The sequence below is a fragment of the Trifolium pratense genome, linkage group LG5 (genome assembly GCF_020283565.1).
Source record: "Trifolium pratense cultivar HEN17-A07 linkage group LG5, ARS_RC_1.1, whole genome shotgun sequence".
In the NCBI taxonomy this organism is placed as follows: Eukaryota; Viridiplantae; Streptophyta; class Magnoliopsida; order Fabales; family Fabaceae; genus Trifolium; species Trifolium pratense.
This window is the reverse complement of record NC_060063.1, coordinates 41,083,008-41,143,955: the sequence shown is the minus strand read 5'-3', so window position 1 is coordinate 41,143,955 and position 60,948 is coordinate 41,083,008. Positions and strand designations below refer to the sequence as shown.

At 32.3% G+C, this 60,948-nt stretch overlaps 5 protein-coding genes, 1 long non-coding RNA gene and 1 pseudogene across 10 annotated transcripts; 3 read left to right on the top strand and 4 right to left on the bottom strand.

Moving 5' to 3' along the window:
* Positions 1–3,961: 3,961 nt before the first annotated feature.
* On the bottom strand, positions 3,962–9,295 carry LOC123884190 (uncharacterized protein C630.12-like). The gene is made up of 13 exons (XM_045933231.1): positions 9,015–9,295; positions 8,535–8,600; positions 7,744–7,922; positions 7,478–7,613; positions 6,677–6,773; positions 6,408–6,467; positions 6,222–6,322; positions 6,031–6,071; positions 5,876–5,933; positions 5,641–5,715; positions 5,411–5,568; positions 4,906–5,172; positions 3,962–4,462 (listed from the first exon to the last, which is right to left on the bottom strand). The coding sequence occupies exons 1-13, from the start codon at positions 9,132–9,134 to the stop codon at positions 4,213–4,215; spliced, it is 1,608 nt and encodes a 535-aa protein (XP_045789187.1). The 5' UTR covers positions 9,135–9,295; the 3' UTR covers positions 3,962–4,212.
* LOC123884189 lies at positions 8,606–21,463 on the top strand. 5 transcript variants are annotated; one of them, XM_045933229.1, is made up of 7 exons: positions 10,159–10,489; positions 12,426–12,523; positions 18,309–19,581; positions 19,660–19,786; positions 19,879–20,160; positions 20,244–20,345; positions 20,717–21,462. In XM_045933229.1, the coding sequence occupies exons 3-7, from the start codon at positions 18,320–18,322 to the stop codon at positions 21,152–21,154; spliced, it is 2,211 nt and encodes a 736-aa protein (XP_045789185.1). In that variant the 5' UTR covers positions 10,159–10,489; positions 12,426–12,523; positions 18,309–18,319; the 3' UTR covers positions 21,155–21,462. The 5 variants fall into 5 exon arrangements, with proteins under 5 accessions (XP_045789186.1, XP_045789181.1, XP_045789185.1 ...); XM_045933227.1 differs by having other exon boundaries at positions 12,417–12,523; XM_045933230.1 differs by lacking the exons at positions 10,159–10,489; positions 12,426–12,523 and adding an exon at positions 8,606–8,618 and having other exon boundaries at positions 20,717–21,463.
* On the bottom strand, positions 11,813–14,407 carry LOC123884191. Its single transcript, XM_045933232.1, has 4 exons — positions 12,907–14,407; positions 12,715–12,812; positions 12,327–12,466; positions 11,813–12,213 (listed from the first exon to the last, which is right to left on the bottom strand). The coding sequence occupies exons 1-4, from the start codon at positions 12,936–12,938 to the stop codon at positions 11,926–11,928; spliced, it is 558 nt and encodes a 185-aa protein (XP_045789188.1). The 5' UTR covers positions 12,939–14,407; the 3' UTR covers positions 11,813–11,925.
* Positions 21,464–25,309: 3,846 nt separating the features above from the next.
* On the top strand, positions 25,310–26,769 carry LOC123885746 (uncharacterized protein At4g19900-like). Its single transcript, XM_045935057.1, has one exon. The coding sequence runs from the start codon at positions 25,434–25,436 to the stop codon at positions 26,676–26,678; it is 1,245 nt and encodes a 414-aa protein (XP_045791013.1). The 5' UTR covers positions 25,310–25,433; the 3' UTR covers positions 26,679–26,769.
* Positions 26,770–28,137: 1,368 nt separating this feature from the next.
* Positions 28,138–30,622, top strand: LOC123885745 (annotated as a pseudogene).
* Positions 30,623–40,543: 9,921 nt separating this feature from the next.
* Positions 40,544–42,262, bottom strand: LOC123885604. Its single transcript, XR_006801194.1, has 3 exons — positions 41,572–42,262; positions 41,424–41,475; positions 40,544–40,818 (listed from the first exon to the last, which is right to left on the bottom strand). It is a non-coding gene; the product is annotated as an uncharacterized LOC123885604 (long non-coding RNA).
* A 2,107-nt stretch (positions 42,263–44,369) lies between these two features.
* On the bottom strand, positions 44,370–48,146 carry LOC123884477 (tyrosine-sulfated glycopeptide receptor 1-like). Its single transcript, XM_045933568.1, has one exon. It carries the CDS (start codon positions 48,079–48,081, stop codon positions 44,641–44,643), a length of 3,441 nt encoding a protein of 1,146 aa, XP_045789524.1. The 5' UTR covers positions 48,082–48,146; the 3' UTR covers positions 44,370–44,640.
* Positions 48,147–60,948: the final 12,802 nt, after the last annotated feature.

Here is a 60,948-nt window from a genome sequence, read left to right as displayed (position 1 = left end):
AGGAGAGAGAAAAACACAATGTTATTAAGAATATTGCAAGAACATGTTCTACTAAGTACCATCCCTTTACATGTGACACATACTCTTAACATCCATTAATATAGTAAGAACATGCATTGAGAATACTCTTAAGACCACAATCTCAACTATATCATTAATCACTAAGGTGAATCTTCAACATACCAATAATAAAACAACCAAAGAAAAAGTAAATCCAAACACAATCCATATCAACATTCATCAAAGGATAACATGTTAAAAAAATGTGACAATATCTTTATCATAACACTAATTACTACTACCACATAGTTGCCAATATATTAAACTCATGAGTCAGAATATGTCTTGTATTAACAAACTATGATTAATTAATTAATACATAAAATTAAACAGCTGGACATATAATTTGGAAGTAACAAAGAAAGATGTTGTTGTTGGGAGTTAACAAATTTAGAATCCAACAAAAACTCCAATCCACCTAAGAGTTGAGGTAAGGTTGCCGGGTTCCTGTTCCCATGGCTTTGTCTCCATTACAGCAGTGTTCCCTCTTTTCATGTTCAACTTTGCCACTTTTCTAATTAACCTTTTCTTGTTTTGCAACATTACTTAGTCTTTTATTACATTGGTAACATAAGTTATGTATTACTTTATTTCATTAACAAGTTAAAAAAATGTTCAATATGAGACCATGTTCATTCCCTCTCACTCACTTCCTTGAAAATTAAACCCTCTAAAGCCTGCAAATCCCTCACTTTTCGAGCTTGCCCACGTTCACTTCAATTTTACTCCATTTTTTCAGTCAACTTTTATGTGGAATTAGTTTATGTGAAGTCGCGTAATGGTGCAGTCAGTTAAGTAGATAAATGTCAGCCGTTAGATTGAAATCTGTTAAGAAGTCTCAAATCGGTTGCAAGATGACCTGAATATGTGTTTACAAGTGAGAGCAATCCTTGCGTTACAAGCTGGTTTTGTAGAGTTGAGTTAGACCAAACTTCCAACTCTAAACTTCCAAGCCCAAAATGTGTTAAGAAGTCGATGATTTGTTACTGGCTTGACACCTTATAGATATAAGATTTGTTAGTTATATCGAATCAAACTTTAAAATAAGCTAATGCTAGCAACACTCACTCACTCCAATATTCTCTTTTTAATACTCACTATTTTTATCGCGTGAAATTCATGTGGAACACACCAAATTGAGAATGGTCCCACATAAAGCAGTGAGACCCGCATGATTTTCATTTTTTTAAGACTCAGTATCCGCCTCAATGAACAATTAATGTGAGGGACACCAATCCCACCGTCCACTAGCGGGGAGCTCATTTAAAGCCAGAGTTTTGCTCTGTATGGAGTGACCTAACAAATGACACTAGGAGGATTCAAATATGATTTCCACTTAATAAGATAATGAGTGTTGGAAAAAGAGTATAAGAATAGATATTGCTAGCTAGCAATGCTCTTTAAAATATAATTTAAAATCAAATCCATCTGATCTTCCTTCAACGGTCAAGATCTCGATTGATAGAAATGTCGACCGTAGAGAATACATTTCCTTTTAGGTGTGGTGTTTGCTTCTATCTGTCTATATATATGTATTTTAACCCCCACGTACTTCCTCAGGCTTTGTGCAACAAGCCTTTTTTTTAGGGGTTTCCTCTTTGATAATCAACAAAAGCTCTATCCACCATTATACTTTATAGTACCATATAGAAGAAGCCATGGCTGAGTTCCAAAATTTGAAGTACAAGCAAGGAGAAAAGGCTCATGCAAAGAAGAAAAGAAATGGGATTAGTAGCAAGTGTGCTTCTTTGGTTAAGGAGCAACGAGCTCGTCTCTACATCGTTCGCCGTTGTGCCACAATGCTTCTTTGTTGGTACATTCAAGGAGAAGACTAGCAAGCAACGCACTCTCTAACAAACTCGTCTTTTGGTCTTCTTTTATAGCCTATAAATAACAACCAGAGAAGGCTAACGACACACTCTTTGACACACTTTCTTTTCGACCCTTTCTCTTCGTATATCCTAAACATCACTACTCTTTTCAATCTATCTTCCTAAAAGATCGATGACACCTTGAAGCTACCTACTATGCATATGCTGCTAGCTCATGTTGGCTTATATATGGACTCTTTCCATCATGTTTTTTTCTTCACTTTTTGACTCATTTGGATAAATCAATGAGTTTTCATGAGGAAATTGGAGAGATTTCTGGATTTTGCACAACATGAGCAAGGCATGATCACTATATAAGGAGCTTGCAAGGAACTAATTAAATGAGAGTTTTTCAGCTGATATGATATGATGCTAGAATAATTGTAACTTTGGAATGTTAATTAGTCCTTTCACATGGACACTACTTTTCTGCATATCTTGTTGTATAATCACCCTTTTTGTATTACATATATTGTTTTTTTCTTCGACAATGTCTAAAAGAACTAGGATTTGGTCCCAATGCAAACTTGAATAATACAAAAGGGAATAAACTCATATGTTGTATGTTATATTATATAAGACATGTTGTTAAATCACTAATTTTTATTCATGAAGTTGCATTTTTCGTTCTTGTAACATTGACGAATTTTGATTGTGTTCCTTATAGAAACAATCCTCATTATGATCCCTTAGATATCTTAAATCATCACAGTTAGTACTCAGATGTAATCAAAAGGATCAGTTTCTTAGCATTCTACTAAGCAATAAGCATACAATACACTAAAAATTCGATTAAACATGCATCTAATTCTTATAACTTAGTTTTTTTTCTGTTGCGAACTCACTGTAATTAGGATCTTTAGCTTTCCAATAAATCTATAAAGTATCTACACAAACTTAGGTTCTTCCAACTTATGATGAAACTAATCTATGTTTGAGGGGGGCTTAGTCACAATTAGGGCTTAGTCACAATTAATTTTGTTGTTATACTTTATTTGCCTTATCTTGTCTTCTCTATATATGCTCTTCAAAGTTGTTACCAAGCAACTTTCACCCCCTTTTTGCATTGATGTCTTGTGGATGGAACTAGTAAAATAGGTTTTGAGAAAGTTTATAGAATTTAGACTATAACTAAGTAATCTCTCTCCAACTTCTCTACAAACCAAACACGAGAAATTTGGTCTTTCTCTTCAACTTCTCTCTCACCAACTTCTCTCTTTGATTCAAACATAGGGTTAGGGTGATTCAATTTAGTGTTTAGGGTGATATGATCATAGAGTTATGTATTAGAATGCTTTGATTAAAACATACTGAAATAGAAAGTTTTGATTAACAAGATTTTGAGATGAAGATATTGATTTGACAGCATTATTTGGAAGGATCATGGAGTCTTTGACAAAAGTTTGATTTGACAACACAAATGTTTTGGCTCTAGCTATTCCAAATTTCCATTATATGGTCTGGCCTTACAAAGGTATAATAGATATGTATCTTCATCCAGGTTCTCTGTCATCCCAATTTTGCAACACAAAATCTCTCTGGTGTGACAGATAACCAAGTGTGAGATGAGTTAGTGGTTGCATCCAAAATAAGCCACTCATGCAGCTGTCATTAAATTAGCTTTCAAGTCCCTATAATGCTTATTGAACATTTTCAAAATGGCCCACATGAGTCACTCACTGAGAGTGTGTTAAAGTCTTTGTCATTATAATCAGCCTTTTATTTTTATGTGGGGGGAAAAAGGAGAGTCTAGAGATTTGTGTTAAAAAGTTGTCTACTTTCAAGAACAAATAGTATGTAGCACCAAAAATTTCACATTAGATGTGTCTGGTGTCTAACATGTGTTGGTCGCTTACGGCGTCACATGTGGTTACATTAAATTTTATATTTTCTCAAATTATTATAAGTATCAACGTGTTAGTGTAGCGTTTAGTGTCTGTGTCGATACTTATAACATTATTTTATGATGGATAGGGAATATAGTTGTGATTCTATTTAGTGTAAATGCAATTGAAATGAAGAACAAGACAGTGTTAAAAAAATTGAAACTGACACAAGAAACAATAATTCAGCTCCATATGATCATGGCACTATCATGAATAATTTAAGTATATGTTTCAAGCTACAGATTATACAGAATCATCAGTACATGCTTGATTAGATCATGCTGATAGAAATTAACTACTTGAACTATCTAATTGGTTCTACTATAACTCTTCATTACAACAAAACCTTAATGTAAAACCTGAATGATATAATAACTCGCGTATGAATCTTGTCTTTATTTGTCAATCCAATCCTTGAATAGCAACATCATGTAAAGAGGAACGTTGACTGCTGCAATAACGGTCAGCATTCGTAGTGTGCGTAGTAATCTTTGGATTATAATTGTTGTCTTTGATTTTCCTGTTCTGGGAGGTAGTTTTGCTAGAGGATCAAGTCCGGTGCTTGAAGCCATGTCCATATTCACAGAGAAATCAGCTTCTTGACCCGTATTTTTTCTAACAGTTGGCCGCATTACTGCATTACCCCTGGCAGCGGATAAAAAAACACAAATGAAGATGCTTAAGTTTAATGTCTCCAATATGCAACAGAGTTTGGCCTATTTGGATAAACAACTTAATTAAGTGCTTATAGCATAACCGCTTATCATATAAGTGTTTATGTAAAAGCTATTTCCATAACAAAAGATAAAATAAAGTCAAAATGTTTTCTTATAAGCTATAAGTTGTTCTCATAAGCTATCATAGAGAGCTTATGTACATGTCATAAGTTATTTCCATAAGTACTCCCAAACAGTTTCACAAGTATTTTATATCAGTAGATGTACTCAAATAAGTCAATCCAAATAGGCTCATGGTGTTACTTAATTTTAGTTTCATGACAAACTAAGAAATCACATTTATCCAGGGTTGAACTTCCAAATACTTTCCATGTATTGCGTAGTAGTATGACATTTAAAACCAAACTTTACCTTTCTCCTAAGCTTCGTTCATTTGAATTTACAGTGGATGTCTTCAAGGGTTTCTTTATAAGATGCATTGAACCTTCTGCATCCCACATCATCTCGTATTCATAGTTGGCATCCTCGTCCTTCTCTTTTGTTTCGCTTCTAGATACCATGGAAGCTATTAGTTGTTTAAAATGACCCGCCAAGTTCCAACACTGGTGCCAGAAACTTGTGCTGCTTGTTGGCCAAAGTAGGAGGGCAAGGAGGGTAAGAACAAATAGAACAATATACCTGGAAATTACAGCAAAACATAAGAGCTAATAGAAAGAGTTCAATCGAAATGCTTTGTTGATGTAAAATAGTTTTACACCGACATCCAATGAGAACTCATGATTGTCACATAGGTCCACTTTGTAACCGCAACTCAAAAATAATTGCAAAATGCTGGAGTATCATTGAATGTCAGTGTAAAACTAGCTTAGAGGAAAATTATATTAAAAAATCATTATGAACATTTAGAACTACCTACCACATATAAATGTGTAATTGCTTTGGAAGATAACATAGATGACTCAACACATGCTCTTCTGGAATGGAAGCATTTGGAAGAGTCGAGTTATCGACAGATAACAGCATGAAAGAAGGATACAAATTTCCTTGTTGCCAACTTATGGTACCTAGAGTGTGCTGCATGCTACTGTCAGTTAAAGTGTTCAACCGCTGAACGAGACTGTCGAGATGAAAAGATCAGGTTCTTACCTCTTTTACAGGCCCGGATTTAGATTGATGAGTGACGGTGCATTGATCATGATCATGGCCAGATAAAATAAGCTTCTGCCAAAGTCAAAAGTTCTAAAAATGAAAACATAAACTAAATAGCATATACACATGAAAAATAAATTATTTTCGAATTAATCATGGATTTTTTTCCTCGCGTTCATACAAGGGTGGAACAACCATGCACAAAAATCCAAAAGGAAGTTAGGAGACTCACAGGTTTGATAGTATCTAGTAAATACTTTGATGTCTTCTCAAAAACGTAATTCTGATACCTGAATGGACCAAAAGTCAAACCAAATCTCAGTATATATGAGCCACTTATAAAAAGTTCATGCAAATTCCATGCCATAAGATGAGTGAGTAACTTACGTAATATCATTAGTTTTATCATACGCAGCGCGTTGTATCCTCTAAAAATTAAAGAGAGACTAATTAGTCGTTTCAAGAACAACAACTGGCAGGTGAGAAAAAAATACGGCACAACATTATTCTGAGGGCCAATGCTCCAAGAAATACATGATTACTGTAGATTCACTTCAAGAAACTGAAATAAACTTTACCTGATTAATAATTGGAGAACTACGATCAGGGCCACAATAAGTACCATCCGGTCGATATAGAGGAATGTGTGTTAATAAGACTCTTGGACGAACTACATTATCTAGTAAAATACAAAAGACTTGTGGATTATTACAGGAAACATGATCTAACCAAACAACGAATCAGATGTATAGACCAGTTTATACCTACAGAGATATTCTTTACAAACTCCCAAGTTTGAGACGTCAGATTCTTTTGCCGGTGTCCTGTGGAAAGCATAATGAGTTCAGTAATTTCAAATTTCAAAAATCCTAATGCAATGACTTGTACAAATACGTAAATAGCATATGATTGAAATTTATAATATTTCAGACGTATAAATTATTTTGATACCACAATATAAGAGTAAAACAATTGAAGTATTGCTACTTAAGAAATGTGGTAGTTCAAATCTACAAGGCAAAACCCAGTTTACCATCAAGAGTTTGTGCGTCGACAGCAATAAAATCCACTTTTCCAACTGCAAATCTGTAGTTTCTAATCCCAAATGTTTCCTCGTAGCGTCTGATAACCTATATGGACACAATGATAAAAATGTTATGAGCAAAGAAGACACCAGAGGAAGTACACAGTTAAAAGAATGTGCAAACAATAAACATGTCGATCGCATTCCGTACATTACAGATTGTAAATTATGCAAAACGGAACAGAAAAAACATGAGTGTATAACCACTTGACAAAACATTTGATAAACTTGGTATGTGATTTAAGGCTTGCTTTATGCGAATACAAATTAACAATACAGGTGTTTGAAATACTGCGATGCCAAATGTTATTTTACAGGAGTGCTCAGAATTAATCATCAGGAAAATTTCAGGATTTCTCCATGACATCCATAACCAACATAAGATGAAGACATTTCATAGCTCCTATCAAAATCTACCATGTTTCGTTCACATTCATCATTAGAGAATATCAATAGTACATAAAAGTCAAGGAGATTAATGTATAGTCTATACAAAATTCCATACATCAGCAATCTGTGGAGACCGATAAAGAGTCCAGATTTTAAAATCAACAAGACTTAGGCGCTATATATGTAATTTCTCATCCCTAAGGTTTTAAATATAGTTATGACTCTAATATAACTGTGACTACATTCTCAGTCATGCATTTAGTATTTGACTCCGTCATAGCTACGTATTTTACATCCCACCGTAAGCTATCCTTTTGCAACTTGGAGAATAAAAGTAGAGTAATAACATATTGAAAATACCTCTGGCTTTGCATAATGAAGAGTTTCATAACCAATATCATGGTTTCCAGGAATGTAATAAACTTCCTTGTCCGTGTATTTTCCCTGTGCGTTCAAACCAAAGATATGTTTAAAGCGGTTCAAAGACTCCTGCCATCTGTCCATTCAAAAAATTATAAAAGAATTTCATATTAGGAAATTCGGTGAACATGCTTTAGATGACACAGCAAAACTTTAAAACTTGTAGAAAGCCAAATCACAAATAGATATCTGTTTTTGTGACTTACTCTTCATCTAATAAATAAGGACCTCCATCGAAGTAATCGCCTAAAAACAATATGACATCAGGTTTGAAAGGCAGGATCGATGAAAAGAATGATCTACGCATGTTTAAATCAGTGTAGAATTTCACAAGCTCCAGCGCAAGAGATTTGTCAGGAAGAGGGAGAGAAGTTTTGTCCATGAGCTGTTATGTTAAAAAAACACATCATATTAACAGAAACATACATTAATAGATTTTCTTAAGCAGACATATGCATGCAATGCAGGTAAATTTTGCACTAATATATGAGATTAATTTTGATACACCGTCAGTGTAAAATATTTCCATTGTCAACCAATCACAAACCATCATTTGTATGACTTTTAAGGTACATATATATGATTGAAGTCAAATATTTTTAATGTAACAATTATGATTGATTGACAGAATACCAGTGCATATCTATTAAATCCTTAGTGTATGTTTGGTTTACCTTTTGTATGAGCTAAAATTGATTCTAAAAGGGTATAATTGATTTTGACATGTTTGGTTGCTCTTGAGTAGAATTGATTTTGGCTCAAGAATTGATTCTACTTGAAGCAAGAAATTGTAGCTTCTGATTCTAGAATTGATTTTTACACCCAAATTTATGTTCAACTCACTTTTACATGAATGTATACAAACATAAATCACTTTACCTTCAACTCAATTTTAGTCAGAATCAATTCACTCAAAATCATTTTTTCTCACCGCAGAACTAAACATATATATGGTAATATAATATGTATGACACAATCACAAAAGTAGAAAGTTGACCTGTGGATCTGCAATAACAGCAACTTTGACATAATCAGTTTGGTAACTCTCACTCTTTGTTTGAACCTGCTAGCAAAAAATCAGGTTAGTCAGCTAGCATTTTACTAAATTCATGATAATATAAAATTGTAATATATAGTCTCTAAAGGGTAGCTCAGTTGGTAGCTTCTAAGGACGTTATTGGAGGGGCTGGGGTTGGAACCCCGGATCCCCCACTTCTCCGCATTTATAGCGTGTGAGTCTAGCCACTAGGCTACTGAACAAGAAAAACAATTATAAACATCAAATTCTTCAATATTCTACAAAACTCCATAAATTAATTTCCAACAAAATCAACAAATTATAGATCCAATCCAGCACATATCTCCCCACAACTAAAAACTCAATTTTGAATATCTCATTGGCAGCTACAACAATCTCTAAAATTGAGAGTGACCCAGAAATGGAAAAAGTGAAAAAATGAAGACTTTAAGATTATACCTTCAAATGGGGCCATGAACAAGTGAAGAGAGGTGGAAGCCAGTAAGAGAACATTTCACCATAGAGAATGGTTAGTGCCCATATGAGACATAACAATAAAGTCAACTCTTTCTGCTTCATCACTGATCTTCTACTGATGAAATCAAATCAATGTTTCAAACATTACAGACTTACAGTCGACCAAATTGAGAAACCTCGGATCTTGGTCTTTTCTTTTTCTTTTGACTTGTTTCCAGATTGGTTCTTTCTGTTTTTTCTCCAATGATGTTTTTTTTTTTTTTTTTACAACCAGTTTAATTTGCTTCGGGTCAGTTTTGACATCATGTCATGTGATTCCAACCCCCTACCGATCGCAGTTGCGGGGATCGAATCGTGGTCCTCCTTACAAAGTTCAGCGCCAATCACTACTGAACCAATTAACGATTGGTTCCAATGATGTTTGTTTGTGTGGAAAGTGAATAGAAACAAATATTTTATTGAAGGTTAAATATGTTTTCGTCCTTATAGTTTTACAGAATTTTCGTTTTAATTCTTGAAGTTTTTATTCACAATTTTTAGTCCTCGAAGTTTTTTTCATCAATGTTTTTAGTCCCTACTTTTCATTCAACTCAGATATACTTTCATATTTTTGAATGACTTTTGTAATTATATTATAAGAACATTTCTGATAAAAATTTAGAATTTTTTTAACATAATATTATTTATGAATTTTTATGTGGAAAAAACTAAAAAATTCATATTTAATTTATTTTTTGTTAAAAAAATTTAAATTTTTGTAACAGAGATTCATATAATGTATTAAATATGACCGCATAAAAAAAATTTAAAATTTAAAATGGTATGCACGGGTTGAATGAAAAGTAAGGACTAAAAATATTGACGGAAAAAACTTTAGGACTAAAAAATATGAAAAAAAATCTCCAGGAACTAAAATGAAAATTCTTAGAAACTACTACAGAGATTAAAATCATATCTAACCTTTTAAATTACTATTACTTTTTTTTACAATAAAATTACTATTAGCTAGGATAAGCTATGAGTATGCACAAATTTAAGCAAAATATTTTGAATGGAATTTTCTACAATTTTTGCTTTAAATAATCCAAAATATATGTATTTCCTGTAGATTTATATATCCCAACAAAAATCGTAAATATATTGCTAACACCGCAACTTTTCCTGCAGAAAATAATGAAACCCTAATTTCATTTCCCAAAAGCAAAACAAAACCCTAATTCCCTTTCTCTCTTTCACATTTTCGCCACTCCTTCTTACGACAGTTCTTTTCTCTCAGCGATCGATTCCAGCTCTTATCTTTCACTTCCTATTTCAATTTCTGATCTGTTACAAAAATATTCAAATTTTGATTTCGATCCCGCTCTTAGAATTTCTACTCGAGATCTCGATTTCTACAGCTGTAATCATCAATCTTCCATTTTCAGCATTCATTGCTCTTTTGGTGTTACTCTCACGAGGTATACACTTATTGCTTAATTTCTTATTAATCAGTATTCAGTACAATTATAATTTATATGTTGTTTAATTATTTTTTATGATTTTTTAGATTTTTAATGTTTATGTTTAAATGTATGTTCTATAGATTGTATGTGTCAATTATACTGTTAGAGTGATAAAATGTATGATCCATAGGCTATGAAGCATGGACACAGAAACGTCGATAATAATTTTAGAAAATGATATAATTCAATGTAATCATATGTGCCGTGTCGGGCATGTCCGACATCGGGCGAGGAGGGTTCGTGCTTGATTGTCTATAGGTTGTGTGTCAATTATTTGGATTTTTCATTTATGTTATAGATTAGTGAGCCTTGCAATAAAAAAAGTTGAATTAGTGAACACTAGTTTCCTGTTTGAAATTCAATATGATGATTAATTAAGTATAGTTGATTCAAATGCTAATCATTATATTGAAACTCGAGTTATTCTTGTTGGATAGGCTGAGAAGAATCTTTTTCATAACTTGATTAATAGGTATATCTTAGATTAATAGGTATATCTAGAAAGTAAAAAATATCAAACACAAATTGTATAATAAAAGCATGTTAATTATCGAAATGCACATTCTCATGCAATTTTTTTGATCTCCTATACTATGCATTTGTGATAGTTTTGCATTATTAGTCGAAGATATTAAATCAACACTAGTAATAGACCCGTGCATTCGCACGGGTCGTAAAGTTACGACATTAATTTGTTAAGTCACACTTTGCGATAGCAGATTAAGAAGGCAAATTTATATTTTACCTACTAATTATAAATTAAGCATATTTTATTCAAATATGCATTCAGTATAAAAAAATTTATCGACAACTTATTTTTAATTGCAGAAAGACATAAATAGATAATACATAAGTAATTTGTAAATAGCATGTCAATAATATTTTATAAATAAAGCAATTGATGATGTAAGGTATCAATGCCATTTGAGTATCATTTTATTGATTAAACCATGTATTACTAATGTTATATTCTAACACACCATGTGATAAGTATGCTTATATAGTAGCATAACAGATTCATACCAAACATGATTTACATCCAGAGATTAGTACAATGACCTTAATATTTATCTGCATATAAAACTCTGCATATAAGTATAAGGCATGATAGTTAATCTCATACCAAACATGACTTATATAAGTATAAACCATGATAGTTAATGTTAGATTACAATCTTAATACATCATAAAAGTCACATATCAAGATAGCACACAAAACTTCAACACCAATGAATCTTGAATTTGTTAATCTGCTCTACAATACAAATTACCAAAGAGAGCTCATACAACTTACTAAAATTAATTGTTAATGTTCACACATACAACTCCAAATTACATAGAACATGAAATAAAATCCATAGCACTTAAAAAACATCTTCAAATTACAGAAATCATGTCATAAATTCTTTGTAATTGTTGAAACGAACAATGTCAACGTGCAGAATATTCGATCCCCTCTCAAGTTCGAAAATCAACTTGTCGCCTTCATTTAGCTTATTAGCCAAAACCCAGTTATACCATCTTTTAGTCAAATATTTCTCAACAATATTTTTCTTTCTCCTGTCCTTTCTTTCATATGTCTTAATGGTGCACCTAATGCCACTCAATTTATGTGGAGTATCTATGAATAGATATTCATTGTCCATCAATACAAACTCAGCAGTTTTAGGTGGAAAATGCTATAACATTGAAACAATTACTAATCATAATCATATTAAATCAAAATGTATGATATTAAATTAAATAACCTACTGCATTCATGTAAAAAATAATAGTTTTGTATTTTGCTTACCAGAACTTGAGATTTAGTCCTGCTTGCGTATGCCTTGCTGACAATCAGTTCCCATTTATACAAACTTTCATCATTGATTTCTTCATTCAGGAATTGCAGGTTCAATGATATTTTCATAAGAATGTGCAGCAACTTCAGGACTTGAAACAATAAAGTAATCTGAGTCATTCTCATGTAAACGACATAGTTGGTAATAGGTAAATTTATAAAAAATTATGTTTCATAACTTTATCAAAGATAATAAAGACATTGATATGGTTATGTTATTATAAATTTCAAAACCAAGGTAGCATATAAGGAAAACATGTGAAAAACCTAAAATAAGTATTGGATGCTTTAGGGAGCTTTAGTTGTAATGAAAGTACTGGATAATGACATTGCAACTCACAGGATTGGTTGTTGATCAACTTGTTGAGGGTTTTCAGCATTTTCATCATCACCAACATATTCAAGCTCTTGAGCAGGTTCATGTTCTTGAATTCCATCCTGCAAAAATAAGTATATGTAAGAGAACATTAAATTTGGAAAATCTAATCAAATTTGTTACCTAATTAAATGAAATAAAGACAGTGTACTTTACCAATAGTACGGTTGATGCATGATCCTGATCATCAGACGATTCAATCAAACTCAATGAAAATTTATTATTCTTAATTTGATATTCCAGACACACTTTTGTTGGTCTTTCAAATCCAAATATGTATGAAACCTCATTTTCATACATAACTTTTTCAGTATCACTGAATTCAAAATACACACGTACTGATCGTTCGTTCCATACGATCCTTCCATAATCAAGGCGATGCAATTCTCTTTCCCATTGATTATAAAATTCAATTGGGATTTGAATGTTTCGCTAAATTGGACAGAAATTTTAGTTATCAAATTAATTATTTGCATTATATAAATAAATAAAAATACATATTATATTAAATTTTCATATACCTCAAAAGAATTGATTATCGTCACGAATGATGTTGGCCTATTATGATGCTCAACAGTTCCAATTATTGTCATTTCAAACACATTGTTCCAAACAAAATCAACAACAACTGATGTTAAAGGTTCCAGCAAAGATATTGCCTCATTGAGACAAATATGTAAACATAGTACAAGATTAAATAAATTGTCTTCAAGAAATTGTCTAATGCAAGGGAAAACATAGGGCTATTCGGGCTAGCAAATATTGTAGCAAATAGTGCTACATAAATTCACGTCCAAATATTAATAATAAAAAAAATTTGCATGACCAAATTCTCTTACTCTAATCTGTTGAACAAGTAAATGAAATCCTAGTCGGTAGAAAAAGTGTGATGAACAAATAGAGCTAACATCATTGCTCTGTGAAAGATATAAAAAACAATCAAAACTTCTTGCCCTTGCCCTTCTCTGGATTCTTGCGCTTGCCCTTCTGTGGCTCTTCTCTATGTACTGAAAAATTTGTAACACCGCGTGGTTCTTTAGAAGAAAAAAATTGAAAAAAAATATATAGGGAAAAAACAAGTGGAAAACTGTGTGTGTGCGCCATACTTCCAAGTGGAAATGTTTATTTGTCTGCCAAAGAAAAAAAAATGGAAAAATAAATAGGGAAAAAGCATACCTTTCCTTTTTTTTGTCTTTTTTGGGAACATAGCTTTCGTGTGACTTTTGGAATGAACAAATCTATTAATCGGTATCGGTACCCGCTTCGACCTTCTTGGTACATTTTCGTACTCCACCTCTTCGGCAGCAGTGTTAGTTTGAGTCTCAAAGCTAGTTTCTAGCGGGGGAGGTTCTGCCAGCTGGGGAGAGGTTGTGTCTTCCATAGTAGTCTCCGATCCCTCGGGAGCAGTGTGTGGCAGGGAAGGGTCTGCCAGCTGGGGAGAGGTTGTGTCTTCCCTAGTAGTCTCCGATCCCTCGGGAGCGGTGTGTGGCAGGGAAGGGTCTGCCAGCTGGGGAGAGGTTGTCCGCTGATCAGTGGATGATTCCCCAAGTTGGTAGCTTTGTGCTAACTGACGCTTATTCCATTGTTGGATCTCCTTTTTGTAGTGGTCTTGGAAATTGATCGAGTGTCGGCCGACATTTACCTTGAAATTAATCACAGTCAGATCAGATCCAATATCTGTCAAATCAATTTCATTAAGCAAAACAATTTCCGGTTCTTAATGAAATTGATTTGACAGATATTGGATCTGATCTGACTGTGATTAATTTCAAGGTAAATGCCGGCCGACACTCGATCAATTTCCAAGACCACTACAAAAAGGAGATCCAACAATGGAATAAGCGTCAGTTAGCACAAAGCTACCAACTTGGGGAATCATCCACTGATTAGCGGACAACCTCTCCCCAGCTGGCAGACCCTTCCCTGCCACACACCGCTCCCGAGGGATCGGAGACTACTAGGGAAGACACAACCTCTCCCCAGCTGGCAGACCCTTCCCTGCCACACACTGCTCCCGAGGGATCGGAGACTACTATGGAAGACACAACCTCTCCCCAGCTGGCAGAACCTCCCCCGCTAGAAACTAGCTTTGAGACTCAAACTAACACTGCTGCCGAAGAGGTGGAGTACGAAAATGTACCAAGAAGGTCGAAGCGGGTACCGATACCGATTAATAGATTTGTTCATTCCAAAAGTCACACGAAAGCTATGTTCCCAAAAAAGACAAAAAAAAGGAAAGGTATGCTTTTTCCCTATTTATTTTTCCATTTTTTTTTCTTTGGCAGACAAATAAACATTTCCACTTGGAAGTATGGCGCACACACACAGTTTTCCACTTGTTTTTTCCCTATATATTTTTTTTCAATTTTTTTCTTCTAAAGAACCACGCGGTGTTACAAATTTTTCAGTACATAGAGAAGAGCCACAGAAGGGCAAGCGCAAGAATCCAGAGAAGGGCAAGGGCAAGAAGTTTTGATTGTTTTTTATATCTTTCACAGAGCAATGATGTTAGCTCTATTTGTTCATCACACTTTTTCTACCGACTAGGATTTCATTTACTTGTTCAACAGATTAGAGTAAGAGAATTTGGTCATGCAAATTTTTTTTATTATTAATATTTGGACGTGAATTTATGTAGCACTATTTGCTACAATATTTGCTAGCCCGAATAGCCCTATGTTTTCCCTTGCATTAGACAATTTCTTGAAGACAATTTATTTAATCTTGTACTATGTTTACATATTTGTCTCAATGAGGCAATATCTTTGCTGGAACCTTTAACATCAGTTGTTGTTGATTTTGTTTGGAACAATGTGTTTGAAATGACAATAATTGGAACTGTTGAGCATCATAATAGGCCAACATCATTCGTGACGATAATCAATTCTTTTGAGGTATATGAAAATTTAATATAATATGTATTTTTATTTATTTATATAATGCAAATAATTAATTTGATAACTAAAATTTCTGTCCAATTTAGCGAAACATTCAAATCCCAATTGAATTTTATAATCAATGGGAAAGAGAATTGCATCGCCTTGATTATGGAAGGATCGTATGGAACGAACGATCAGTACGTGTGTATTTTGAATTCAGTGATACTGAAAAAGTTATGTATGAAAATGAGGTTTCATACATATTTGGATTTGAAAGACCAACAAAAGTGTGTCTGGAATATCAAATTAAGAATAATAAATTTTCATTGAGTTTGATTGAATCGTCTGATGATCAGGATCATGCATCAACCGTACTATTGGTAAAGTACACTGTCTTTATTTCATTTAATTAGGTAACAAATTTGATTAGATTTTCCAAATTTAATGTTCTCTTACATATACTTATTTTTGCAGGATGGAATTCAAGAACATGAACCTGCTCAAGAGCTTGAATATGTTGGTGATGATGAAAATGCTGAAAACCCTCAACAAGTTGATCAACAACCAATCCTGTGAGTTACAATGCCATTATCCAGTACTTTCATTACAACTAAAGCTCCCTAAAGCATCCAATACTTATTTTAGGTTTTTCACATGTTTTCCTTATATGCTACCTTGGTTTTGAAATTTATAATAACATAACCATATCAATGTCTTTATTATCTTTGATAAAGTTATGAAACATAATTTTTTATAAATTTACCTATTACCAACTATGTCGTTTACATGAGAATGACTCAGATTACTTTATTGTTTCAAGTCCTGAAGTTGCTGCACATTCTTATGAAAATATCATTGAACCTGCAATTCCTGAATGAAGAAATCAATGATGAAAGTTTGTATAAATGGGAACTGATTGTCAGCAAGGCATACACAAGCAGGACTAAATCTCAAGTTCTGGTAAGCAAAATACAAAACTATTATTTTTTACATGAATGCAGTAAGTTATTTAATTTAGTTATTTAATTTAATATCATACATTTTGATTTAATATGATTATGATTAGTAATTGTTTCAATGTTATAGCATTTTCCACCTAAAACTGCTGAGTTTGTATTGATGGACAATGAATATCTATTCATAGATACTCCACATAAATTGAGTGGAATTAGGTGCACCATTAAGACATATGAAAGAAAGGACAAGAGAAAGAAAAATATTGTTGAGAAATATTTGACTAAAGGATGGTATAACTGGGTTTTGGCTAATAAGCTAAATGAAGGCGACAAGTTGATTTTCGAACTTGAGAGGGGATCGAATATTCTGCTCGTTGACATTGTTCGTTTCAATAATTACAAGGAATTTATGACATGATTTCTGTAATTTGAAGATGTTTTTTAAGTGCTATGGATTTTATTTCATGTTCTATGTAATTTGGAGTTGTATGTGTGAACATTAACAATTAATTTTAGTAAGTTGTATGAGCTCTCTTTGGTAATTTGTATTGTAGAGCAGATTAACAAATTCAAGATTCATTGGTGTTGAAGTTTTGTGTGCTATCTTGATCTGTGACTTTTATGATGTATTAAGATTGTAATCTAACATTAACTATCATGGTTTATACTTATATAAGTCATGTTTGGTATGAGATTAACTATCATGCCTTATACTTATATGCAGAGTTTTATATGCAGATGAATATTAAGGTCATTGTACTAATCTCTGGATGTAAATCATGTTTGGTATGAATCTGTTATGCTACTATATAAGCATACTTATCACATGGTGTGTTAGAATATAACATTAGTAATACATGGTTTAATCAATAAAATGATACTCAAATGGCATTGATACCTTACATCATCAATTGCTTTATTTATAAAATATTATTGACATGCTATTTACAAATTACTTATGTATTATCTATTTATGTCTTTCTACAATTAAAAATAAGTTGTCGATAAATTTTTTTTATACTGAATGCATATTTGAATAAAATATGCTTAATTTATAATTAGTATGTCAAATATAAATTTGCCTTCTTAATCTGCTATCGCAAAGTGTGACTTAACAAATTAACGTCGTAACATTACGACCCGTGCATCGCACGGGTCTATTACTAGTGTTGATTTAATATCTTCGACTAATAATGCAAAACTATCACAAATGCATAGTATAGGAGATCAAAAAAAATTGCATGAGAATGTGCATTTCGATAATTAACATGCTTTTATTATACAATTTGTGTTTGATATTTTTTACTTTCTAGATATACCTATTAATCAATTCGGTTTACTAAATTTTTTGTTGTTGTGAGGGTGCATACGTGATTGTGTTAGATGTGATGTTACCATGTTCATGTCGTGCACTTTGCTGAATTAAAGACTAATGTGAAATGTTGCCGACAAATGTTCATGTTGTGTACTTTGCCGACTAATGTGAAATGCTTCTGAAATTTTGCCGAGTTAAACACTTGAGATTTGATGATTAACTATTAGCCAAAGTTACAAAGTGTCCTTTTGAATGGGATGGTTCATACTTCATACCATGTATAATTAAGTGAGATTTGTATTTTATGAATTGTGTTTTACTGTTGAAAATTATTAATATGATGATATTTCTATACTGCCTATACATTTGTATGCAAGAAAAACTGGTGATCATATAGTATTTTTGCAGCTGAGCTGAAAATGGAAATGCCGGCGCATCGGACATGGATGTATAATAGGCGTATTGTTGGCCGAAAGGGATATACAGCTGAATTTTTGCAAGGCCTCGAAGAGTTTCTTGATTTTGCTTGTCAACAACCACAGTATTTGAATGAAGGTGTAATAAGCTGTCCATGTAAGCAATGTAAAAATGAGAGGCACCTAACTCTGAAGGAAGTAAATATTCATATTCGTCAAAAAGGGTTTACACCTGGATATTGGTATTGGACATCTCATGGAGAGGAAGTCCCTCAAACTAATCTCGATGTTGATATGCATTCAGATGAAATGCCTTTTAGCAGTCAACAAGACACGGGGTTTGATGATGCTGATCTTAATGACCAAAATTTTGTACAAAATGAAGAGGTGCCGACAAATATGGAATCAACTGAATTTTATGATATGCCGGATTCAACTCAACAACCTGCGCGGTCAGGGTACCAAAACACACCAAATATGTCTGCTGCTATTGCAATGTTGAGTTTACAATCTAAACACAACATGTCACAAGATTGTTTCAATGATGTGATAAAGTTTATGAGGGAGTCAAGCCACATTGAGAATGAAATTCCTTCATATTCTAGGAAAACAAAGAGAACTGTGCAGCCAACTAAGATGTCTAGTAAAAAGAAACGTGCTCAAACCAATGCACCATTGATAATTCCATCTGATACCCTTCAAACTTATTCTAACCAAGCCACTCAACCTCCATCTCGAACTAAACCTCGAACTAAGCTTAGTCAATCTCGACCCACTAAGCCTCTAACTCGACTTCAACTCCGAACTCAATCTCAATTCTCTCACTCTCAACTCCCCCTGCAACCTCAGCCCACTGAACTTCAACCACAACCTCAACTTGGTGTGCAACCTCAACCCACGGAATCCCGACATCGCCTGCGACCCCAACCAACTGTACCTCGACCTACTGAACCTCAACTTCGCCTGCAACCCCAACCCACTCCACCTCGACCACAACCTCAACTCCGCCTACAGCCGCAACCCACTCAACCTCGACCCCAACCTCAACTCCGCCTGCAACCCCAACCCACTCAACCTCAACCTACTCCACCTCGCTCTCAACCTCAACCTCAGCCTCAAGCTCAACCCATCATATCTCAAACCATTCCTACCCAAGTCCTTCAATGTCAAGAATTTCCGATGGTCAACGAAACTCCATTTTCTTCATCTAACCATGTCAGCGAAAGTAATGGGAACAAAATCCCCATACTTCCAGAAGGGGATGGGTGAGTACTTTTAACGACTTAACATATATGAGTTGTTATTGTTATGTTTTTGTAATTAATTTTTATTTTTATACACAGGTTTGATCAACACAGGTTGGTAGTGAAGGCAATTGCTTTAATTATACGAACTAACTTGGAGGAGGGAAAACCATCATGGAAGCAGTTATCTAAAAAACAACGAGATTCGTGGTTTGATATATTTAAAGTAATAAAATTTTCAGCTTTGATTAAATTGTTTTGGTATTGTTTTAAAATTGTGTCTGATGTAACAAATTTTATATGTCAAAATCAATGCAGTCAAAGTTTACGTGGCCACCTCAACATAAAGACTTGGTGCGACGTAACTTTGAGAAAAGGGGTTCAGCGAAAATGATTCAATTAATGCAAGAAGCTCGAAAAGATTTAGATCAAAAACCAATTTGGATGGAAGAGCGGGTGTGGACACAATTGAAAGCACATTGGGAGTCCTTAGAATACAAAACAAAGTCTGAAATAAATAAAAGAAATGGCGAGTCTATGGCTGGTGCTTCTCTTCACACTGGTGGATCAATTCCTCATCATTTGCATTGGAAGCGAATGGTATCTTTAATTTACTATTGTATTTAGTTTTCAAAATTAGTAAATTTAATAATAACATTAAAAAGTACTTTTATCAATTACAGAAGGAGGCAAATGGAACAGATCCATCCATGGCTGAGTTTTATTTTCGTACACATCGAAAAAAGGACCAAAGTTGGGTGGGTCCTTGTGCCGAGTCTGCTTATGTAAGTCCCCTTATCCTTTTCACAACTGCATCATTAATTTGTTTCTCAATGACATGATCTGTAATATTAGTTCATATAATATCCTTCCTTTTAATTATACTACTGCAGTTTACCATCTTCATCACATAAATGATCTTATATTATACGAGATAAATATTTGATTTATATTCCATTACGGATGGTTAGTAGTGGATAGTGCTGTGATTTTAGCACTCCATTCTTGTTTTTTTTAGTCATTCTCCTATCAGAATTTTTGTTTCAGTTTACAGGTCTCACTGTCTGCCTTTCTTTGCATATTGAATTAATTGGTCCTATCTTTATCTTTTGTAATAGTTATTTATATTTTTCTGATGTATTCAAACGTGATGCAGGATAAATTTGAACGAAGAAAATTGGAATTATCTTCCAAGATTGTTTCGAGTGAGAATGGAGGTGATAATCAACCATCCATAGATATGCCGTCTGAATTGGATATATGGGTAGATTCAGTTGGAACGAAAAAAGGAAGGGTTTTTGGTCTCGGATCTGTAAACAAAAAATTGGTTACATCTGTTAAACTTTCTGCTAATTCAGAAGATGTCAATGCTTTAAGAAGTCAGATTCATGCACTTAACAAGTCACTGCAAAAACAGGAACAAGAGAAATTAGAAATGAAACATGAGTTGACCGAAACTAAACAACAAGTAGCAGCTTTAATGCAACACTTGGGGTTTGCCGCCTCTTCTTCTCGTCCGCATTCATCACCTCAAGACAGCAATGAAATTGATAATGGCGATGCTGATGATAGTGATGGTGATCATTTGGAGTAGGATTGATTGCATCTGACTTATAGAACTTCAGTTGGTATATTTGTTTCCTACAAAAAAAGTTGAACATGCTATGATGTTTTTTGCATTTCTTGGATGCTTTACTGTGGAAACTATCAAAGAAAATTCTGAAAATATCCTAAATATTCTGAAAAAATGTTACGTGTTCTTTGTTGTCTTATGACTGTAATTTATATCTTTTCATCTTGCTCAAACAAATTTAGGTCATTTCGTCAATTATAATCACAAATATACAATCATGAATGTGATTAAAAGTATTGTGAGAAGCATGTGCAAAAGTATTGCAAGATGCGTATAATATGTTAGATCGTTAACTGAGGTTGCTCGACTAAGTTAGTTATGTTGTCTATTAGCAACACTTCTATACGTCAAGCTTTGCTCTCACCATGTATTCTCAGATGTTCGTATAAATTCTCTCCCGTTTAGATGAATAAAATGAGATTCTACGCATTACTCATTTTTATTATGAGGTCTCTGCACTTCAATCTTTGAACAAGTATTTAATGTTCTATTATGTTGTTTCATTTGCTCAATTAGATGAGTGATGTTAGGTTAGTTATACTTTTATAGGTTTTTTTTATTTATTTCATGTGAGACTCTACATACTCTAAGGTTGGTTTTGTTTGGATCATTTGTAAAAGCTTTAATTAGTATGATTCTATGATTGTTACTTAACCATCTTGTTAATAGCTTATAAAGATTATTTTTTTTATTATACTTAAATCGTAATTAGATCTCTTAGGGTAATGCCACATGCTTTGAAGATGCTTTTTCTCATACAGTTTGACTTATTCACATGATTGAAATAAGGCACAAATATATAGTATTATATGAGATGGCTTATCTTTAGTCCTTCATGTTTCTTTTATATTCTAAAAAAATTCAATTTTATTTTTGATAAAAACTTCGGTTCACAGAAATTGAAGTTTTTTTTAGTTCAAATTCAGAAAAAATTTAGTTAACAGAAATCAAATTTTTTCTTAAAGGCAAAAAAAATCCGATTCATAGAAATCGAAGTTTTTATTGAAAGGCAAGAAAGTAAAATTTAAGAGGGAAAAAGAAATATGGATACCTGTCATGATACTATGCTTCCTAATGATCTGCCTAATAGGCTTTTAAGATGTTTTTTAATAACAAAATCTGCCCAAGTATAATCACTTACATACCATTATGTATTAAACTATGTACATGTGGAATTAGTTTCATTAGTATATGATGCGACAATTCAACAAAAGAAAAACGTATACATGGAATTTGTTTCAATAGGGCATGGCATTATTGTAACTAGTATAACTAGTATCCAGATTGTAAAAATGTGTTTAGATTTATTGACTTGTGAAAAATATATTTTAATATATTTTACTTTAAACTGAAAAATGAAAAATTTAATGCTAATGGAAGATAATGACAACTACATAAACATTTAAAATCTTATATAATTTCATAATTAAAATAACATTTTGTGATAAAAACTAATCGTAAAATTTATGTATAGTGTCTTATATTTTTTAGGAAAAATTCCTGTCGTTCGTATTTTTTTTTATCCAATTGAAAATGTATCATAGTTGTTGTTTATATTATTCTCCGCTAAAAGAATTATAAAGTTGATAAAAAATAATTTCTCTATGAGATATATGGAAGAGACTTTGAGGTTTCCTAAAAACGCTTTTAGGTGGATATGAATTACAAAATAAAAAGTATGTGTATCAATATATGAGTAGAAATATAGCTTACAATATAAATAAAACAAATCGATTCTCGTATTAATATGTAAGCATAAATATAGGTTCTAGTTGAAATTAAAAAAAAAAAAAAAGAGTCGCTGTTAATATATGACTGAAAATATTGATTTTGTAAAAATTATAAAATAAATAGGTCTTCATATTAATATATGAGTAAAAATATATAGATTTAAGTAGAAATTATAAACAAAAAATCATCTGTATTATTAATGCATAAGTAGAAATATATGTGCCAGTATAAATTTCAATAAAAATAGGCCGTTGTATTGATGTATGAGTTGAAATATAGGTACACCGAAATTATAATAAAAAATAGGCTTTCGTCTTAACATAGAGTAGAATATAAACTACGGTGTTCCGTGAGCTTGACTCAATTGGTTGGACATTACATTATATATGCAGAGGATCGGGGTTCGAACCCTGATCATCCCACTTATCCACTTTAAGGGTGGAATTTCTAGCCGCCAGACTACTTGACAAAAAATAAAATAAATATAAACTACAGTATAATTTACAAAAATAAAATGGATCCAGTATTATTTATTATTCACAAGCACATTCAAAATTCACAAACTATTTGCAGTATTTGAATTAAAGAACAATCTCAATATTATACTATTTGTTCTATATCCTATGGCGCACAGTCACTTGATTATTTTTTAACATAATAAACATAAAAGGTCTAACCGATTTTTTTTCTATATTTTTATCTAAGATGATTAATTTGGCATCTCATTCCTTTTTTTTGTTTGTGATATTGACGTCTTTCAACCATTATTTTCCGTCTTGGACCTTATGCGAAGAATAAATTTTGTTTTGATCTTTCTAAGCTAGTCATCTAAAAATAACATTAAAATAGTAGGCAAAATAATATAATTTTGTATCAAACCAAATACCAAAATAACATAAATCTGTTGGACACAAAAATCAACAACTTTTAAGAAAAAAATCATTTGACTATCTTGACTATTTGTTTTGAACTTGATCGGTAAAAGATGGGAAGGATGAGGAAGCCTTTGAATTTGGCTGAATATATATTATATATATAGTAAATAATTTTGGCATAAAATTAAAAAAAAAACGAATTAAAATATGTATTTTTGTAAATTTTTTTATATTGTAAGGAAAATGTTTTAAATTTTTATATTGTAAAAGAAAAGGTTTTTAATAATTTTTTTTTAAAACAAAACTATGGGAAGGATGAATTGATTACTATTATTTTTTTTGTACATTAACAGTGTTTTGAATGTTAACTTTTTATTGCCTGTTTTGAATTGTATACAAATAGTTGGCGTGAATTTGGTTAAAAAAAAAAAGTTGGCGTCAATTCCTTTAATGTTTTTAATTTGTTTCTTTTTACAGTAATAGGAGAATCATATTTTGACCATTCCTTTAATTTCTTTAATGTCTACGCGTCACATTAAATGCTAAAACAATACGTGTGAGAGAAGATTGTGGGAATTCAAAAAAATTTGTCGCTTGAGTAAAAAAAATCAAAAAAACAAAAAATTTGTAGTTTTTTTTTGGTACACTAATTTGTAACTTATTGCTTATTATTCCTAATTAATGCAGGCAGCTGACAATCTTCCTTTCATAAAAAAAAATATAGAAACAATTGTTTTGGTACAAAAATAATTACTATTAGAGTAAATTTATGATTTTCGATCAATAAAAAAATAACGACTATATAATTGTTGCTATATACAAAATTCAGAAACAATTCCTTTTGTAAGTATTAATGGCAATTATTATTATTATTATTATTATTATTATTATTATTATTATTATTATGGCATGGGTAAAAGTTGAAAAACCACTGAGGAATAATGAAAAAAAAATGAAAAATCATATAAAGTATTTAATTTATTTATGGCCAAAATAATATGGAAGAAGAATGATTTAGAGGCTGACATGTGTACAAAAGTCTTTGAAAACTGGCTCTCAAATAATATATTAATAGATAATAGATTAATAGATTATCTAAATTTAGTGAAGGGTATGTATGTAATTTAACATTTCTTGGAAATCATGGAGACTTTACTCCTATATTCCACCATTAAATTAATAATGTTTATACCAATAATGAATTAGTCCAAATGATAATGGTTTTGATCCCTTTAAATATGTAGTCAGAAGTTCAATTCCTGGCTCATGCGCATAAAGAAAATTCAGTTGGGAGCAAATAACACACCTTATGTGTCCAACAAATTCTCTGATGAAGATTAGTCATCGCTATAATAGAGGTAAACCAAAAATTAAATGATTAATAATGTGTATTACTAAGACGTGTGTGTTTATGACTTTGGCGGCTATCCTTATGGTTGAAATTCAGCCAATCTTCACTTAACTTCGAATACTTCAAACAAAGACAACATACATCATTTTCTTCAAAAATCGCCAAAATTAAAATATGTTCATCATAACATCAAAGTCAAACCTAAAGTTATATCTATCCTAAAAGTCCTTTTCCCAATAAAACTCTCATAAAAACTAATAGAACATCTTCTAACTCTAATAGAATGTTTAATCCCAAGATTAAACAACATACCAAGATTTTTTCTATCTTTTCTCTAATCACATTATCTACCATATTCTTTATCATACAAGGTGATCATGTTATCCACCATGATTCTCTTATACTCCATGCTACAAAAAAAGAAGGTCTTGTTATGTTACAAGCTCAAAGGTCAACTCTTAGTAGAATTGATCACAATGTCAAACCTTTAATTTCCATGCAAGAGGAGAAATTAGATGAGGTTGATTATGCAAATCCAAAAGTACTAGTTGCTCCATTCAATCTCAACAAAGAACAAAGAATTACATGGTTTAAAGAGAATCTACAAGAGTTCAAGATTCTAAAGCCAAATAAATTGGCAAAACAATTCCATACTAGAATCCATGAATTTCTCAAAAATGAATCATGTGAGTCACAATTCTTCATGACATGGATTTCACCATCAAGTTCATTTGGAGAAAGAGAGTTTTTGTCTATAGAAAGTGTTTTCAAGGTTCAACCTAAAGCATGTTTGACAATTCTATCAAGAAGTTTGGACTCAATTCATGGCTACAAAATTCTCAAACCATTCATTGATAAAGGGTTCAAAGTTCAAGCTATAGCACCAAACTTGCCATTTTTGTTCAAAGACACTCTAGCTGAATCTTGGTTTCATGAGTTAAGGAAAGGAAAACAAGATCCTGGTGAGATTCCTTTGTTTCAAAATCTATCAAATTTGATAAGACTAGTTGTTTTGTATAAATATGGTGGTGTGTATTTAGACATTGATTTTATACTATTGAAACCTTTGATTGGTTTAAGGAATTGTATTGGATCACAAAGCATGGATTATGGTACTAAACATTGGACTAGATTAAACAATGCTGTTCTTATTTTTGATAAGAATCATCCACTTCTTCTAAAGTTCATTAATGAATTTGCTTTGACTTTTGATGGAAATAAATGGGGGCATAATGGTCCTTACCTTGTTTCTAGAGTTGTTGAAAGACTTGGGGAAAAACATGGTTTGAAATTTTCAATTTTGCCACCTTTTGCTTTTTATCCAGCTGATTGGAATAAGATAAGTGGATTTTTTAAGAAGCCTAAAGATAGAAGTGAAGCAAAATGGGTTGAAGCCAAATTGAGACAACTTAGTGGTGAGACTTATGGGATTCATCTTTGGAATAAACAAAGTAGTGGATTGGTTATTGAAGAAGGAAGTGTCTTAGCAAAACTTGTATCAAATCATTGTGTCACTTGTAAGGTGTAATAGTTTTTTCTCTAATGTATAGGAACACTTTGTAACTTGTGAAGGAATTCTCTTTTAACTCATAGATTCTCCACTTGATGATTTCAATTAAGGTTTTAAATCTAGGTCGCATCACAATCTTTGATATCGTGGATAATAATGTATGTAGCCTTAATCATCAAGGTTGCATCACGATCCTTGATATTGCAGTCTTGCAGCCGTGTTGTTGTTGTGGAGACATACAAAACTTTGATGTAGTAATTCAGGTTGTCGTCGATGACCGTTTTGTTAAACCTTGATTTCAATCATGTTTGAAATCAATATCCAATGTAAATCGGAAGTCTCTAGCTGAATTTTTTACTCCAAATTCGAAATTTAATTCGTCTTAATCTCAAAGTGAATACGAATCTTCCGCATCTCCAAAATCCTAATCCAGGCAATCTCCTAAATTTTTTCTTCCTAGTCAATTTGTGCTTACCCTTTTTGTCATTTATATTTTGAGAACCAAAATCTCCATCCATGTGACTACCCTTTGAAGCTAACTCACTTTCTCTATCAATACCATAAGAACTTGTGGATCCAATCTTCTTGATCAAGGCCCAAGGGTCTTGAAATTCTCTTTCTGAATCACTATCCCACAAGAAATAGGCTTAATAATAGGTGAACCACTATAATAATCAAAATGATTTGATAAACTTGTATGCTCCATGTCAAATAATCTCCTCATAGAAGTGCTTCCACCTTCCATCAATTCCAACAAACTTCTAGATTTAGAGTAAGATGAAGAAGATGCAGCTGAAGATAACAAAGATGGTGATGATGATGTTGTAAACAAATATAGAGATTTTTGGTATTGAATAATCTTCATGATCTTTTCCTTTTGATCTTTTGTGTTGATAAACCAATGAGACACTTCCTTTGTCTCCTCAATAATTTCATGTGACATGTTTGTGTCTAAGAATTCTAATAATTTGTATCATGTAAATGAATTTATGTTATGCACATCTTTTAATTTTATGGAGAAGAAATAACACAATGGACAAAACTACAAATGGCATTGCATTGTAAAGAATTCTATGAAGCCGGCTACATTTGAGATTTGTTGTACATATTGATATAGAAATACAATAAGACAAGAATTTGATTCTATAATTTAAGTGATTAAATTCTCAAACATTCTCTTGTCATAAGGAAAAACAACACAAAAAACAAACACATTCCCTTATTGATGCATAACTCCCTAATGATGGCCGAAGGGAGTGAATTAAGATTTCAGTGATAAGAAAGTTGAGAATTCGAGGAGAATTCACCTTATATGCTTCATAGATTTCTTAGTTACGAGGATAAATTTTTTAGTTTGTGTCTGATCTCTTACCCTTAAGTATGTGGTCGAGGAGAATTCACCTTATATGCTCCATAGATTTCTTGGTTATGAGGATGCATTTTTTAGTTTGTGTCTGGTCTCTTACCCTTAAGTATGTGGTTGAGAAGAATTCACTTTATGTGCTTCATAGATTTCTTGGTTAATGATGGCCGAAGGGAGTGAATTAAGAGTTCACTGATAAGAAAGTTGAGAGTTCGAGGAGAATTCACCTTATGTGCTCCATAAATTTCTCGACAGGGACTAGTATTGTTAACGGCGGTAAAAATTTCATACCGTAAGTCCATAACCAAAAAAATGATTTGTTCATGTTCAGTCTCTTAGTTTGCACCCGTAATGCAGGGTCCTAGCCCGCCACCGGCTGAACTTCGTTAAGCCCTTCCGCCGTGAGAACCACCCTGCACCCGAAACCTCGCCACCACCTTCATCTTCTAATAATGTTACCAAAACGCCTCCTTCACTCTTCTCATCCCACCTTTTCTATTCACTCCTTTCATCTTTCTTCATCTGCTTCTTCTTCTTCTTCAATTCCCCTTCTCGAATCGCTTTCTCACTTCCATCGTTCCCTCGAAAACTACCCCAATTCAGTACCCTCTTATTCATCTTGCAACACTCTCATAGACAACCTACGAAAAGCAAAACACTTCGACCATGTAATCTCTGTTCATTCAAAAATGGTCAGTGTCTCTGTTTTCCCCTGTTTTACTTCTTTATCTACTTTGATTGAAAGTTTTGTCAATACCCAGAACCCAAGTTTTGCTTTTGGCGTTCTGGGGTTGATTAAAAAGCGTGGTTTTCATTTAAATGTGTATAATTTTAACCTTTTGTTAAAGGGTTTTTGTCAAAGTAGTGATTGTGACAAAGCTATGGATTTGTTTTATATGATGAAGAGGAATTGTGTGGTTCTTGATAGGGTTAGTTATAATACGGTTATTAATGGACTTTGTAAAGGTAAGAGATTTGTTGAAGCTAGGGATTTGTTTGAGGAGATGAAGGTTGGAGATTGCAAGCCGAATTCGGTTACGTTTAGTGCTTTGATTGATGGTTTTTGTAAGGATTGGATGGTTGAGGAGGGTTTTGGTTTGTTGGAAGATATGGAGAAGATGGGTTTGGAGGCTGATGTGTTTGTGTATAGTTCTTTGATTAGTGGATTTTGTAATAAAGGTGATATTGATAGGGGGAAGGAACTTTTTAATGAGATGTTGAGGAAGAATGTTACTCCTAATGTTGTTACTTATAGTTGTTTGATGAATGCTCTTTGTAAGAAACAAAAGTGGCAAGAAGCCTCGAAAATGTTGGATGATATGACGGCTTGTAAGGTTCGTCCTGATGTTGTTGTGTATACGGTTTTAGTTGATGGGCTTTGCAAAAATGGGCGGGCGTCGGATGCGATTAAAGTATTGGATTTGATGGTTCAAAAAGGGGAAGAGCCGAATAATGTAACATATAATGCTATCGTAAATGGACTTTGTAAGGAAGGTCGGGTAGATGATGCACTTAGGATTCTTGAAAGTTGAAACTATGGCGAAGAAGGGGAAGAAACCTGATGTGGTTACCTACAATACATTAGTGAAAGGACTATGTGGAGTTGGAAAAATTGATGAGGCAATGGACCTTTTGAATCTGTTGATGAGCAATGAGTTCCATATGAAACCGGATGTCTTTGCGTTTAATTTGGTAATTCAAGGACTTTGCAAAGAACGGCGTCTTCGTTGTGCCAAAAGAGTCTACCATACAATGGTTGAAAGGGGGTTCTCGCGTAACATAGTAACTTATAATATTTTGATTGACGGTTATCTAAGTGCTGGAAAGCTTACCAAGGCATTGGAATTATGGAAGGATGCATTAGACTCGGGATTTCCCCCAAATTCAATGACCTATACTGTCTTGATTAATGGTTTTTGCAAAATGCAAATGCTAAGTATTGCAAAAGGACTTTTCAATAAAAAAAGAGCTTCTGGAACTAGACCGACAGTAAGTGAATACAATACACTAATGTTATCCTTGTGCAAAGAAGATAGTTTGGAGCAGGCTAGGAGTTTATTTCAAGAAATGAGAAACGCGAATCACAATCCTGATGTTGTCTCGTTTAATATAATCATCGACGGAACCCTCAAAGCTAGAGATATTAAATCAGCCAACGAATTGTTATTGGAGATGGTTAACATGAATTTGGTCCCCGACAATATTACATTTTCTATATTAATAAACAGGCTCTTAAAACTTGGGCAGTTGGATGAGGCCACGGCGCATTATGAGAGAATGGTCTCTTGTGGTCACATACCAGATGCTGTGCTATTTGATTCTTTGCTAAAGGGATATAGTTCAAAGGGAAAGACAGAAAAAGTTGTTTCCATGCTTCAACAAATGGCTGATAAGAATGTTGTTCTGGACTCAAAATTAACTTCAACAATCTTAGCTTGCCTATGTAACATGTCAAAAGATCTTGATATAAAGAAGATACTTCCAAAATTTTCACAACATACATCTGTAGCAGAAAACATTAAATGTAATGAACTTTTGATGAAACTGAATAAGGTTCATCCAGAGCTTCAATTATTTATTGCGTGATGGTTTTTGTTTACATGTATGTGATGCCTTGGCGTTATTATGTAAGTTTTGTTTTGTCTTTCATTCAATTAGTCATGTTCCATGTTTTATCTATTTATATTGCTAGGTTAAATAGCCAAAATTGTCAAGATGGTTTAGTTTCATTCCTGATTGCCTTGTGTCTAATGCTAGGACACTCTTTTTTTTTGCTTTTCTATAAATACAGATTGTCATTTTTTTACCGAATATGGATGTTGACTCAACCTGTGAGAATATTATTGCCATAAAGATTTTATGAATTATATTATGTGATCAATATCATCCATTTTCAATTGCAGAACTTTCTGTTATAGGATATAGTGTCATTGCTTGTGCAGAAAACTTCCCTTAAAATTGAACAGATTATGATAACTACATATCTGATTAAGAATACAACTGTGTAGGCAATGCGATTCTTTGTTAGATCAGTTCTTGTTTTATGCAGCAGTACTACAACTTACTGACTTTCATTGTTGGTAGCTCAATGAAACTGGTGAGATTACATACTGGAACTGGTCATCTAAAATCCTCGCCTTACATTGGACTCTGACTAATCCGAGTCAACCTAAACGGACCCATATTAGAGGGCAAAGCTCTCTCAGCGTTTATTTTTTCTATTCACAGTACACTGAATGTCTGAATCCATAACTCTGGCTAAGGAGAATAGATACACATTAGTCCAAATGTATTATTTTTGTTGCATAAAGAAACTTGTTATCAGAATCTACATGGAACAGTTTATTTATGACCCTTTGACTTCATGTACCTGCTGTTTTATCAGGATGTACAGTGTATTTTAATGGTCTTGGTTTTGTGCTCACACCTGTGTTATGTGACATTAGACAGAAAACATTCATGTCCATTCTCTTCTATGAAACTTTAACATGGACAGAATACTTACACTAATGCATCGATACCAGTAATAATTTGATAAGTTGAATGCAATCACATGTGTTAATGTCGAACATCAACATGATACTGACATTACATACATATGTGATTGACATTTTAGAATTTGCAGAGTGAAGTGAAGCTAACATGCTTTCCATATCAGAATGCTGACAGTTGTTTATTAACATATACATTTTGTTAATTTGCAGAATTATTATGCATCAAGACTAAATGTAATGCCAAAAAACAAAATCAGAAGTGCACGTCATAACTGAAGATATTTATAGCCTAATGACTAGCAAAATCAACATTCTATGTAAACATTTTGATTTTTTTTTCTTTTTTCTTTCTGCAGATAGAATTTTCAGAAGGATGTGATAAATAAAAGACTTCTTAAAAAACTTATCTATTTTTTTTTTTGGTTTCAGCATGTTGAATGAGAAGGCTGTGTTTGGATAAACACATTTATTGAGAAACAAATATTGAGATATATAGTAAGTTATTTTCATAAACTCTTCTAAAAACTTATGTGTTTATACTATTAAGTTCAAATAAGCTAAATTAACTCTTTCAAACAAATTCAACTTTTTTCTTCTAATTATAGCATATAGAAACTATGTATCACTAGCACTTCAAATTGAAAATATGTCTCGTGTGTGATGCCGATTTACGCGATTATATTGAATCACTTTATTTATTTATTTTTTCCTTCAAATTATGACCTAACTTACTCATAAGTGTCAGTAGTATAAAACAGCTTAGAGATATGTTGGAAGCTTATTGGAGATATGACATAGCACAAATGTAACTTGCTAATGATTACTTATTGACTCTCTCTCTATATCAATCTTTTTGGTTGCAAGAAAATCATTCCTAACCATTTAAATGTGAGGTTGAATTTTCAGTGGTAGGGTAGCAAAAACATAATGGCTATGCATGATTAACCATTTTTTCACCAGACATAGAATCAAATGGAAAAATATACTACAGTATGTCCCTCAAAGTGCATGAAATCATTTCATGTTAGAATTTTCTGTTTTCAAATTTCAACAGAAATTGCTAGTAAGCTTCCCCGGATAAGTACAGATAGCAGACATTCAGATTTGGTATCATGTCATGCTATGATTTCTAACATAATTATTTAATTAAATGTAATATTGGTATTGTCTCGGTGTCAGACACAGAATACACCTATGATCAAACCTGTGTAAAACAATACAAGGGAGTGGGCCCGATCTAACAATCGTGGTTGGTGGGTTGAAGTCGATTAAATTTAGTTTGAGGTTTAGTTCGACGTGGAGGTTGATTGGCTTGAACGGTATCTGGTGGAATAATCAATGGTGCATGGGTTTGTGCATGTTTCTTTTTTCTTGACATTTTAGTTGGCTCCAAAGTTGTCTTTGTTTCCCTAGAATTTGAAGGAATTTTCGTCTTAGCATGACTTGACTACCTCATAAACTTCATCTAGTCATTGATACAATCTTGTGACATGTTGTGTTTGGATTTTAAATTCAACATCGAAATAGCAGCAGCAGACATGTTTGATGTATTTCTGGAGAACCTGAGTTTGATTCCTGGAATGAATAATTTTTTGTCATGCTTTACTACCCTCCTAGTCAAACTCCTGATCACTAGGGGACCATTTGGATTGACTTTTATGTTAATTTATAAGTTTTCACTAACAAAAATTGTATCTTTATAAACTGTTTTCTCATAAACTACCTTGAAAAACTTATTTATTTGCATAAATTGTTTAGTCAATCCAAATGGTCCCCTACTAGCATAAGCACTTGTGAGACTGATGGAAGAGCAAATGAAACAACTTATGACATGTCAAGAAGCTATTTACAGCTTACTTCTACAAGCACTCCAAGATAACTTATAAAAACAGATTATAGCTTATAAGAAAACAATTTGACTTAATTTTATCTTCTTTTTTTAGAAATGGCTTATACATAAGCACTTAATTACAGGAAAATCATCATAACTGCTTAAAACCTCAGTTCACACTATAGCAACCTACAAACTGAAACCTAGAATCAAAACACACTCTTATAGAAGATCAGAAACACAGCCAAGAATCGAAGATATTTCTGTAGAAGATCAGAAATTCAAAAACAAAGGAGATAAGAGCGAGAATTGAATAAATCGATCACAACAGAGAGAGATAACTGTAGTAAGAAAAGAAAAACGAATATGAAAGTGAACTATATATTTTGTTTTGTTTTTTTCATTTCGAATTTGTTTATATTTTTATTTTATAATTTTAAATTTCATGGCAATGGTGACGAAACACTTTTACATGTTTTGCGAGATTGTGTTTACGCAACCCAGGTATGGATCAAGTTAGTTGCCTCAATTCATATTACTAATTTCTTTTCTTTGAATTGCAGGGACTGGATCTTCAAGAACATCGTCAATCAAGTGTATGGAACACGCAAAGAGGAGTGACGATCTATATTCATGATGACATGTTGGAATATCTGGACGTGGAGGAACAAATCTATTTTTGAGGAAGACTTTCATCGGCCTACTGATCCTATTCGGGTCATTCTTGATTTGGTTCGAGCTATTGATAGGGGCGGACATCTTCACCTAACAAGAGGGTCGAGACGTATTGACACTATCTACATTGGCTGGAAGAGACCACAAGGAGGTTGGGTTAAACTTAATTGTGATGGAGCCTATAAGGAGTCCTTGGATCTTGCAGGATGTGGGGGCCTTATTCGAGACTGCGACGGTCAATGGCGAACAGGTTATACTCGAAAAATCGGAACATGTGATGCTCTTCATGCTGAGATGTGGGTAATGTATGAGGGGTTAAAGATAGCTAGACGCCAAGGTTTTTCGCATCTAATTGTGGAAAGTGACTCTAAATTGCTAGTGGACATGGTTACAAATAATTGCAAGATTAATGGGGCTACTCCCGTTCTGATTCGTCGAATCCGCGATCTTATTAATCTTTCTTGGCATGTTCAGGTTAACCACACCTTGCGATAAGGCAACAGATGTGCTGATTGGTTAGCTTCATATAGTCTAACAAATGAATCCTTTTTGCCCATTGTTTTAGAGGCCCCACCGAGGGAGCTGCAGAGTATCTTGTTTGATGACATTTCAGGGGCTTACATGCCTAGAAATGTACGTCTAATTTCGTAGTTTTTTTTCTTTATTTGGGTTTGTTGCCCTCTTTATGTACCAAAAATAAAAAATTTAAATTTCATGGAAAATTTACTCAAAACCAAATTTCTCACGATCATTTGGATTAATTAACTTGATTTCCTGCAAATTTTCGTTGGAATTTGTAGTTAAAATTTACAATATTGCAAATAAAAAGTTTACTGATCACATATTTCTCTAAATTTATAGCAAAAATTGTAGAAAACTACATTGACTAATCTCCGTCGGGAACTTATACGGCACATAGGAATCCTATGATAGGATGAATAAGATGAATTATTCCATCCCAACCGAATTTTTTCCATACATATAGTCAGGAAACGTATCTCCGAATACATGTTTAAGGATACCAAGACCCTTATCACTTGTATCAATTCGGTCAATGCTCACACATTTAAGTGTAAAAAAATGAAAATTTTGAAGTTCAAATTTCGACACTTTCAATAATATACTTGCTAGCTATCAATTGAGTTAGTTTTTTGTATACTACTTTGAGTTTTTGTTTTTATATCAACAAATTTAAAAAATTAAAAAATTTGTCACATCAACTGATATAATTTTTTTTTTGTTGAGAGATGAAATGACAAAATCATTGAAAACCCATACACACAAAGTGGAATGACCGAACCCCGGTTCTGACATCCGACACTAGCAATTTTGACATTTTCTTTTCGATTTTTTTTTACTTGTTGCGGATGTGCCTAACACCATTCATTTGTACATGTGCCTATTTTCCCCTTTAATATAATAAATAAATAAACAAAATAATCAAATGTCTGATATAATAAAAAAATTAATGGTGTTCTACAAACTTTTAAGTTTTCTTTGTTTAAAATTTTATGGAACTGTTTCATGAGAACATCAACAGAAGAAACAATGATATCATGTTTCATGTGAGAGCTAAGCTTGACATATAGAAGTGTTGCTAATAGACAACATAACTAACTTAGTCGAGCAACCTCAGATATCGATCGAACATAATTTCCGCGTCTTGCAATACTTTTGCACATCTTTTATGCTTCTCACAATACTTTTAATCATGATGGGACAGCGGTAGAAAGAAAGCCTAGGCAGATAAGTCCCAGCTCACAGTCTGCCTCCAAAATGTCAACTCCGACGCGAAAGAGGTCCAACCAGATACAAAGAAACCTGCAAATCTCAGCAGATTTGAAAACCAACAGAGACTCAAAAAAGAATTCTGCAAACATAACTAACTTAGTCGAGCAACCTAAGTTAAGGATCGAACATATTTTACGCGTCTTGCAATACTTTTGCACATCTTTTATGCTTCTCACAATACTTTTAATCACATTTGTGATTGTATATTAGTGATTATAATTGAAATGACCTAAATTTGTTTGAGTAAGATGAAAAGATATAAATTCCATATGATCACCATCACTATCATCATCATTGCCATTTTCAATTTCATTGCTGTCTTGAGGTGACGAATGCGGACGAGAAGAAGAGGCGGCAAATCCCAAGTATTGCATTAAAGCTGTTACTTGTTCTTTAAGAAGTCAGATTCACGCACTTAACGAGTTGCTGCAAAAACAGGAACAAGAGAAATTAGAAATGAAACAAGAGTTGAGTGAGACTAGAAAACAAGTGGTGGCTTTAATGCAACACTTAGGATTTGCTGGTGCTTCTTCTCATCCACATCACCTCAACATAGCAATGAAATTGGTAATGCTGATCATATGGAGGCGGACTGGATCTGATTTATAGGACTTGAGAGGTAGTAGTATATATGATTTGTACAAAATAAGTTGAACATATTGTGATATGTTTATGCATTTTTCAGACTCGTAAATTCAAAATACTTCCTAATCTTCTATAGCACTGACACTTCTGATCTAAGACATGTCCACTATTTAGTGTCCGACACTGATCAATATGAATACATTCAATTGATTTAGTTTTTCAAACTATTATCAATGTCGACATGTGTGTGTTAAATACTTTATAGTGCTAACTGACTAATTGTGTTAGAAATCATAGCGTTATACTGAAGTTATAGCATGACATGATACCAAATCTGAATGTCAGCTATCCGTACTTATCTGGGGAAGCTTACTAGCAATTTCTATTGAAATTTGAAAACAGAAAATTCTAACATGAAATGATTTCATGCACTTTGAGGGACATACTGTAGTATATTTTTCCATTTGATTCTATGTCTGGTGAAAAAATGGTTAATCATGCATAGCCATTATGTTTTTGCTACCCCACCACTCAAAATTGAGCCTCACATTTAAATGGTCAGGAATGACTTTCTTGCAACCAAAAAGATTGATATAGAGAGTCAATAAGTAATCATTAGCAGGTTACATTTATGCTATGTCACATCTCCAATAAGCTTCCAACATATCTCTAAGCTGTATGAGTAAGTTAGGTCATAATTTGAAGAAGAAAAAAAATGAAAATGCTGATTTTGCTAGTCAATTAGGCCATAAATCTCTTCAGTTATTACGTGCACTTCTGATTTTGTTTTTTGGCATTACATTTAGTCTTGATGCATAATAATTCTGCAAATTAACAAAATGTATATGCTAATAAACAACTGTCAATATTCTGATATGGAAAGCATGTTAGCTTTACTTCACTCTGCAAATTCTAAAATGTCAATTTTTGTTGAATCACATATGTATGTAATGTTAGTATCATGTTGATGTCCGAAATTAACACATATGATTGCATTCAATTGATTTGATTTATCAAATTATTACTCGTGTCGACGTGTCAGTGTCGAAATTAACACATGTGATTGCATTCAATTGATTTGATTTATCAAATTATTACTGGTGTCGACGTGTCGTATCGTGTCCATGTCAAAGTTGCATAGAAGAGAATGGACATGAATGTTTTCTGTCATGTTTTCTGTCAAATGTCACATGATTACACAGGTGTGAGCACAAAACAAAGAACATTAAAATACACTATACATCCTGATAAAACAGCAGGTACATGAAGCCAAAGGGTCATAAACAAACTGTTATTTTGTTAAACATGATTAACTGTGTATGTCATTGAATCTGTTCCATGTAGATTGTGATAACAAGTTTCTTTAAGTAACAAAAATAATCCATTTGGACCAACATGTGTCAGTTCTCCTTAACCAGAGTTGTGGATTCAGTGTCCTGTAAATAGAAGAGAGCTTTGCCCTCTAATATGGGTCCATTTAGCTCGACTCGGATTAGTCAGAGTCCAATGTAAGGTGAGGATTTTCAATGACCAGTTCCAGTATGTACTCTCACAACAGTTTCATTGAGCTACTAACATTAAAAGTCAGCAAGTTGTAGCACTGCTGCATTAAGATTGAGAAGTAAAACAAGAACTGATCTAACAAAGAATCACATTACCTACGCAGTTGTTGTATTCTTAATTAGATATACTAGGTGTTCAACCCGTGCGTTGCACGGGTTTGATTAGAATGTTTTAAAAAAAAAAAGTTGCGTTTTATAATAAATTGTATTAAAAATGATAATTTTTTTAGATGTGTTGAATTATTCTTCGATTATAAAAGTGACTTTTAAAATATTTTAAATTTTTTTTCTCCATTCAAGTGAATCTATAATATATATAGATAGATAAAAATTGTTTTAAACACAGACAATATGTCATTCAGGTGTATATAGAAATTATTAGAAGTGCATTCGATTAGTGTATTATATTAAAAATTTGTTTTATTAATCTTGTTTTTTCTGGGTTTAATTTATATATCTTCAAATTAGTGTAATTTTTATTTTAATGTATTTTTTGTTTTTATGAAAATACAGTGGATCATTTTAATACATTCTTTATATCTACCATTCTCTGTAGCTCTCTATCTTTATCTTAATTATACTTCAATCTCATCATTATTTTATATGAAAAAATGGTTGATACTTGTCTTGACATTTAATTTATAAGAAGAAGATGACATGTTAATTAATCGTAAATTATTTTGAAGTATTAATTTTTTTTATACTTTAAAGAGGCTTTTTATATTAGACTAAATATTCAAAGAACTTTCGAAACAACTTTGTCATGCATGTGTAGTGTAAATAGTATTTTATAGGGTTATTAAATATATTTTTAATCCTCTAAATATATTTCAAATTAAAGTCAAAACACTATTAAAATGAAAGATGTAATCTTCATATCAAAGTCGCAATATTACCAAAACATTTCATTGTCATTCCGCTTGAATAAATTTGTCATATCGCTGATCAAACAAATAGATGAGATTATGAGTTTGCTAAGCATGCGAAAGGATACTGCACTGAAAATGAATATCTTATTCATTTTAATTTTGATCGGTTTGATATTATTTTGGCAGCTTACGATTCACATCATGAATTCACATCGACTTATCATAAAGAAAAAAACTGTCATAAAGACATACTATAGTATAGTCTACTAATATATTTTTAAGGATCGACATCGACTTATATCCACTATCCTCTCTATGTTTCTCGCATTTTCTCTCTCGATTCACTATAATTTGTCAAATTTTATATTAGAGCTAGAATTCAAAAGAACATTTTTAATAAAAGAATATATTTTTTAAAAGAGAAAAGAAATCATACATGTTCTAATATTCTTCAGATAAATATGGGATTTTATCTTAAACGTCTAGCATTTATAATCCTCAATTCATAATATCTTTTTCTTTTTTCCTTATGAATTTGATAAAATAAAAATAAAAAACACACAATGAATAAATATGGCTAATGATATCAACTTAATATAAAGAATATGTAAGAGCAGAGTTATCCTTTCAATTATACTAATAAGTAATCACCACTAACTCTTATTTTCCCTCAATTAATTGGTAACAATCATTTGTTATTCTTAAACATTGTCTCTTTTATTTATACTTCGTTTAAAAAATATATTATACTATTTAATAATTATCTTAAAAATAACAAACTTAAAAAGCGATTTAACAATATTTGGATAAACAACGAAAATAGCTAAAACTACAAAAAAAACAAAAAGTAATATTGTTACCCAAAGTAAGGAATATTGTTAGGCAATTTTTTTTTTTAAAAAAAAAACCATAAACTAATTAAAGGGAAATTTATTAGGTATATCCAGCACAAATAAAAAGAAAATCAAACAAACCTTTACTCAAAAATTAAAAGATGTAGTCTTGTAAAGATGACACATAAGTACAATATGTTAAGGAAACATAGGAGTTGTATATAACATGCATTGCAACAATGTCTCACTCGTTGAATATGAAGAAGAAAAAAAAAAGACACAATGAGATTACAAAATTTTAGAAAATTACTATTTTTCTACGATAAAACTAATAACTCTTCCAAGCTTCAAATATAAATTTCAGATGCCCATATATGTATGAGGAGTGATTGTACATAAAGGTTTGACACTCAAAATAAGTACACAAAAAACAACATTAAAAGGGTTATCTTTCACCTTTCATAATTTTTTTTTATACTGCTCGTTTGTAAACACTATAATTTTATTTTATTTGTTATGAGATGAAACACTATGATTTATGAGATTGCTTTTAGCATATATAATGACTAATAGAATGAGAAAGGGTGTAATTTTTTTGTAACTTAAGCTTAATTACATTAATATTAGAGATTAATTTATTATACATAAAAAGAGAAAGTGAGAAGATTTTCTACAAACCAAAAGAGTTACAACATAAAAGCTCACATCATACAAAACACAGATACAATTGTTTCTCCTCTACATATAGTAAACAATTACCGGACTATATAAGAGAGATTGATAAGATTTTTTCTACAAATCAAGAGAGTTACTACATCATAAAAGTTGACACTATCCAACTCATACATACAATTGCTAACCCTCTACATAGTAAACAATTATTATCATTAATCTTATCTTTTCATCATACATATACATGTCATCTATCTAGCTCAATCCAAAGAAGTTTGAAAAAAGGTTTGGAATTAAATTAATTCCACAACAATATATCAAATTCTACAATTGTACAACTATATTTTTTAATTTTATGACAGCTTACTAAAGTTCCCGATGGCATAACTTGTATCCAAACATGCATCTGTCACTTCAAGCTTAAATGTTACCCTTTATATGTTGCGGTAGCAATCAACCACTCCATTTGCACGCCTCAAAAAGCTACACCAAACACAAATTGGTAGGTGCTTAAATTAAAAGAGTAATATCATACGCTGATTATTATGAAAAAAGGACACAAAATGAAAATACAAATCTTTGATTATTATTCTCCTTCTGCAATACACACACCTCTCAAATTGAAAGTCCACAAACTCATATCTAGCAAGAGATTGTTCATAAGGCACATATATATATAGTCAATTAATGTCACGTTTTAATTTTTTGTGGGAATTGAAAGGCTAAGAAGATTTTTTGATAGGAAAATAGTAAAAAATTGCTAATATTAAAAGAGTGTACTGTTTCAAAAAAATGACAACTTTTCATATGATTTAGGCCATAAAAGTTAATGAGAAAGTTATTTGGGAGTTACAAACATGAAGGAAACATAAGAGTATACACAATAACAATGCATATGAAAAAATATGAGTTTGTAGAGATGACACATAAGCATAAGAGTTTTTGTAGAGATGACACAGCAAAACAAAGTTTGCTTTACAATTATATATATATATATATATATATATATATATATATATATATATATATATATATATATATATATATATATATATATATATATTTGCCACTTCAAGCTTAAATGTTACCCTTTATATGTTGCGGTAGCAATCGACCACTCTATTTGCACGCCTCAGAAAGCTACACCAAATATGAATTGGTTAGTGCTTAAATTAAAAGAGGAACATCATACGTTGATTATTATGAAAAAAAAGGACACAAAACGAAAATACAAACCTTTGATTATTATTCTCCTTCTGGAATACACACACCTCTCAAATTGAAAGTCCACAAACTCATATCTACCAAGAAATTGTTCATAAGGCACATATATATATAGTCAATTAATGTCATGTTTTAATTTTTTGTGGGAATTGAAAGGCTAAGAAGATTTTTTGATAGGAAAATAGCAAAAGATTACTAATATTAAAAGAGTGTACCGTTTCAAAAAATTTACAACTTTTCATATGATTTAGGCCATAAAAATTAATGAGAAAGTTATTTGGGAGTTACAAACATGAAGGAAACATAAGAGTATATACAATGACAATGTATATGAAAAAATATGAGTTTTGTAGAGATGACACATAAGCATAAGAGTTTTTGTAGAGATGACACATCAACAAAAAAAAAAAGTTTGCTTTACAATTATATTTTTTCTCTTATAATTTGGGACAAAAAAATGGGCTTTTTTCCTTTATAATTTGGGACGGAGGGAGTATTTCAAAGATAGTCAAATATTCAAATCTATCCATAAAAGTATTTTAAAAGAAATTAAGCACAAAATCATGAAAATTGAATAGAGCAATAGCAAACACACATGATAAAAATATTCAAGAAGGCATGACATTGTGACACAATAGGACTTTTCTACGTTGATTGAGATACAAATGACGAATTTGTGTTCTGCAAACACATAAAAAAATAACTCAAGATATAAAAAATAAACGAAGTGCAATATTTATTCAATTACCTCTTTTTTTTCTTCTAACATTGATTGAGACACAAAAAATGAATTCGGGATCTGCAAACACACACAAAAGAATATAAAATCCTCTTGATTCTAATTGTTATGCAGACAAATTGAGAGCAAAATTAAAAAAAAGAAAAGAAAAAAAGAGTAGCAATCTAAGAAAACAATATGAATAGTCAAAACATGTGTCAAGAGTAAGAAAAATAACAAAAACTATCAAACATAATTGGATACCATTGAAAATTGTTTGGAGAAAATGATGACTATCCAAAACAAAATTTATACCAAAATTAGTGAGCTTGTGTATTGCTTATAGAGTCCACCGTCTGATACAATTTTATTTATATATATACTATAATAAGGAAGAAAACGTCAACTTAAAATTTAATTATGGTGTCATGTGTACTATTACTCTTTGACTCCATGTATTCTTTTCTAATTATTGTTGTTGGTTTTTGTTTATGAAATTTATTGGTTGTTACATAACTTCTCATGTGCCACCGAAAGAAGATATAAGTGGTTGCCTTAAATTTTTCCATTTAATCAGTTATGCGTTTTTTTTTTAACATCAATCAAGTAATGTGCAATGAGCTTAAAAAAAAAAAAATTAATGTGTAATGAAAAATGACACATAAACATCAACTCTTGCTTAGAAAATGTCTAATTTTATAAAAAAAAACTCAGCTCATATTTCTTAAATTTAACCTATTATTTTTGGATAAATTAAGAAAAAAAAAATAGTATAATGAATGATTAAAAAAATAGCACAATGAATAACCTTTTTTCCTTGTATGTTGATTAAGACACAAAGGTCGAATTTGTAATCTGCAAACACACAAAAAAAAATATCAATTTTTTTATGTAAATATCAAATTCTCTTGATCCTAATTGTTATGCTGAAAATTTGAGTGCAAAATTGGAAAAAAAAAAGAAGCATCAATTTAAGAAAACAATAAACTTTTTATTAGAAATAATATATAAATTGGTCAATTGAAAAATAAATCTAGGAACAAAAGAGAAGAAAGAAGAACTACTTGACCCATAGCAAATTAAAGGAGAAGAAGAGCAAAAAACATCTCCTTAGGATTGATGCATTTTGTTATCTGCAAACACACAAAAAATATCAATTTTTTTACGTAAATATCAAATATTCTTGATCCTAATTGTTATGCAGAAAATTTGAGTGAAAAAAAAGAAGCATCAATTTAAGAAAACAATAAACATTTTATTAGAAATAATATATAAATTGGTCAATTGAAAAATAAATCTAGGAACAAAAGAGAAGAAAGAAGAACTAACCGGCCCATAGCAAATTAAAGGAGAAGAAGAGCAAAAAACATCTCATTAGGATTGATGCATTTGGTTATCTGCAAACACACAAAAAATATCAATTTTTTTTTACGTAAATATCAAATTCTCTTGATCCTAATTGTTATGCAGAAAATTTGAGTGCAAAATTGCAAAAAAAAAAAGAAGCATCAATTTAAGAAAACAATAAACTTTTTATTAGAAATAATATATAAATTGGTCAATTGAAAAATAAATCTAGGAACAAAAGAGAAGAAAGAAGAACTAACCGGCCCATAGCAAATTATTAAAGGAGAAGAAGAGCAAAAAACATCTCCTTAGGATTGATGCATTTCATGGCAAGAATTTATAGCATAAATCATTTGTATGTTATAATTGTTTTTTAAAGTCATTGGGGTAGGAATTATTAATGCATACGTTTTTCTTGTGGGAATAATGATGACATTTAGTTACATAATATTATCTCTTGATCTTCAACTCTACATTATTGATCTATTTAGACCATGAAATTAGAAAAAAACTGTTTTTTTTTTACTTCCATAAATTACATGGGAAGCTAAATAGTTGGTGGGGACAATGTTTAAATATATATATATATAAAATAATAATTATTATTATTATGTTATTAAATAAAAATAAGGATGACACATAAGCACCAACTTGAGCTTAGAAAAAAGGCAAAAGGGAAGAGCTTTCTTAGGCTGCCACATCAGCAAAAAAAAGTTTGCTTTACAATTATATATAGATAGTTATTATAATCTGTTAAATTTTAAGGAAAGTTTTCTGCACAAGCAATGACACTAGTTCCTATAACAGAAAGTTCTGCAATTGAAAATGGATGATATTGATCACATAATATAATTCACAAAATCTTTATGGCAATAATATTCTCACAGGTTGAGTCAACATACATAATTTGTAAAAAAATGACAATCTGTATTTATAGAAAAGCAAAAAAAGAGTAAAATTTGCACAAGTATACATTATCTACTGTCACAATTTGTTCGAGGACAAATGTTCCTCTCTTAATCGTTATTTCTGAGCTGGTTTTCTGATCCAACATTTTTTAACCATTCAACAACTTCTCTGATGCGTGGTCTCTTGAAAGGATTCATGTTTACACACATGCATGCCACATCAAGTACGTATAGCATCTCTCCTTCAAATCCTTTCCCTCGTAGATTCGAGTCAAATACTTGTTCTTGTTTTCCTTCAATTTTCATCTGTTGAACCCAGCTAACCAATTCCCTTGAAATTTTCGGTTTGCATACATCCATAGGTCTTCTTCCAGTGAGAAGCTCAAGCAAAACAACTCCAAAGCTGTACACGTCACCTCTTAGAGTAGCCACCCATGCTTGTCCATACTCTGGAGGAATGTAACCTAATGTACCTACAAGTTCAGTTGTAACATGGGTTTCATACGGAAGAATCAATCGCGACAACCCAAAATCAGCAACATGTGCCTCAAACTTCTCGTTAAGCAGTATATTACTTGATTTTATGTCACGGTGTACAATGTGCGGTTCACATGTCATGTGCAAATAGGCCAAACCACAACTTGCTCCTTGTGCAATCTTCAAACGAGTCGGCCAATCGAGTTGAGACGAACCGTCGGGCTTTTCATGCAACCAGTAATCGAGACTTCCATTCTCCATGTAATTATATATGAGTAGTCGATAACCATCATGCACGCAGTAGCCTTGCAATGCTACCAGATTCTCATGTTGTGCTGTTGACAAAGCCTCAACTTCAGCTTTAAATTCCCTTTCCATAAGGCCTAAATCTCCTGAAAGTTTCTTGATGGCTAGCTTAGTTCCATTTTGAAAGGTTGCTTTATAAACCAAACCGAAACCGCCACATCCTACTATATTTGCCTGGCTGAAATTTTCAGTTGCTTTTATGATCTCTAATATGCAAAGATCCTTGGTATCATTGTTTTTGTTGGGGAACAATACCACTAGGCTAGCCTCTCTGTCAACCTCAGGATGAACGCCGCTGTTTGAGTACGGAGAAATTGATTCGAGTTCAATCTTATCAGAATCTCCTCTTGGATTGACCCTCCTCTTGGAGAGTATCCACAGTGTCAACAATGTTACCATAGTAGCTATGCCGAAACTGACAACAATAATAAGTGTGACTATTATTTTTTTGCTGGATTTGCCACTAGCTGAAGTACTAGTAGCATTTCTTTGAGAAGAACAAGGGCGCTGAATAACCGAACCGCACAATTGCGGATTTCCTTCAAAGCTGGAGTTGGAAAAAGTATTAAACTGACCACCTGTTGGTATCTGACCTTGAAGATTATTGTTTGCTACACTGAAAAATGACAAGAAATGTAAATTATTGAGCGAAGCAGGAATTCCGCCTGATAGTTGATTTCCCGAGAGGTCTAGCGTCTCTAAGTTCTTCAAGTTTGAAAATTGATCCGGTATATTGCCAGAGAAGTTGTTTAAGTTCAGGTCCAGCGTATGAAGAACTTTCAATTGGCCAACCTCAACCGGGATGCTGCCATTAAGGTGATTGGTTCCGAGATAAATTGCCGGTGGAAGGCTTGAAAGTTGATTGTATTGCAACAAAGAAACATTGTTAGCATTAGCAAAGACAGGTAACTCCAAGTAAGTCCTTTGTACTTTATCATTTGCTTGTTGTGATGCTAGTGCCGGGAGTTTCGTAAGTTCTATCGGAAACGGGCCTGTAAGTAGGTTAACAGACAGGTCTATGTAGAAAAGTTCAGAAAGTGTACCTAACCAAGGAGGAATCGAACCACTTAAAAGATTATAGGACAGGTCCACGGCCTCAAGCTTCTTCAGCTTTCTAAGCCAACTTGGTATTTGACCTGTGAAATTACAACCCCCTAACCCTAAAACTTGGATCTTTTGGAATCCATCAGGGCCTATCAAGTTCTCATCATTCGGTAACGTTTCATTGTAAAAATTCTTGGAGAGCATAAGGGTACTAAGCTTCTTGAGGCCAGTGAGTATTCTTAGAGCACCAGTGATATTCTTCAACATGTTTGTAGAAATCGATAAGAACGAAAGAGACTCAAGTCCAAGTATCTCAGATGAAACCTGTCCCACAAGATTATTAGATGCAAGCCTTAATGCAGCAAGTGACTTACAATCATAAAGGCTCGACGGTAAAACACCGCTAAACCTATTGTTACCAAGATCAAGCGTAACAAGTCTACCAAGTCCTGAGAAATTGAACGCCGAAAGATTTCCTTCCAAATCATTGACCCTTAAATTCAACACAACAAGATTGTGACAATTCATCAAAGATGATGGAATTGAACCTGTCAAATTGTTGACATGAAGAAGTAACCTTTCCAATTTGGAAAGTTTACCAATTTCCTTAGGAATAGAACCTGTTAAATTATTCGAATAAAGCTCCAAAACTGTGAGATTTGCAAGGTTAACAATTCCATCATCAATTGTTCCATTAATTCTATTAAGTGGCAATGATATTTCTGTTAGTGAAACAGCATCATAAATATCAACCGGTATATTCCCTGTTAGAAAATTGAAACCTGCTCTAAATCTCTCAAGCTTAGAACATGCTCCTAAACCAGTATCAATAACACCAGCAAAATCATTGGATGAAAAATCCAAGAATCTTATAGCAGAATTATTAATACAAAAGCTTGAAATTGGAATATGACCTGTGAAAGTGTTGTTACTAACATTGAAAGAAATCAAATTCCCTTTTGCAGCAAGAATCTGAATCAAAGAAACTGGTAATGTTCCATTGAATGAATTACTAGACAAATCTAATTCCTGAATAACACTGTTATTTCCATTTCCATTTCCACTACCATTACTACTAGGTAATCCACCATAGAAATGATTATAACTCAAATCAAGTACTAATACATGATTAACAAGTGAAAAAAACTGATTTTGAAGATTACCATGAAGTTTATTATGTGAAAGATTAACATGAGAAAGTGATTGAAGTGAAGTAATAAAAGAAAACTCAATGAAACCATTAAGACCTCTATTATGTAACAAAATTTGTTTAACATGGTGATTATTTTGATCACAGATTATACCTTCCCAATTACAACAATCAGATGAAGAAGACCAATTAAGAGATGGGTGAGGTGAAAAAGTTAAGATTTTTGAAGAGAAAGACAAGAGAGAATCTTTGTCTAGTTGGTTACAAGTAGAAAAGACATGAACAAAAAATAAGGATAAAAATAAGGTTTTTGTTATGAAAAGGAACATAAGTTTGGAGAAAAACATGTAATTGTTGGAAGAAGGGTAAAAGGGTAATTGTGATGAAGTTGATAGAGGGTTTGATCTCATGCTAGAAGAAGTTAAGTTGAAGTTTGAATGAATGAATTTGAGGGTTGGAGTGAAGAAGGAAGAAGAAGAATGAAGAAGGGAAGAATAAGGAAGAGATGAACCAATGAGGGAAAAGATTTTTGGGGGAGGCACGGGGTGAGAGCATGACCATCCATTGACCATGAAAGAGGAAGAGAGAGAAAAGAGAGAAGTGGGGATGACGTTTTTGTTTTATTTTATTATTTGTTGAGTATATATATATTTTTAAAATTAAAATATATAAATCAATGTTCAACATTCAACATGATGATAGTTTGTTTCTCATTGATCTTTAGGAGAAGGTAAATGTAAATATTTACCTTCTTTGAGTTTTAGGATGTTAATCCGAATATTCTCCTTGGTATAAGGTTTGTCGAGAAGGACTGCGATAGTTTATAAGAGTGTTAAAATATAGAATAATTATGAAAAACAAAATTAGGTGATGCCCATACCGAATAAATGACTTGACTACTAATTATGGTAGTTGGAAATTAGATTTATATTTGTCGTCTTCAACTAAGAGAGAAGTTTGACATTGTCCAATATTTAATATAAGGAATGTGTTGAGTTTTAGATGTTTGTGTCTTGCATTGAAGTATTAGTTTTTACATAATTCTACGAATATAGTTTAATTGTAGGAATATTATATTTTAGGCTTAACTACACATTTGGTTCCTTACGTTTATTTTAGATTTTAATTTGGTCTCTTACGTTTAAAAAGTATCAATTTGGTCTCTTACGTTTATTTTAGGTTTCAAGTTAGTCATTTTCATCAATTTTGTCATATGTGACAGCCAATTTGCATATGTGGACATACACATGGCACTTGGACACTGACACGTATACTGTTCAAACGGTGTTAGTGAAAAAACTAACGGAAAAAACTAATGTATGTGTATGAGCATAAATTAAGGTACTGATATATACCCGGTACTGTTATGAATACGTACCCGATACTGGTACTCTCCCTCAAATGGAGTACTCATATAATATCCCAGTGAGTTAAGCTCATAGGAGTTTAACACACCTCTTTTATGACATTTTACATTTGCTTATCTTTCAATTTAACCATAGTCAATTGAATCAATTGAGTTAAATAATGATGGGTAGGTTTCACTATTAGAATTCAATTTTTAAAACATTGGTAAGACTATGTATGCAATTCCATTATTTAAATTTAAATGGGTGAAGTTGACAAATGGAGACAAAAACAAATCATTATTAAAAATAGCAATGGATGGTTCCTTCCTTTGCCTTTAAATTATTTAATGAAATAAATATATGAGCGTTTACTTTTGGGCGGCCAGTAGTGGAAGAGTGGAATTTCTCAACGATGATGATCAACAATACATGTCATCATTCATTGACACAAGTATTTTACATTAAGATTATTTTTCCTTCCATCTTATTTATAAACAAATTTTCAATTTTTAAATTTATTGAATAATTAATGTATTTGATCTTAATTGTAAATTAAATACATTAGTTATCCAATAAAACTAAAGAAATTGTAGATTTAAAACATATGTTAATAAAATCCTAATTTTTTTTACGAAATTACTAATTCTAAGAGATTGGTCTAGTCACAAACATATAATCTTAAATTTGAGAGGCTTTGGATTCGAGTTTTATCGATAATTTTAAAGAGGTAATTATACTTACTTTTTTTTTTATACATACTTTTATATGAGGAAAACATATATGTGTAAATTTAACTAGAGTTTCTCTATATATATATCTTTTGAGGCAGTAGCACTTTGCTACTCCTCTTTTTTTTAAAAGTATATATAAAAAAAATTATGGAATTAGGGAATGGAGATTTATTATGGGACAGACGATCCTCAATATTTTTTTAGGCAAAATATTTAAACATAAGAAAACGTGTTCTAATAATTAACATGCTTTTGCGTAAAAAAAAACATGTTTTTATACTATTTGTGTTTACACTTTTGACTTTCTAACACTGAAAATTGTAGATCTTCTAAAGAGTTAAAAGAGTCAATATTGTGTCTATTAGATTTCTTGATGTAGTATTTGATAGAATTAATTTTATTACTCCCTCCGTCCCATAATGAGTGAATCGGTTGACTGTGTCACGCATGTCAATGCATAACTTTGACAATTAATCTTTTTAATTGTATAATAGTAAAAATTATAAAAATATGATAAAATACTCATCGAGACGGATCTAACAGTATCTTATATATATGTTAATATTTGTTTTTATTTCTTAGTAGAAAAATATAGTCAAAACAAGATATATGAATAATAAATATAGTCAAAATGACTCACTAATTTTAGAACGGATGAAATATTTAAAAAGGAGTAGCAATACAGAAAATAAATCTAAATCGTCTAAGCTTTTGCCTGTGACATGACATCTATAAAATAATTGTATGGAGCTGGACAACACAGACAAATAAAAGATAATGGTGCATAGCTCTTCTTCATGTCTCCCCTCTTTCTCTTCTATGGTGCCACCAAACTTAACTCCACTGGTTTATTAATTTAATCAATTTTCTTTGAGAACCACTATGAGTTTATTATATTGTATATGTATATACTGTAAATAAAGTTTGATATAAATATTTATATTGTTCCACAATGTTATGATATCAAAAGATAACTTAAAATATGAGATTTGTCTAAACTTTACAAAACACACTTAATTATTTATAATTATAGCCAAAAAAATTTTTATAAGGTTTATAGCCAAACATTTAATTAATTAATATGGAATGTTGATAAACATCTCTTCATGTCTATGAGTAGTGTACATTTTCCTTTTTGCGTTAATGCTCCAGTTTTTAAATAAAAAAGAATTATGATAATTTTTAATTTGGCCGCGAATAAAATAAGTAAAATTTAATAAAAATTATTTCATTTTAGAAATAAATTTCAGTTCTTTCAAACGATTTTACAACCAAACATTTAGAATATTAACAAATATGGTAGGTCATGAAGAAATATTTTTTTGTTTTATTCAAAAGACATGGACAAATATAAGTGATCTAATGAGAGATCTCACGTAAACTATGATACAATTCAATTAAAAGGTTGATATTCTTAGTTTTTGATTGGTTGTTTTTAGTAGGCATTCAAAATTAACATTAACTTACCAATTAGGTCGATTTAACAAAATTTGAATTTGTATTAAGTGTTTGACGTACATGCGTCAAATAAGATTTATCTCTAGAAATATATTTATAACCTACATATAGTATGCAAATTGTTAGTTTCCTCAATATGTTTGTGAGATCTTGGATAAAGTTGGGAGAAATTTTATTTAGCATGGTACGATTCATGCATATGGTTGGCCTAGAAAGTTAGGTGGTTTAGGGATTCATCCGGTCAAACTTGTTTGGAATTTAATTAGTGCAATTACACACAAAAAAATAACATTTAATCTCTCTTTGGATATGATCATTTTGTGCAAAATTTTGAGGTCTTACAATAATATTTATATATTGTTAACTTTCATAAAATATCAAATGTCCATTAATATATCAATGGTAGACTACCATAAAAAAAATAAAAAAATCAATGGCAGACTATGTTATTTGTGTGTGCAAGAGCAAAGTCTTTGATTCAAATTTCTACATTGTCATTTTTCTTGCATAATTTTAGTTCTTTTTTTTTTTGGTGATATGCATAATTTTAGTTCTAATCCTTTTAAATTAAATTAAAATCTTTAAATTTAAATTCAATTGTTGCAGCCAATTTAATCGTTGATCAATTGTTTATGTGTCTTTTATAATATTTATAATTTAAATAAAAAACGATTCTTTTTAAATTTTTTGCTGATTCTTTTATTATAGGTCCGTTTTTAATATTCTAATAAGGCTCCAAATAGTTGGGACCAATCCTAATCATTAGGCTAACTTCTTAGTAGCATTTTTTAGGACGTGGTCTTTTTTTGCTCTCATCTAACAAAAAAATCAATATTGTTCCTCCTAATATTTGTACTTGCATATATTCAGTTTTGTTATTTTTTGTAGCATGTAAAATATCTGTCGCAGTCACACACTGTCTTTTGTGTTTTATAGTAGGAGACTCACACGCTTGTTGTGTGAAACACGAGATTAATGGACACTCTATATATATTTTTTAACTTTTTGAGACCAAATTGATATAATTAATATGTATAAGCCGTGTGACTGTGTGAGGACTAAACTCCACCATCATGATCACCACCACCACTAGTGAACTAGTTGTACATGATGATACGTTACTATATGTTTGGATGAGTGATTCACAAATGTCATATAGTGAGTTAACTTTTTGATATTATTGTAAAGTTTAAATTTAAAGTAATATCATTCATGTGTGAAAGTTTTTATTATAAAAGAAAGATTTATATCTTATAATTGAAAGTTTGGTCTAAGTTAAGTACTCTACAAAATTGATTTGTAAGATGATGAATGTCTCTTACTCAGGGACGGGTCCAGAAAGTTATCGTACCGGGGGCCAAAATTAGTAGTAATATATAATAGAATTAAGAGAAAATAGGATATGAACCGACATACAATAACAATCGTTTATTTTGCCAAATCACTCTACTACACTCCACTTTAAACATTTTTTTTTTATTTTCATTGGATGTTGGTGTAAATTTTTTTTTGTCAATCAAATACAAATAATCATATCCTTTTAGACAGTAGACAAAATAATAAACACTGCCGAAATTCACACATAATCGCAAAGTTTAGAGTTCAAACCAAAATAAAACTGTCTTTACTTAATTAATGGATATAATCTATGCTAATATAGAGTTTATATGTATATTCATAATATCATTATTTTCCATACATATATAATTGGAGTGGGGGAATGTATACATATAAATGATACGTGGGAGGGAGGAGGGGGGGGGGGGGGGGGGGGGACCTTGGCCACTGCCTGCCCCCCCTCTATATATGTCCCTGCTCTTACTTATAATTAAATTGATGTTCAGGTCAACTCGCATTCAGTGCGAGACTTCTTAACACACTTTCTCACGTACGCCCAAGACTATTGAACTTGATGCATGAATATAACTTGTGGGTGGTTTAATAGCACAAACCTGATAGCAGATGATCAAACAGATCTTGAAAGAAACTATGATACCGTGTAGAAATGAAAGTTAGACCTACTCAACCCTACAAAACTTACTTGTAAGTTGATGATTGTTTCTTACGCAACCCTAACTCACATTATAGAAAAAATTTAAGATTAATTAGTCTAGCTGTAGAAAGATAGACATAAGATTCACTGATTCAAGGTTCGAGTCTTGCACCATCTTTTTTTATCAAATAAACCCTAGAGTCTTGCACTATCTATCTACTTTAAATATTTTTTATAAAAAAAAAGAAGAAAGATTTGTATAATAGTCAATTTTAAGTTTTGACGGCTTTAACTAAATGAATTTTATTTGAGGATAAATGACTATGTAAATATTTTTCGTGGAACTAATTGAAAAATCAATGGATGCATTTTTTGTCAACAGAATGCTTAATTTATTGGTGGATTGAATTGAAGTATTATGTATTGAAATGGTTTTTGATAAAGGTCAAAAGTAGCCATTCATTCTGATTATGAGTGACTTGCAAACCCTCTCTTCTTATTTTGTGCTTGTATTGGATTAGAGTATAGTAAGTAATTTTAGACTCTATTTGTTAAATCTAAATGATTCTAATGAGCTAATTCATATTGTTGATAAGTTGGCTTGGTGTGCAAGCAACTAAGTGAAAGTGTAACCAATTGCTTCTAAAGCAAGTTAGTTAGTTTGTTAGTGAGTTTGTTAGAGTCAGTTAGGTTTTGATTCTACCTAGGTTGTTAGAGTTTGTTAGGAGGTTATTAGTTGGTTAGAGCCTAAGAGAATCACCAACTTTGTGGTGATCTAGTATAAAGAGCTTGGCTCATATTAGTGTGTGTAATCAACTAATTTTCCCTCAAGTGGATGAATAAAAACTGAGCTATTTTCCCCTATAATCATCATCTTCTTCAATTACACAAAAACCTTTCATTCCTTCCATTCAAACGCCATTGTTGCAGCAAGAACAGTAGATCCTGCATCTGTGCTCATAGGCGAGGCCTAGTGACAGTGCAGCGCGCGCGTGTGTTCTTGCCTTGCTTGCCAAGCCTGTGTGAGCTTAAAGTGTTTTGTGCCAAGTTTCAGCTGCGCCAACATCTGGCATCAAGAGCCTGGTTCGTGCTTTAACCATGGCAACCTTTAACAATGGTCAATTCCCTGCGAATCTACCAATTTTGGATGGAAAGAATTATGATAATTGGAGCAAACAGATGAAAGTTTTGTTCAATTATCAAGATGTGATGGAACAAGTGATTAGTGGTGTGGAACCACTCTCAGAAGATGCAACAGAGGTTCAAAGAACACAACACAAAGAATTGAAGAAGAAAGACTACAAGGCATTGTTCATAATTCATCAAAGTGTAAGCCCCGATATCTTTGAAAAGGTTGGAGATTGTGAATCAGCTAAGCAAGCTTGGGATATCTTGGCTACAACTTATGCTGGAGATCAGAAGGTGAAGAAAGTGAAGTTACAAACCCTAAGAAGCAAGTTTGCACAGCTACAAATGGAAGAGAAAGAAACTGTAAGTGAATTCTTCACTAAAATTGCAAAATTAGTTAATGAAATGAAAGCTTGTGGAGAAATTGTGTCTGGTACAATGAGAGTAGAAAAGATATTGAGATCTTTAACTCCTAAGTTTGACTATGTGGTAGCTGCTATAGAAGAATCTAAGGATCTTGACAGTATCAAAGTTGAGGAACTGCAAGGTTCTTTAGAAGCACGTGAACAAAGGATGAATCAGAGAAATTCTGATAAATCCAATGGTGAGATAGCATTACAAGTTCAGCAGGGTAATAAGAATAAGAAAGGAAAGGGAAAATGGCAAGGCAATAAGGGAAAAGATAGTTATCAGAATGGAAATGGAAAAGAAAATCAAGATACCAAAGGAGGTGGAAATCAGAAGAAACAGTTCAATGGTGGTAGAGGTGGTTACAATGGAGGTGGAAGAGGTGGAAGAGGTGGAAGAGGAAAGTTTGACAAGAAACACATTTAATGCTATAATTGCCAAAATTATGGTCATTTTGCAGATGAATGTAGATTCAGAGAGGAATCAAGTGATGCTGAGGCCAAAATGGCTAGAAATGATGATGATGATGAAGGCTCAGTGATGCTTCTTGTAACTACAAAAGATGAGAGTGACTTTCAAGAGAAATGGTATCTTGATACTGGATGTACAACACACATGACAGGGAGGAAAGACTAGTTCACAAGCCTAAAAGCTACTCAGAATCACAATGTAAAGTTTGCAGACAATAGCAGTCTTGCAGTACAAGCTATTGGTGATGTAACCATCAAAAGAAAGGATGGCAAGTGTTCAGTGATTTCTGGTGTATTGTACATACCAGGTATGAAATGTAATCTACTCAGCATAGGCCAATTGCTAGAGAAAGATTATAGAATTGTAATGGAGAATAGGTTGCTGAAAGTGTACAACACTAAAGGTAACCTGATGTTGAAAACTGAAATGTCAAAGAATAGGACATTCAAGATTGGGCTAAATGTTCTGAATCACAAGTGCTTGATGACTGCATCAAGCAGAGAAGAATGGAGATGGCACTATAGAATGGGGCACTTGAATTTCAAGGACCTCAGCTTGCTGCAAAAATCAAAAATGGTGACAGGCTTGCCAAGCCTGCAAGTGCCTGAAGAGATTTGTGAAGAGTGTGTGCAGTCAAAGCAGCACAGAGGGAGCTTCAGCAAGCATGCAGCAAGTAGAACCAATAGTGTACTTGAAGTGGTGTATTCAGATGTATGTGGTCCAATGCAACTGAATTCAAATGGAGGTAACAGGTACTTTGTAAGTTTCATAGATGACTTTAGCAGAAAACTATGGACTTACTTGATAAGTAAGAAAAGTGATGTGTTTGAAATTTTTAAGAAATTTAAAGCTACACTTGAGAGACAAAGTGGTAAGAGACTCAAAACCCTAAGAACAGATGGGGGTGGAGAGTATGTATCACATGAATTTGCAAAATTCTGTGACAATGAAGGCATTGTGCATGACATAGTCCCACCATATACTCCACAGCAAAATGGGACTGCTGAAAGGAAGAATAGAACAATAATGGATATGGTGAGGTGTATGCTGAAGGGGAAGCATTTACCTAAGGAGTTATGGGGTGAAGCAGTGTCTACTGCTACTTATACATTGAACAGATGCCCTACAAAGAGATTGAAGGGTATCACACCAGAAGAATGTTGGTCAGGACACAAGCCAAATGTGAATCATATGAGAGTGTTTGGTTCACTAGCCTTTAGACACACACCAGATCAATTGAGAAAGAAGCTGGATGATAAGTCAACAATGATGATATTGGTTGGTTATCACTCAACTGGAGGTTACAAACTCTATGATCTAATCAACAACAATGTGGTGATCAGTAGAGATGTAATAATTGATGAACTTAAGGAATGGGACTGGAACACTAATGACAAAAAGAAGTCAACTAGTGTGATGATTGAAGAAGTTAGTGAAGAACAAGTAAATCAGCCAGTGCCTGAGGTGAGAAGATCAAATAGGCCTAGAGTTCTACCAGCAAGATTACAAGAGTGTGAAATGAACTCAGATGGTCAAGTGAACAATGATGGTGAGTTGATCCATTTAGCATTCATGGCTGAATCTGAACCAATTGATGTGCATAGTGCTCTACAAAGTGAAAAGTGGAGATGTGCTATGAAAGAAGAATTGGATTCAATTGAAAGCAATCAAACATGGGAGCTGGTGGATCTTCCACAGAGAAAGAAGGCAATAGATGTGAAGTGGGTTTACAAGCTGAAAGTGAACTCAAAGGGTGAAATAACCAGATATAAAGCAAGACTAGTGGCAAAGGGATTTCTTCAGAAAGAAGGTATTGACTATGATGAAGTGTTTGCACCTGTTACTAGAATGGAAACAATTAGGTTAGTAACTGCTATTGCTAACCTAAATGATTGGCCTATGTATCAAATGGATGTGAAGTCAGCATTTCTGAATGGTCCTATAGAAGAGGAAGTATATGTTGCCCAGCCACCTGGTTATGAAGTGAAAGGCCAAGAGTTTAAAGTGTATAGGCTTAAGAAAGCACTCTATGGACTAAAACAAGCTCCAAGAGCCTGGAACAAAAGGATTGACAAGTTCTTAAATGAAATAGGGTTTAAGAAATGTATCACAGAACATGGAGTGTATGTCAAGAAAGATGCTGCAAAAGGAGTTATTATAATTTGTCTATATGTAGATGATTTGCTTATCACAGGAAGCAATGAATCTTATATTAGTGAGTTCAAGGGTGACTTGAAGGAAGAGTTTGAAATGACAGATTTAGGCCTCATGACATATTTTCTAGGCATTGAGTTTCTGAGGAATGAGCAAGGAATCTTAATGCACCAGACCAGATATGCATCAGAGATTTTGAAGAAGTTTGAGATGGACAAATGCAATGTTGCATTGTCACCTGCTGAGCCAAGGTCACAGCTAACTAAGTGTGCAGAAGAAGAGGATGTAGACCCTACATTCTATAGAAAGCTGATTGGTTCTCTGAGGTATTTGTGCAATACAAGGCCTGACTTGGCTTACAGTGTAGGGATTGCTAGCAGGTTCATGGAAAGGCCTAAAGGTTCACACTTGATTGCAGTGAAAAGGATACTTAGATATGTGAAAGGGACCATAAACTATGGTATTATGTTCCCTGCAAGTGACAGAGACAAAGAATGCAAGCTAGTGGGTTACACAGATTCAAATTGGTGTGGTGATTATGAAGATAGAAAATCAACTGCTGGTTATATGTTTTTCTATGGTGGATCACCAATATCATGGTGTTCAAAGAAGGAACCTGTAGTGGCCCTATCCTCCTGTGAAGCAGAGTATATAGCAGCATCACTCAGCACCTGTCAAGCTATTTGGTTGAAAAACCTAATTGAAGAGATCAGTCAAGACAGGTGTGAAACAGTTACTTTGAAGATTGATAATGTGTCTGCTATCAATCTTGCAAAGAACCCTATTGCTCATGGAAGAAGCAAGCATATAGAGCTGAGGTTCCATTACTTAAGAGAGCAGGTAAGCAATGGCAACTTGGCTCTAATGTATTGCAGAAGTGAAGAACAAGTTGCAGACTTGTTAACCAAGGCTGTAACAGTACAGGTGTTTGAAAAATTGAGAAGTGAAATGAGAATTGAGACAGTGGACAACATGAATTAAGGGGAAGTGTTAAATCTAAATGATTCTAATGAGCTAATTCATATTGTTGATAAGTTGGCTTGGTGTGCAAGCAACTAAGTGAAAGTGTAACCAATTGCTTCTAAAGCAAGTTAGTTAGTTTGTTAGTGAGTTTGTTAGAGTCAGTTAGGTTTTGATTCTACCTAGGTTGTTAGAGTTTGTTAGGAGGTTATTAGTTGGTTAGAGCCTAAGAGAATCACCAACTTTGTGGTGATCTAGTATAAAGAGCTTGGCTCATATTAGTGTGTGTAATCAACTAATTTTCCCCCAAGTGGATGAATAAAAACTGAGCTATTTTCCCCTATAATCATCATCTTCTTCAATTACACAAAAGCCTTTAATTCCTTCCATTCAAACGTCATTGTTGCAGCAAGAACAGTAGATCCTGCATCTGTGCTCATAGGCGAGGCCTAGTGACAGTGCAGCGCGCGCGTGTGTTCTTGCCTTGCTTGCCAAGCCTGTGTGAGCTTAAAGTGTTTTGTGCCAAGTTTCAGCTACGCCAACACTATTTATATACACAGTTTAGCTTAGTATAGTAGTACTTATGGCATAAGTGATAATTATATAAATTTTTATATGAACAGTTTAGCTTAGTACTTACGGCATAAGTGATAATTATATAAATATTTATGTATAAAATAAGGATATTTTTATATAAGCTACAAACTACAGTATTATGAGCTATACAAAACTAGTGCTTATGTTAGTAAAAAAAAAAACTTAAATAATCATATCCAAACATGCAGTCATTCTTATCTTAATTAATATATATATATATATATATATATATAGGGTTTGCTAACTTAAACCCACCTAAAAACATGAAGGTTTAAGTTAGAAAAGTGCACCTTTTCACTTTAGAACAAAACACCATTTTTTACTATTTTAATATAGTTTCAAGCCAAGGACAGTTTAGTAAAACTGATTTGATGTTTTAACATGAAGGTCTAAGTTAGCAAGGTGCGCCTTTTCAAAGTTGAGTAACATGTTTTCTTAAGTTGTCATTTTTTTGTTTCCTATGTTGTTTATTTAGATTGCATATATTTATAATTAAGTGAGTGTAAATTAGCAAATGAATGCACCAACATTTAATAAAATTTACCTAACTAACCCTGAATTTTCTAGTGTAAAATAACTAAATGTCAATGTTTTTTTGTCCAAAGTGAAAAGGGTCCACCTTGCTAACTTAGACCTTCATGTTTTTATATGGGTCTAAGTTAGCAAACCCCATATATATATATATATATATATTTTCTTAATTTGCTTAAAAGATAGTATGTAATTTTTGAAGTTTTACAATTTTTTTTTTTGAGAAGTTTTTTTATATGGACAAAATGACAAATAATTGACAATTCATACAAATTAAGTGAAGGGATTGGAGTTCGACCCTCAAACATGAAATTCGACCCAACAATTATGACATTTATGCTCGTTGTTGACCTAAAAAAGCTTTTTTTTTCTTGTTTGAATCAAGCAAACTTAATTTATTTCATTAACTAGTAAACGTTCAATACATAAGAGAATAATCTCAAATCTACGGAAACTAGCCCAAGAAATGGCCGTCCGAGCAAGAGTATGAGCAACCATATTCGTTTGTCTCCTAACAAACTTCACTTCAAAGTTTATGCACGATAACATAATTTTGATAATGTCAGCAACAATTAAACAAAAAAAGCTTTATTAAAGGTAAAACTATGCAGAGTTATTAGGATGTTTTTTTAACCTTTCGGTTCTGAAGAGAAATGTTTTTGGTAGTTCAAAGTTAGCCTGAAAGTAAATAAAGTCCGACCGAAAATTATTTTACTCAAAAATGAATAATTCGCTTGCAACTCTTTAATCCCTGGATTCAATCACTTAGTTAACTTTTTATTTTTTAATACAAAAGACCTAATTAATTTTTGTTGATGACATTCTAGATCTAAAATAATACTCCCTCCGTTTTTTATTGAAAAAGATAAGAGTAATTTACAATTGTATCCTTTGTCAATTACTCTTATCTTTTTCAATAAAACTAATTAATGTAATATATTTGGGAAACTAAATTTTTTTAATTTTTTTTTGGCACATAACATATTAAATTTAGTTTTTTTTTTGTATATAATATATTAAATTTATTGAAAAGAGAAAGTATGAAAAATAAATTATTGGTAGATTGAAATTAGGATATAATAGAAAGATAACGTGAGAAAAACATTAATTTAGTGTCACTGTTTTAAATAAAATCTTTAAAAAAAGAATTTAATTTATAGCATTGCCGGTCTAAAGTTATTTTACACATGCGTCAAATAATATACCGACACATCATGTATGATAATTAAAAACACATGATGTGTCACATTCATTAAATGATGTGACAACGGGTTATTGAATGCATGTGTAAAAAAAATTTACACTGACGATACACAACAATTAAACTCTTAAAAAAACGGAGGAGGGAGTATAACTTAATTTAAGATATGAATTATTTAAGAACCGACACGATTGTAAGCATTGCATTAGTGCTTGTCCTAATTAGAAGTTGAAAGGGATTAATTAGGGAGTGCAAATCATCATCCATCATAACATAGACAGTAAAGTACAAATAGACCTTTATTTTCTATCTTATCTTCTAGATTCTAGATTAAAATTTGATTGCGTGTATATAAATGTCAAAATAATACCATAAAAATATATCAAACATAATTTAAGTGATATATAGATTCAGTCTCTAACCTTTAGTTCTAAACAATATATATTTTATACACCATT

Bases quoted from the DNA above. Each gene is read 5' to 3' on its own strand.
- LOC123885746 (XM_045935057.1), top strand. From the start codon at position 25,434: ATGTTTAATCCCAAGATTAAACAACATACCAAGATTTTTTCTATCTTT.
- LOC123884190 (XM_045933231.1), bottom strand. From the start codon at position 9,134: ATGAAGCAGAAAGAGTTGACTTTATTGTTATGTCTCATATGGGCACTA. The intron at 8,601-9,014 runs GTATAATCTTAA...TTTTGCTAGCAG, and splicing joins GTTCATGGCCCCATTTGAAG to GTTCAAACAAAGAGTGAGAG. The intron at 5,173-5,410 runs GTAGGTAGTTCT...TGTAATTTCCAG, and splicing joins CAATTACACATTTATATGTG to GTATATTGTTCTATTTGTTC.
- LOC123884477 (XM_045933568.1), bottom strand. From the start codon at position 48,081: ATGGTCAATGGATGGTCATGCTCTCACCCCGTGCCTCCCCCAAAAATC.
- LOC123884189 (XM_045933230.1), top strand. From the start codon at position 18,320: ATGGAAATGCCGGCGCATCGGACATGGATGTATAATAGGCGTATTGTT. The intron at 19,582-19,659 runs GTGAGTACTTTT...TTTTATACACAG, and splicing joins ATACTTCCAGAAGGGGATGG to GTTTGATCAACACAGGTTGG. The intron at 20,346-20,716 runs GTAAGTCCCCTT...AACGTGATGCAG, and splicing joins CTTGTGCCGAGTCTGCTTAT to GATAAATTTGAACGAAGAAA.
- LOC123884191 (XM_045933232.1), bottom strand. From the start codon at position 12,938: ATGATCAGGATCATGCATCAACCGTACTATTG. The intron at 12,813-12,906 runs GTAAAGTACACT...TTATTTTTGCAG, and splicing joins ATGCATCAACCGTACTATTG to GATGGAATTCAAGAACATGA. The intron at 12,467-12,714 runs GTGAGTTGCAAT...TATTGTTTCAAG, and splicing joins GTTGATCAACAACCAATCCT to TCCTGAAGTTGCTGCACATT.